The sequence below is a fragment of the Dermacentor variabilis genome, chromosome 3 (genome assembly GCF_050947875.1).
Source record: "Dermacentor variabilis isolate Ectoservices chromosome 3, ASM5094787v1, whole genome shotgun sequence".
NCBI lineage: Eukaryota > Metazoa > Arthropoda > Arachnida > Ixodida > Ixodidae > Dermacentor > Dermacentor variabilis.
Genome location: NC_134570.1, coordinates 175757815 through 175829903, shown reverse-complemented (window position 1 = coordinate 175829903; position 72089 = coordinate 175757815). Strand labels below are relative to the sequence as shown.

The window sequence follows — 72089 nt, the reverse complement described above, 5'->3', positions numbered from 1 at the left end:
TCGAAACCTCAGCAGTCATGGAGGCATTACGCAATCAGGGTGTAGATGAGCCATATGTAAAGATACTGGAAGATATCTATAGCGGCTCCACAGCCACCGTAGTCCCCCACAAAGAAAGCAACAAAATCCCAATAAATAAAGGTGTCAGAGAGGGAGATACTATCTCTCCAATGCTATTCACAGCATGTTTACAGGAGGTATTTAGAGACCTGGAGTGGGAAGAATTGGGGATAAAAGTTGATGGAGAATACCTTAGCAACTTGCGATTTGCTGATGATATTGCCTTGCTTAGTAACTCAGGAGACCAATTGCAATGCATGCTCACTGACCTGGAGAGGCAAAGCAGAAGGGTGGGTCTGAAAATTAATCTGCAGAAAACTAAAGTAATGTTTAACAGGCTCGGAAGAGAACAGCAGTTTACGATAGGTAGCGAAGCACTGGAAGGGGTAAGGGACTACATCTACTTAGGGCAGGTAGTGACCACGGATCCGGATCATGAGACTGAAATAACCAGAAGAATAAGAATGGGCTGGGGTGCGTTTGGCAGGCATTCTCAAATCATGAACAGCAGGTTGCCACTATCCCTCAAAAGGAAAGTGTATAACAGCTGTGTGTTACCAGTACTCACATATGGGGCAGAAACCTGGAGACTTACGAAAAGGGTTCTGCTGAAATTGAGGACGACGCAACGAGCTATGGAAAGAAGAATGATGGGTGTGACGTTAAGGGATAAGAAAAGAGCAGATTGGGTGAGGCAACAAACGCGGGTAAACGACATCTTAGTTGAAATCAAGAAAAAGAAATGGGCATGGGCCGGACATGTAATGAGGAGGGAAGATAACCGATGGTCACTAAGGGTTACGGACTGGATTCCAAGGGAAGGGATGCGTAGCAGGGGGCGGCAGAAAGTTAGGTGGGCGGATGACATTAAGACGTTTGCAGGGACAACATGGCCACAATTAGTACATGACCGGGGTAGTTGGAGAAGTATGGGAGAGGCCTTTGCCCTGCAGTGGGCGTAACTAGGCTGATGATGATGATGATGAATTATTCAGAATGTAAGCATAAAATGGTTCGTTTCTTATGGATGTTACCGTCCCGGTGGAATTGTGCCGTGATTGTGACTCAGAGTTCGTGTCGTCTCGTGTTGAAATAAACTTTTTATAAACAAGCACAACATAGTTAGATTGGCGTGCTTCAATAAAGGAATTCTTCTCTTGCTGACGTCTATTTGTTGCACTGAGAATATTTCGGCATAATTGATGTTCCTAAGAGCTCACGCAGCAGCAATGTTTCAAACGATTAACATATGGCACTCCAACCAAGGCATGTGATTCCGGCATATAGAAACGCCTATGGCTAGCTCAGTTTGTGCTGCCAGGACATCCGCTATTCTGAGTAAGAACTGCGGGTTTCCACGTCATTGTCGATGCTGGCGTACCCTTATGAAAATGTCCCATCCGCATTGATATGAAAAATGCCATATATGGACATAATATAAATTGCACAGATATGGCTACATATGCGATAATATAAATTGCACAGATATGGCTACATATGCGACATTAGGGACCATATAAGTCCCTATATTCCAGATTGGAATATCCTTATATGGACCTTAATACGTTTCCACTTATGGCTACTTTTATGCAATGTATGGCAAAATTTGTACACTTCTCACTGTTTGCCGATACGGCCCTTTTGGATGCTCACATCTTTCGAAGTTTATGTGAATATGTCTGTGGATACAATTCAAATTTAAGAAAGTATTTCACAGGCAGGCATACTTTGTAACTATTGCTACATCACATTAAAAAATGAACTCATTTTTGTCGTAGACTTGTGATCGCACAAATGCGGACCGGGGTGGGGGGGAGGGTGGGCGAGGCTGTAAAGAAAAGCTGGATCCGTGAACCGGCAATTAAGCATGTCAACCTGCATAAAATTGCATGAAGAATGCACTACAATGTTTGCAACGCCAATTAAGTCGGAGCTGCCTTCGTCAGCTAGAGGTGACATATCTCAAGACATACAGGAACGTTTCTTTAACGTTGAGCCCCTGGCCTGCAAAAGTTGATCAAGGATGTAGATATGTATACCGAAGAAATCGTTTGACTTAACACAGAACTGAGCAGAAATGCAAGTCCTAATTGTGACATTTATTGAATTATTTGATTACATGTGACGCTACGCCTTCTGATTCGTAGCTCACTGAGCTTCTTTCCTAAGGAAGCAGGATGACTTTTCATGAAATTCCACATTTCTTTCTCCTAAGAAGGCTCTGGTGTATGCTTCAATGTAACAGTAACGTGAGCTCACATAAATGTGGCGCTTATATTCATGCTGGATCAAGAGAGAAGCTTCTGTGAGCTCAGTATAAAAAGATATAAAAATATACGTATCCTCTCAAAGCATTTACATGTAGCTGTGACCCTATTGAGATTAGAGCTAATTATGCTGTCATGCATCTCCTAAAAATGCATTGTTGTCTGAAATTTTAACAAAACTCCATTTTGTACATTGAAGCACAAAAGATAACTGCAATGCAATTGCATTTTGTCGCCCAGTTTGGGAACGAATACGCGGTTAGCGGTGTTACGCTCAGCTGTGCTCAGACACTAGTGCGCAGGGTCATAGTGCGCTCGTACAAGCACTATCGGAACGCAGAGTTTTGCTCTCGCTTTGTTACAGGGCCAATTGAGGAGACATAGAGGGCTTGTCAATTGGTCTTCGTTCGTAGCCAAGAGAAAGAGAGAAACAAAACACTTCAACCATTGAGGTCGTTGCTTTTGAGGTCGAGTGGATGGAGTCCTCAATCCAGGACTCCACTGGACATGGCTGCTCAACTAACTTGCTGAAAGAGCGCTTCTTTGCCAGCCAGGGTATTGGCGGTCGGTTGTGCCTCCCACCGCTCAAATGGCATGCTATGCGTTTTTAAGTGTTCAAGTTTGCCTCAACAGATGTGGAAGAGGGTCGGGTGTGTGTAGCCGCGCCAAGCACAGATGCCGCGATATGTTAATGGGCGCATTTTTGTGTATCTGTGCAGATTTGGGAATGTGTTTGTTTCTTCCTGGATCGGAGCGTCCAGTTCTGGTCTGGGTTCGCCTACGCAGCCAAGCCAACTGCGCGTCCCTCGCGTTTTCAGGAGATGGCATTTGTCAGTAATGCAAAATCAAAATAGTTCTCTGCACTGCCTAAGCGCATGCGATCTCCACGTAAAGGGCTCCAAGCGGCAATTAGCTTAAGCTGTCTAATATAAATATCGAAACTGGTGTTATCCCGGGAATTCCCTTAAGGCATTCGGCTTCGTATCTTACAGGCTACAATATTATTACGATATCATCGAGCGATGCTCAAGAAACGAGCCGCCGCGAGAACGACGATGAAGTTGGTCGGTTCGCTTGGCGCGAGCGAGTGTCGGCCTGGCTGCCTGGCTCCAGTGTAGTGTACAGCGTGGCCAGGATTGCGTTATTGCTTATGCAAGCCGCCTCCTAGCACTATCGGAACGCAACTATTCCATTACGGAACGAGAATGCCTTGCTGTTGTCTGGGTGGTTGCGAAGTTCCGTCCTTACCTTTACGGTCGCCCTTTTTCCGTAGTCACTCACCATCATGCTCTCTGCTGGCTCTCTTCGCTAAAAGATCCTACATACCGGCTTGGTCGATGGGCTTTGAGGCTACAAGAATTTTCATATTGCCTGGTGTACAAGTCTGACCGCCTGCACCAAGACGCTGACAGCTTGTCGCGTTACCCTGTTGACGACTCTGACTCCTCTAATATTGCCAGTGCTTCTTGCGTATTCTCTGATGTAGGCGCCGTGACGCCTACATCAGAGCACTCATCGACCGTTTTGAGCACTCTCCGGCCGATGCTACTCTACGCCTCTTCGTCCTCCGCGACGGTACTCTGTACCGTCGTAACCTTCATCCGGACAACTCTGAGTTCCTACTTGTAATACCTAAACACCTCCGCTCCACCGTTATAGAAGCGCTCCACGACGCACCAACTGCAGGACATCTCGGCGTATCTCGAACCTATGACCCTGTACGTCGCCGTTTTTTCTGGCCGGGTCTTGCCCGTTCCGTACGACGTTACGTCGCCGCTTGTGAAGTTTGCCAACGACGCAAGAAGCCTTCCCAGCTCCCCGCTGCTTAGCTGCAGCCGCTCGACATCCCTGCCGAGCTCTTTCGCCGTGTCGGCTTAGACCTTCTAGGCCCATTTCCGGAATCTACATCAGGGAACAAGTGGGTTGCAGTCGCGGTGGACTACGCGACCCGCTACGCCGTAACCCGTGCTCTTCCGACCAGTGTCGCAACTGATGTTGCGGACTTCCTCCTACATGATATTATTTTGATTCATGGTGATCCGCGTCAATTGCTAGCAGACCGTGGCCGTACGTTCTTAGCCAAAGTCATCGACGACATCATGCGTGCCTGCTCAATACGGCATAAATTTACCACCTCCCACCATCCCCAGACGAATGGCCTTACTGAGCGCTTGAACCGCACCCTTACAGACATGCTATCCAAATACGTTTCCGACGACCACCTTGACTGGGACCTGGCTCCACCTTACATTATTACCTTTGCATACAACTCTTCCCCTCTCGAAACTGCTGGCATTTCCCCGTTTTACCTCTTGTATCGCCGCGAACCAACGCTACAACTGGACACTGTGCTTCCGTCTGCCATAGCTTCAACTAGCGATTATGCCCGTGATGCAATCGCCCATGCTGACCACGCTCGCCAACTTGCGCGCGCTCGTCTACAAGTGTCTCAAGACAAGCAGAAGCAACGCTACGACCTCCGTCATCGTGATGTCCATTTTGCGCCCGGCAGCCTCGTGTTGCTTTGGTCACCTTCGCGTAAAGTTGGCATATGTGAAAAACTCCTTTCTTGTTACACAGGTCCATATCGCGTTCTCCGCAATGTGACCGATGTCACCTATGAAATCGTTCTAGCCACGCCCACTACGTCCTCCGCTGTGACAACCAGTGACATTGTCCACGTCGCCCGACTGAAGCCCTACAAGTCTCCACGCGCCTGGGATATTCAACAGCACCATGACGGTGCTTTTGCCACCGGGGTAGGGAGGGGGGGTAGTATTACGATATCGTCGAGCGATGCTCAAGAAACGAGCCGCCGCGAGAACGACGAAGTTGGTCGGTGCGCTTGGCGCGAGCGAGTGTCGGCCTGGCTGCCTGGCTCCAGTGTAAATAGCCTGTAAATAGCCTCTTCTGTCTGTGTCTTTCCACACGCAACAATATTAAATTCCAGGATGTGCGCTGCATTGAGTTCTGAAACATTTCTTTAGTGAATTTGTGTAAATTAGTCGATTATGCATTCTGCCTTCCTGTGTGAGTAATACCCGCTTCTTCAAATAATTAGGCTCGAAGACATCAACTCTTTTGGAATCCTGCGCTTATAAAGACCACTGGTACAAACCCAAACACCTAATGCTAACTTTACATCCATACATTTGCCTAGTCATTGCAAGAACGGCACCGTGTTGCCTAAAGCATTGTAAAACAACTGTTGCACTCATAGAAGCATAGAAGCCTGCCATATGTGTAAAATTTAAGAAAAAGATTGGCTCTATCATATTTCCAATGGAATTCATTATTGTACGAAAGCGAAACGTGTATATTATATACAAGTATAAGCTCGGCTGCACATTTACATATACAAGTCCATGGATGTGCAATCTTTTGTAATTTACGCATTCGCTCGTAGGACAAAGCGTTGACAGCTATAGGATGCGCGTGAGCCCACAAGTGTGGCATAGCGTAAGCAGTACCCCGGAGGATAGCAGCTGTCATAGGTACGTATATTCGACGCCACAGTCAGTCCGTGTAGGGCCCGAGTGCGTCATTCAAGCTGCAGCGGCATCAGGCTTTCGCCCATACAAATGTTCGATGTTTAGCCGGCGCGACGCGATTGAGCGGTGCCCCTAAGAAAGGTACGTAAGTTACATGATACCTTTTGTTTTCGTGTTTGCTCCACCCTGAAATCTGCAAAGAGAACGTTGGGGTCTTCTTGCGGGGAAATCTTACCTCTGTGGGACTTTTTGCTAGGTAATCTTGCCTGTGTTGAGCCTCCAAATTTGCTTTTGCGTAAATATTAGAGGGGACGACGCGCTTTGCTTAGTCAACTGCCTAAGCTTCCGTCCACAAAGGACCACACAGGCCGACGCAGAGTGTGTAATGGCAGAGCGCTATCTTATTGTCGTCAGTGGTTAGCTCGTGTCACTGGGCCTCACGTAACATAAGGTTTGCCGCTTCGCAGTGCCTTTAAGGTGCTCAGCACATAGTGGCACAATTGTCGGCGACTAGAGGAATACGTGTCATATGAGCACGCTCTGCGTATGCGCCACCCAAGCATGAACAGCAACTTAAATACAATGTGCAATGGAGTATTTAGCAGTGTAAACGAATTCGCAGTACCAACCTGTCCTTCTTCATTTCTCTGGCGCCTCTAAAGCTGCGTCTACCTAAGCCCCAGACACCGCGCTTCGCGCCGGTTCGCTGCGCTTCCTTTGGCTGGAACCATCTGTGTCAGACTTCGTGACGAAACATTAAAAAAAAATCAAATCTGAAATTATCTAAATGATGCAGAAACATAACAATGCGAAGGTAAGGAGTGTTCAAGCACAGAATTCGAACAGAAGACCCTGCAAGCAGGAGTAAAACGCTTTGGCGCAGCGCCACGAAAGGCGAACGTAGAGCTAACTTATTCCGGATTATTTATATGTTGCCGCGTAGTGCAGCTCGGCTGAGGGCAAACGGGGACGAGTAAAGAGGGCCATAGTTAGCGCACAGAACAACCCTTCGGGTAGGGCTAAGTCGGCAATTTGTGAGATGCTCTCTTCACTCAGCGAGATCATGAAGCAGCTAAGCGAGACGGTCTGGCACCTTCAGGGCAGGATGCTGGCCACGGAGGAGAGATATAACCAGCCATTTTGTAAGATTGAGGCGTTAATAGCGAATGTGGTAGCTCCGGTTGGGGGACCGAGCGCGCTGTCCCTGCCGACAACGGCCTCCGCTGGTGAAAACGTCAGAGTTTCTCAGGGGCCAATTCAGCAATGCAGCAGCAACAATAACAACGATAGGACGGTCGAGCAAACTAATTCATTCAGGATATGGCAGTGAAACTGCACTGGGTTTCTGCAGGAAGCGGCCCCCTTGCAGCAATTCATTCGCTCCAACAGTGAGAGCACACTAAGGAGGAACAAAGACAGGACAAGGCGCTACTTGCAACTGTTTATGGAGTTCAAAGGCGGCTGTTTATAGAGCCATGGATAGAGGGGAAAGAAAAAAGAGGGAATACTGATTATGTGAAAAATAACATAATTACCACGGTGATGGGTGAAGAAGGGGTCATATGACGCGTATTGCTGAAGCGTGGAAAAGAGAATAACGGCCAAACTGGCCGATCTATTAATGGACGCCTGCGGTAGCATAAGCTTTCACTGAAAAAAGGTTATGGCTCAAACTTGCCGCTTCAGTGCAAGGCCTGCGGGAATGAGAATAAGCAAGTACGTGAAGCAAGGCTTCACGAAACAACAATCATCTTTAATGGAAAAGATACTGTGGCGCGTGAACTGTTGGAGGCCAATTAGATTAAGAAAAGAGGCGATGCCTGTGTCAGCACACTCTCTCTGAATATTTACGCAAATGAAAGCAAGTTTTTAGATGAGAGTTAGATTTTGGTCAATCGTGTGATTCCCATCACATAAATTAGTGTTCTCGCGTGTGCGCATGCACATAATCAGTGCTCCCTCTTTTTTCTTCCCCCTCTCACCATGGCTATATAATCAGCTGCCTTTAACCTCAATAAACAGTTGCAAGTAGCGCCTTGTCCTGTCTTTGTTCCTCCTTAGTGTGATGTCACTGTTGGCGCTTCATCTCTTGAAAGCTATGAACTAGTTCAACTAGCCCCACAACGTGTTATACTGCCACTCGGAAAACCCGCACGTAGTACTCTTGCAGGAGACACTAACAGCGTCGCGCTGCCCGGCTACCACTTTGTCACGTAGCACGAAGAAGGAAGAGGAATGGGCGTAGTGATAAGCAACAAGCTAACCCATGCCATTCATGACCTGAGGGTGGCGTCGAGCGAGGTCGATCTAGTCATGATGTAAATGATCCCCGGCACGGTGAACAGAGTGAGCAAATTTGCTATGAACGTGTACAGTAGTCCCAGGGATCTGAGGCAACGCTTCCGAGCCCTCATCTCCAAATCTGTACAGCTCGCCAGAGGTGCCCCCTTGGTTGTGGCGGGTGACTTCAACGCTCCGTGTCATACGTGGGGCTACCCGTATGACCGCCGTAAGGGGGAGGATGGAGAGAGGCGATGAACCTGGACCTGATGTTTATTACGGAGCCTGCCTTCCCTACCAACTGCGCTACGTCGTCTAGCAGGGACACGACGCCGGGCGTCACTTTCGTCTGGGGAGCGGCTGAGGTGAAATGGACGAACCTTAACGTGGACTTTGCCAGCGGCCATTATGTCTTGGCCACCGTACTTCGGAATGAGCAAAAATGAAAACGCAAGTTCCGGTTGACCGTGTGGGACAATTTCTGCAACCAATTACTAGATGGTGCTTGAGTGCTAACTCTCACCCACGTTTTACAAATTGGATGCAAGAGATGGTTTGCCCTGTCGCTTCCAAATACGTGTCAGATTACGAAATAAAATATAGTCGGCGGTCTTGCGAGCATCGAGCCATCTGCACTAAGCCCATTAAGGAATATAACCCGTGTTCAAGCAACACACTAGCTATGTGAAGGAGGCTGTATTGGGGCGCTGCTGGTAAACTTTCATTCCATAGGGACATCTTACATGCGTTTGAAAACGGTACAGAAGTTTGCTAGCATTCTGTCCGAATCACAAATCGCCTGCCGTGTTCTCGAATTGCTCACACTAGATAGGGATCTGCAGCAAAATACCATAACCATGTAGCCACCAGCGCGGTTGTGCGCTTTAATCGGACACTAAAGAGAAATACAAAATCAGCTTAGCTTGCTAAGAAATGCTTGAAAGCTAGACTTTCATTAATATCTCGGTAAGAGGTAGATTTCCCGAATGCAAGGAATGCTACCGGCAAACTACCATTCTTAATATTCGCGCCGACACCTTATTGCCCGTACTTTGTTGCGACGTCGCATTTCTCAAGGTGCGTTTTTTTCTATTTGGGCAAATGTGGCGCAGCCATAGTTCCAGAAATTTGCTAAATTTAGTGTTTGGCTCGTTTGCGATGCGATGTAGTATGTGACTGGCAAAAAAAAAGAAATTCCTCTCGTCCCGTGCAGACGCCGTCTACCTTCATGACGTCACGACAAGCTGGTGCGGGAAGTTGAAGGCGGAGTCGCTACACGCTTTGAGTTATTGCTTCTTTTCTGGCATATGAAAGGTGCTGTCATAGTAGGAAAAAATTTCTCATTTCATTAGGCGTAAATTTACTTATCAGCGTAACTTGCTTTTCTGTGTCTCGTTAAGTAATAGGTGCTAAATAAAAGGAAATTGCATACAATATTAATGTCATTCTTTTTCTCATGTGCGTTACGCTGTCCGGTTTATATTTGAAGGGAGAGCCAGAAATGGGCAACAAAGTCTACGAAATTCCGGAGATATAATGAGGTGTGTTGTACAAAGCTCCCCTTGATCCTTCTTTTTTCGATGTCCTGAGCCAGGGCAAAGTATTTGAAGGAGCAAATACAGATTCCAATAGTGATGCATCACATGCGGCTACGAACCGCTTCCTCCTAGCCTGATGCAGGGATCTTGAAACACATATGAGAGCGCAGCTCTAAATGGGCCATTCCAGCGGCGAGAGGTGGCGGCGGCGGAGTAACGGAGCGAACCAGTACAACAGCGACAGATGAAAGCGAACGCCAAGCGGCAGATGAAAGACGCGAGTCCCGAACGACGGACACCAATGAGAGCGGCCTTTTCAGTGACGTGCGGGGAGGAAACTGGTTTTATGCGTACGTGCCCGACCACTCGATGCATACTCATATCTGGTCTCAACCGGACCGCTAATTTCGTATTATCGTCTGCTCGAGCCTGCTCTCTCTCGCGCTTGTTCCGAATCTCTTTTTTTTTTGCGATTCTTTTGCAATCTGATTGTATGGTTGATGCGAATTGTGTAGTACTTTTTGGACGCCAGCGGCACCTGAAATTAAGCTGGATCCTTCGACGAGTCATTAATAAAATCTGACGCGCTGGACCCACAATTAGATTTTAGATGATTGCCGGCTCTGCTACATGTCTCTCTCACATTCTTTGCCTCAATATATCACGAAATGAAAACATGTATAGAGTTGCGCTCAAATTTCCCATTAGGTGGTGTTTTTCTTCCATGTTTTACCCCATCTAGCGTGGGCGGCTGTTAGGCGGAGCAAACTTCGTCGATCCCAAACACAGTGTAATCAATGCTTGTCACGTCGTGCGTCGGTCCTGATATCAGCCCACAATATGAGTTCTCGCAAAGGGTTTTGATAAGAGTTGTAACGGGGGACGATCCTGCTGAGGCAGTGTAACGTCACCAAACCCACAGGCCTGATAGCCTTAACACGAGAGACAGCGAATCTTCCCAACATCATATTTGAACGAATCTACCAACTGGAAAGCGCTTGACCCTTTCAATTATCCTTCGACGGCGCTGGCTGATGTCGTTCTAGTACTTTTTGCCGCCTTGTCTGAAGAACGTATCCCTACGGTAGGGCACATATTTTTTTTTATTTGAGAATACTGCAGAGTCTCTTGACTCCAAGCAGCAGTAGACACAAATAGAAATACATCAGAAATCCACAACAGCAATAAAAACCAAATACAATAAATCAAGACATGAAACAGTGCATATAACACAATGCAGTAGGCACAAATGGAAATGCATCAGAAATCCAGAACAACAGCAATAAAAAAACAAATACAATAAATCAAGAGATAAAACACTGCATATAACACACTGCAGTTGACACAAATAGGAATACATCAGAAATCCACAAGAGCAAGAACAAGCAAATACAATAAATCAAGACATGAAACACTGCATATAACATAATGTAAGTACCCTTTACCCATGCATATTCAAGTTCGTAAGAAACCCTTCGACACTTGTACTGTCTACAATATGTTTCGGCAATTTATTCCACGTGCGTATGGTTTTCGAAAAAAAAAAAGAATATTTAAAAGTATCGTTTCGAGCGTTGTATGCCTGTAACATTTTTTCCATTATCAAAACGCGAGCTTGTGCGCAGAGTATGAGCAGTAATGAAATTGTAATTGTTGATTTGTATTATGTTGTTATACATTAAATACAAGTATTTTAAACTGCATTCGGTACGTCTAGCTTTAAGTGTATCGATACCAAGAGAAGCAATCAATTCTGTCACGCTGTCAGTGCACTAATATCGGTTGCAAATGAATCTAGTCGCGGTCCTCTGAACTCTTTCTAATTTGGCAACGTTTTATTCTGTATAAGGGTCCCATATACACGAAGCATGCTCAAGACATGGCCGGACCAACGCTTTGTATGCTGCTAATTTTACGTTCATAGGGGCTTTTGAAAGCTTTCGTCGAATGAACCAGAGAGATTTAAAAGCTTTAGTGCAGACTGTATCAATATGAAGGTCCCAACTGAGATTTTCTGTAATAGTGATCCCGAGATACTTAACAGCAGGTGATTCCTTAAGCACAATGCTATCCGCAGAATGAGAATGTTGTAAAACGGTTTTGTTCCTGCATACACGAAGGACTAAGCACTTGTCAAGCGTTTAAGAACACGTCCCACTTCTTGTACCAGTCTGAAACTTCTGCGAGTGTTTTGTTAAGCGTAGTTTGGTCGTCCACAGATTTAACCGAGGTATAAAGAACGCAGTCGTCCGCGAAAAGCTTTATCTTAATACCACTGTGTATGACTTTCAGAATATCGTTAACATAAATGAGGAATAAGATCGGTCCCAGAACTGACCCTTGCGGTACCCCTGATGTCACCTGTAAAGTCTCCGAGCAGTACTTGTCAACTTGGGCATACTGATACCTATTTTCTAGATAAGCCCTAATGAATTGAATAAACTTGTTATTTAATCCGATGGCGTAGAGTTTCTGCAATAATTTATTATGGGGCACTTTATCAAATGCTTTCGCATAGTCGAAAAATAAAGCATCGATCTGTTATTTATTATTAATCGCGAGGGCAAAATCATGACACCTGCCAAGCAGCTGCGTCACCGTCGACAAACCGCGCCTAAACCCGTGCTGGGCATCTGATAACAGTTTGTAATCTTCGAGAAATACGAGAAATACGGTCAGGTGTCGGCAGATTATACGCTCTAATATTTCGGAGCTTGTTGAGGTCAGGGAAATTAGGCGGTAATTTGATGCGCACAAGTGATCAGCTGATTTGAATATGGGAATGATACGAGCCACTCTCCAGCCTGACGGAAGAGAACACTGACCTAGGGACGCATTATAAATGACAGAGAAGTAGTGCGAAATCCATTCTGCGTAACGGTGCAAAAAAACTGTAGGAATGTTATCAGGGCGCCGGGCCTTTTTGGGATCAAGGTTAAGGCGCAAGTTAAGAATACCTTCTCGATTCACAATGACGTCGGGCATAGAAGAAAGAAACCCTTCTGGCTCGGCAACAAGATCAGTATCTTTACGGGCGTATACGGATTGAAAGAATCTATTGAATGCATCGGCTATTGCTTTTGCATCCGACACTGGTGAGCCATTGATCATTAATGATATACTACTGGATCTGTTGCCCCCTATATACCTCCAAAATTTCCCCGGTGCTTCCTTGAGAAAATTGCCTAAGGTGACAGTGAAGAGATTGTCCTTAGCCTTTTTAACCGCAGTTTTCAGTGCTCCAGTTAGGGCGTTAATAGCGGAGTCTCGAGGCCTTCCTGAGCGTCTCAATCTCTTAAGCTTTCTTTTCATGCGAATTATATGTCTCGTAACCCAGAGGTTCTGTTTTTTCTTCTTAACCTTGTCGGGAACAAACATGGCAATGCAATGAAGACAAATCTGTTTGAATTTGCCCCACAGAACATTCACATTGTGTTCAACATTGAAACCGTCCAGATTCAATTCCAAGTAGTCTAATATACTCTCATCTTCCGCCTTGTTGAAGTATTTTACAACAATCTCAGTATTGCTTTTCCCAGAACGCTTTTGAAAGGAAAAAGTGGCAAATATCAACTCCTGATCAGACAGCCCATGCATGACATCAAGAGAATCACATGTAATAGTAGAGCTTACAAACAAAAAATCAAGAATATGTCTTGCAGTAGCAGTGATTCTAGTAGGGGCAGTAACAAGTTGAGCTAGACCACGTGAAAATGCAATGTTCATAAGAATCTCGGAGTGCCTAGCATTCATGCGCATTGTCGTCATGGTTGACCAATCAATATACGGTAAATTAAAATCACGGGCTAAGACAAATCTTACGTTCTCACCTCGGAAACGCTGTACATAATCGTGGAGTTGCTCATGAAATCCAGGATCGGCCGTCGGAGGACGGTACACAACACCGATAACAATAGAATTGTCATAAAAATCAATTTTACAGAAGAGGATTTCGTGTTCTGGAATAGCCGGCAAAGTGGTCACGTTTACGCTCTCCTTAACTACAACAGCAACTTCACCCCCTCGAGATTGTCTGTTACGCCTAAATATTTTGTATGACGGCGGAACGATTTCCTTATCGAACACTCTAGCATGTAACCAGGTCTCTGTCAGCAACGTAACGTGTGGGTCGAGGTCATAAAGGAGCGCTTGAAATTCGGCTATTTTATTCACGATGTTTTGCATATTAAGAGATAGCAACCGCAAATGACAAGTTTTATTTTCCTGTCACTTCGATGCCCCATTTGCGGCCCTTCGCCGGGTGATCTTTCGATCATTGCTGGGTGCAGCTTGACTTCTATTGTCCTGTGTTGTGCCGCCGCTCAAATCTGTGCCGGACATCACAAGCCTGCGTCTTTCATTCTTATCACCATCCCACACGTACGTCACCTTGTTGAAAACTAGCTTATTTTATTTCAGATACACTTTATCTTCAGGCGGGCGACAGTCTTTAACAGACGACCATAGCTGCTTCCTTATTTTCTGGATTCTGAGTGAATAGTCCTCCGATAGCGAATACTCAGTGTTCTTCAGTTTCTTTGCATTTTTAAGACGGTGAATTTTTTTGTTGAAATCAAAAAAGCGCATTATCACAAGGAAACCGCATCTGTTCAAGGAAAACAAAAAATAATGTATTGTATACCATATGTTCTGATTTATAGACCGAATCTCTTTTGTAGTGCCTGCGCACCAAGGTTTGCAGAAAGCAAGAACAACACAGTAAACCTTTTTCGCTTCGTTCTCCTCACAAATGAAAAATAAACAAAAAATAAACACCCTTTGAGAAGCATCTCCACTAGCAGCAGAATTCCTAACAAGATAATGAAAACTGTGGATAGACCAAGATCCTTTCATGTAAGGTCAACCATCTGAAAGACCAATACCAAGTACATTTCAAAGCAACTGACGTCTCCTTTCGTTGGTGGGGATGGTTGTACAACTGTTTTCCCAGGTGAATTGAAATTTTTCCCAGTGCATCTTTTGTTGAAACACCAATAACTATTGCTCAGTACGGCGTGGTGCGATTTGGTGGGGTCGAGCGTGCTGTTGTGAGGATGCACTGGACCCATTTTAATATTGTGGCTAGTACAATCTCCAACGACACTCCTTTGCCGGTAGTCATTTCATGCTTACATCTACTCTCGATTACTGGAAATGCAGCAATTTTTTCTTTATCCTGGTGCTTGCAATCAATATCTTACTTGCTTACGTGTTTAGAGTCGGTCAGGCAGTTATTAGCAGAGGAAAGTGACACGATTGATTGTGCACCGAAGACTTATTTATTTACTGTGTTTTAGTGAGTACTGACTGAAAACTTCCCAGAGAATCGCCCTACCACAATGGATTTCCTGGAATAGTGTCTGCAGCGCCATAGAAATAAAATGACTGACTGCATGTTTATCAGTAGCGTATCATAAATGGTTGTCGAAGGGTCTAGTGCGCAATCTTAAGAGTGTTTGGAAAGCAAGTGTGCATTTGAGCAACGCCAGACAATTTCTCTCGTTCGAATTTTCCGAAAAAACATAAGATGATCATGAGAAGCTCCTTTCTGCGTAGATGCGCTTGCAAACCCTCGAAAAAAAGAACTAGGCATGCTATAGAGATATGTAAAATCATAATAAGGATACATTATCTCAGATGATATCAAGTTAGTGAGTTTAAGTTGTTAAAAACGTCACACTATAAACCTATTATGTGAAAATCCTTCAATGATGAGCGCTTTCAGATTTTAAAATTAAAAGAAAAAAGTATGCCGATCCAATGCACATTTCGAAATCCATGGGAAGCGAAGCTTTTGTGAATCTATTACTCAAACACTATAAATCAAGCCATTTGATTCTTGTGTCTTTGGCGTGAACGAAGCAGGCGCACGCGCTTGTGTTCTCGCGCAATCGTGCTACGCATTGTTACACTAAAGCAGACTAAAACACGTAACGGTTCCCTAAACGAGCTATTTGGCCGTGGCATGATAGAAGTAAGCCTGTGACTGTGACCTAATGTTCAGAGCATCGTGCTGCTTTCCTGGGGGATCGAGCTTCTATTGCGCCATCGGGCGCGTGATTAGAAGGTTGAGCCATCCGGCAACGCAGATGGAACCACTGTCAGAAAAAGTCAGGGAGGGTTCGCAAGGAAAGCGTCCCTTTCAAATAAGTACACCCATGAGGAAAAGTATACGGACCACAGGGTAGCCGACAAAACTGAATTTCTTCATAATTAACACGCATAAACGGAAACGGACAAGTGCACGAGAAAATTTGTAATGCGTAGTTTGGACTACATTCTTTAATTTCAAATTCAAATTTCAATAGACAGGTGAAAATCATTTTTATCGCGCGATCCCTGGTCCATATCATTTTGCCCCCCTCACGGTGGTACATAAGTTCCAAGCAACATTGCCACTGCTTCAGTAATATGTTTGTGAATACACGGCTTCGTACTTTACCGTCAGTATTTTTAACAATACCGTACGAGCGTCGACCGGACGCCATGTCAGCTCAGGATAATGACCAGAAGCAGTCAGATCGGCGATAGCACGCCAACGCGCACGATGCACTCTTCAGCACTAACATTGTGTGCGACAATTTTGCCTTTGGGAATGCACATGTCCCGCCATTGTTATCTGTGACGCCCCATCATGCGGAGGAATTCCCGACCGAAATATTTGATCGCGCATGCAGATTAATTACTTTCTCGTTTTTCCCCCTCTCCTTTGGTGAGGGAGCACTTTCAGTAATATGAAATAAAGTAGAACTCTCATCGCAGATGCCCCACCTTACTCGTTCACGTGTTCTGCTTCACATCGTATTTCGTAAGCAGGACCGATCAGGTGACTCTGGCAGGGCGTGTGTCCTCCATCAGGCTCGCACTGTCGTGTGAATTGCGCGTAAAAAAGTACAGTAATCAGTGTACTTATTGAGAAGGAGATCACGTAGCATGCGGCTGAAAGGGGACCTCCTGTTACGAATTCACTCCAGATTAACAGCGAAAGGGGCAAGACAGCATTACGTAATTAGATGTAATAATGAAAACACAGCAAATGCACATTAGCAATATAAGCCATCAGAATATAAGCATACTGAATAATGCAAACGTAAAAGCTAACAATGAAAAAGAAAACAACAGCCACACAAGAAAGTGTATCGATGAAGGTTACTGACGCAACGTTTAGGAGTAAAGAATAGATGGAAGAAATCTCTTTCATAAGCTCCGAAATATTACAATTGCTTAGTGCTCAACGGTATGTGCTTCCAAAAACTGAAAAGCTACGAAAGTAGGAATAAGAAGGCGCAGTGTAGTGTGGACGTGCTATCGGCTCCCTTTTTCGAAGGTTTTTGGCTGTTTTGCGGAGCCGACCCACGGAACTATACCTTTAATGAAGCGGCAAGTTCCGAGGATTGCGCAGATAGCGGGCTCATACCGGTGGGGGGACTTTTCACCATCTTGTGACCCCTTGAATCTCCGACCACGCCGCGAGAGTGCCAACCCTAACGGGCTACGCCTACTTACGGCGTGGCAGCGCAAAAAAGGCGTAGGCCTAACCCCCCGCCGGCGTGGACGACCGGCGTTCCAAGCGAACTACTGACCAACAGAAACCATGCCTGGGACCATAGTCATCGAGGGGATGGAAATCGCCCCGGAGGAGCTCGATGAAGCGGGATGGACGACCGCCCTCGGCAGCAAACGAAAACAACCAATGAATACGCCGTCATATGGCGGGCGACGTGTAACCAAGAATATACCGGCTGGCAGCCGCTCGGCGAACTCGCCGGCCAAGAGGTTCATGACCTCTTGGTCATGAACGCAGGTAACGGTAACGGTAACGGCTGCCTCGAGGCTACCGAAATTACCCAAGGACCAAATCGAGATCATTGTGCGCCCCAAGGGAGGCCTCGACGTTTCCAAAACGGAATACATACTCCTTACCCAAGCCCTGGCCATGGCGGCGGCCTTGACGGAACAGCAGACTGCCGAGCACACCGTGTGCCCGAACAAGATGCAGAAAATTTTTGTTATCTCTACCCCTCAAAATCAAAACGCGAGAGCATATGCAAGAATCAGCAAGATACATACTAAACTCGGCGCCTTTGAGGTGTCAGTCTACATTTCTGCTCCTGATGACACGTGCAAAGGTGTAACAAGAAACATCGACCCTTCATTTCACGAAGCAGCCCTTAAGAGGATGATTCTGAACGCAAGAAATCCTACGGCATTTGAAGTCAGAAGAATGAAGAACACACAAGTAGTTGTTATACTCTTCGACGGCATGTGAGCGCCCAATACGGTCATGTGTGGAGCCGCCCTCGTTCCATGCTTTCTGTACAAACGGCAGGTGGATGCATGCTACGCGTGTGGCCACGTTGGTCACCGAGCCGACGTGTGCCCCAGTAGCGAAGAGGAAAAGAAGAAGTGCCGCTTCTGTGGGAAAATGAACTCGTCAGAGTCACAAGAGGAGGAACACTAATGCACACCCAAATGTGAAGCATGCGGCGGCCCCATATCAGCGGGGATAGCACATGCAAACAACGCTACCAGGTCCTATACATCGTAAGGCGTCGGCGTCGATGGCGACGACAAATGTTGCGAAAAGCACAGATGGCCAGCGGCGATGACATCAGTATCTCCTACGCACAGAGCTAAGTGACACCTGCGGCAGCATATGGTGGCTCCACCCTACGACCCCGCTCACAATCGAGGGGGCACTCTCGCTCCAGGAGGCGAACCGGCTCAGGGAAAAGCGGGAATTCCAGCGCATCCAGATCATGATCCCGGTCCCGGTCTCGCTCCCAGCCCGCGAAGCGGGCCACGTGAGCCGACAAAGTCAAGGGCTCCGGCACAGTGCCGTCGATAGGAAAGAAGACTGCGACGGCCAAAAGAGCAAGTGGTGAGGCACAGTCAGAGCAAGTGAATGATCCTCGAATCCAATCACTTGAGGCGCAAAATCAACAGCTCAGGCGCGAACTTGCAGAGCTTAAAGAGGCCTTAAATAGCATTAGAGGGCAAATCTCGAACCGCGATGAGGATAAAATCAAAGATCTAGGCCCACTTGCTGGCAAATCCAAGCGTAAACCTCCCAACCCAGAACCGGTGAGCGAGACAGACGAGGAAGATGAAATGGTTGAGCCGAGCGCAGCCATAGCTACCGCCGCCGATCCTCCTGCCAACATAAACAGCAGAGGCAAGCTAGCTGCCATAGAAAAGACCCTAGGACGCATGATGGAAATGCTCTCCGGGATGGAGACGAGATTAACTCAACTAGAGAGACCCAAGGTCCAAGCCAAAGGCAGGCTTACGGTTTCGACAGTGCATAATCAGGCAAATCCGAATCCCGAAAATGGGGTTAAAAGGCTAATCCATCCTTCTCAGTAGGCAAAATAGCGAACGCGAATAGCAACAATTTGAAAATCTGGCAGTGGAACTGCGCAAGTTTCCAGAGGCGCAAAGCCCCATTGGGACAGCTTATGAGGTCTATTGCGGACAAGCCCCAAGTTATATTGTTACAGGAAACGCTATGTACAACTGAAATTTCCCTCTCGGGGTACCGCACGGTAGCATACAGGAGAGAAAAGGGCAGACGTATCGCTACCCCAATCAAAAAGAACATCTCGTTGGTTGAGCACGAGGTCCGCCTGTACAAAGCGGGCCTCGAGGTCTACTTAATAGAAATCGTACCCAACAAAACAATCAATTCTAACATTTTCATTCTCTACGTGTACAGCGCACCACCGGACAGGAAAAGAGACTTCAAAACATTACTAGGCACCACGTCTAGGGCGGCGAGAAGCGCTCCTCAGAGCGTTGTTGCGGGTGACTTTATTGCACCCAATACGGAGTGGGGGTACGGTTACAAAAGTACAAAAGGGACGAACTTGGTCTTCAACGCTGCAGAGCTCGGCTCAATACTCGTCACAGACCCAACGCTCCCCCCCGGATCCGTTAATTCGGTCAGTCGAAATACGACTCCCGATCTCACCTTCCTCCGATGTATCGAAGTCACGTGGGACAACTTCCAGGAGGGGCTAGGCAGTGACCATTAAATACTGGAAATTCTGTTGCGTGTCAAACCCAGACCACCCACGAGATATGAATATGTAGACTGGGACCTTTTTCGAAAAATCAGAAATGAAACAGTCCCGCCAGACCAAACGTATGCAGATCTGCTAGAGAATCTGAACATGGCGGTTAAAGGAGCAACCAAAAAAATCATTACGGATCTTGAAGTTCCCAAAATGGACTGGAGACTTGCTCACCTTCTGGAGGCCAAACACGCCCTCTCAGCCAGGTGGAAAACGCAAAAGCTTAATCGTAGACTCAGGTCGAAAATCGCGCTTCTTAACAAGGAGATTGAAAATTATTCGGCCCAGCTCGCCCGGCATCAATGGGATGAGACGTGTACCGAAACGGACGGACGCACGCGAAGAGGTAGCGAATGGAGCTTACTTAAAAGTGTCGTCGACGATAAACAGTCTAAGGACACCCTTAGCCTTGCAACGGATAGGCTCATTAAGAAACAAACCGCAATCGGTCTCACCGACAAGGAATTAGCTAACAACTAAGTACGTACTTATCTCCCCCTCGCCAAAGACGCGGATCGCCCAGTAGAGCGTGTGAACTACATGGGATTCTCCGCACCTGATCTAGACGAACCTTTCACCGTGTCAGAGATCAGACACGTTCTTTTCAATCTAAATGGCAGATCAGCCCTGGGACCTGATGGAATCACGAATAAACTCCTCAGGAACCTAGACGATAGGGCAATCGAGATAGTCATAGCCAAAATAGATGAGGTTTGGAAAAGTGGACAGGTCCCAATAGACCGGCGTACCGCAAAAGTGGTACTCATACCCAAACCAGGAAAAACCCCACATATAACTAAACTGCGGCCTATTTCCCTTACATTATGAATCGCCAAGTTTGCGGAACACGCGATACATAACAGGATCACTGAACATATTGAAAATAAGGAGCTCTTTAGACACAACGTAATGGGCTAGACAGGTGTTGTCCACACAGGACGCTATGCTTTTGCGTAAGAAAGCAATCTTTGATAACCCTACTCGCGACGTGAGAGGGATCCTCGCACTGGAGCTCTCCAAGGCCTTCGACAGGGTCGAGCATAAACACATCCTGACGGAGATTTCGTCTCTCGACTTGGGCCAGCGATTACACTAGATCTTTCCTCGCGGATCGCAAGGCACACCTCCGACTAGGCATGGTCACGGGAGGACCCTACGAACTAGGCACCTGCGGCACCCCGCAGGGCTCGGTCCTCTCTCCACTCTTATTTAATATAGCCATGCACAAACTCTCCACTCGCCTCGCTGCAATCCCGAACGTAGGTAACGCCACTTATGCAGACGATATCACGATCGGGGCACCGGGCGGATCGCTAGCCATGCTCGAACACTCGTTACAAAGCGGGTTGGAGGCTACGGAAGACTTTCTTTTAAACATGGGCCTTGAAATCTCCCCCGCTAAATCAGAGCTACTGTTATACCGCCAGTCCAGACGGGGCCAGAAATCTTGCGCCTCTGCAAACTCTGCCGATAGAAATTCGAGGTAAAAATGGGCATCCCATGTCGAGAAAGGACTCGGTCGAAATTCTAGGTCTCTTCATTGATGCCAAGGACTATAACTCGACGGCCTTCAACAGGCTCACTGGACAGGCTCACTGGACAGGCTAATAATGTCCTAAGACTTGTAGCCCGCGCCTAAAATCGAAGAGGTGGTCTCAAAGAGGTCAATTTGCTGAGAGCTTATCAGGCATTCTTCCTGAGTCATGTCATCTACATCGCGCCGTACCTTAATGGGGTAAAGCGCAAAAAGCCGAGCTCGACTTCCTAATCAGAACCGGCCTCAGGCGCGTGCTCGGCCTTCCGCCGTCCACAAGCACTGAGAAGCTGCTGGAGCTAGAACTCCATAACACCATCGATGAGCTAATAGAAGTTCACACAGCGGCTCAGATAATAAGACTTTCATCCACTAAGCCAGGGATAAAGATTTTAGAAGAAGCGGGAATCCAACCCCGCCATGAATCAGCGACCAAAGTCAGTTTGACGCGGGAAACCATATGTCGCATCATGGTTGACCCTGTCCCGCGAAACATCTACCCAGTGCATAACAAGGGTAGAAGATTCGCGAGAGCCAAGTCCATCCTTAAAAAGATCAATCAGCAGAAACTAGATGCCCTCTTTGTTGATGCTGCCAGATATGACAGCGGGGATAAGTTCGCTGTCTCGGTGGTAGACGCGGGGGGCAACCTGGTCAATGCACCCTCTGTTTATACGAAGTTTGTCCATGTGGCGAAGGAAGCGGCGACCGCTCTGGCTTTTCACAACTCAAAAGTTCCCGCTATCGTCTTCTCGGACTCGCGCACGGTGGTTAGATCCTTCTCGTCCGCTATCATATCTGAACGGGCGAACAGTATTGTGATTAAAACACTTCAAAGGACTAGGGAGAGCAGCGAAGGAGGATACCAAATCTCGTGGTTCCCAGCCCAGCTAGATAGCTCAGTTAACCCGCTTGGAAGTAATCCTAACTAGCAGGCCCACCGGAGAGCGCGCGATTTCATGCACTGCGCTGTCACGGGTAGCCAGACTTGGAACGAGGTCAACATCCACAAAGATCCATTATGTACTTTCCACGAAATTGTTTCCCATTATCGACTAGGCAGGAGGACATTTCCACCCCCTCACCCCAAATTGAGCACACCTGAAGCTACCACACTCAGACTCCTGCAAACCCGTTCGTATCCCACTCCTCGATCCCTTAAGAAGGTAGATCCTGAACACTCACAGTCGTGCCCCAAATGTGGTCATGACTCATGCTGTTTTGACCACATGCTCGGGCTGTGCCCAGCTCTTAACGCCTCACCACCCATCACGAAAGAATAATGGCAGGAATCTCTCAAGAGCAGCAATCTCCACATTCAACTCCAGGCTGTCCAAAGGGCCCCCGACATTGCGGCGGGACTTGATCTCCCGGTCCCATCGTGGGCGGAGCCACCGACTTGATCTTCGGGAGCCTTCGATTTTGGCTCCCCAAGATCTCAGTCCCTCAGGACTCAAATAATGTTCTTGTCATGTCATGTCCGCGAAAGTAGGTGTATTTTTACCATATTTAGTACCTACGTATGACAATAATATAGCAGCGTTGTTTTTCGAGGCGAACCTACTCAGGTTTTAATGTTTCTACACATCATCTGCTATGGTACCATACATACATATGTAAAAAAAAACTCATATTTGAGTTTTTTTCATAATACTCAGTTCATACTTGAACAATTCGGAAACTAATATGACACCATGTTGAAGTAGTGAATATGGGCTGGTGAATGGTGGGCTATATTTTAGGATGTTAAGGCGTTGGTATTGAAATCGCTGTAACGGAAGGATTTGATATATACTTGTCAATGAGATAACGTAGAGTACGGAAGATGACTGTGGCTGTTAAATGAAGTAGGTAAAGTGAAATATAGGCATGCTTTGATCAGTATTCTTATACAATTAGGTATCCTGTGTTTTATATAACAATGTGACAGGAATGTTTTTACATGCATCAAGAACGTCTTCCAGAAATGTGCCCTGAGGAGTTATAAGGAGGTGGTGGCAAATGATACTTATGACAAAACTAGAGGAAGAGGGTTCTGGCCCGAGTGGAAGAAAACGAACTTTGTTTTATTTGCGCTACCTCTATAAATCTTTACACGAGACGTGAACATTCCCGAGATCAGTGGTCAGCCTGCTAGTTAAGGAATCGATGGAGGTATCACTTGTAGCTATAGTTGTATCATGTGCATGCAAGATAGGTTGCCGTACGTTAAGTTTGCAGTCTGGTGAATAATAATAATTTAGAATAAAAGGAGACCGAGCATCGAACCTTGAGCGACGCCGTTGTCAGTGGACTTAATGGTGGAAATAATGTTAGGAACATGAGCGGCTTGCTGTCTGTTAGATAAACAAATTCAGTTGGTTCAAGTGAAGTATATTTAGTTCAACTAAAGGTGCACTGACACACATGCAGCCAAACAGCTCAATCCTTTCCAGCATAAGCCAATTACTTTGTGCAATCAAGCTCTGGGCAACGCTGGCATTTTAACAGTGCGCCGCTAAATTCCCGATATCGGTACCATGCTTATTTCATTCGCTTTCTAGTGAAGTCTTTTATTTAGGCATTGCCCCGTTTGACCTAGTTTTGCTTTAGCACAGGTGAGCGGAATTTCGCAACTAAGCTTGCGCATCCAAAGAATATACTTATAGCAGTGCTTGGTGGTGTACTTGTCTTGAGTCACATGACTCGCGTTAACCTTTTTGCATAGGCCGGGCAGTTCCAGTGTTGCTGAAGATACTACTTTAACTGGATTTCTGGCTGCTGTGCTTCTTTTTTTCCTTTTAGCTCATCCGACATCACGTGAAGATAAAAGATCCTATCGACATTACTGCAATATTAGCTGTACCTTTAGTCATTTTTGATCTACGCGCAGTAAAACACTCAAAATAAATGTTCTGCATAGGACGATAACCTGTGCCCTAATCTTAATAAACGCTTTTCGTGTGTATATAGGCTTTAACATTATGTTTCATGGTTATTACTGTACGATCACATTTTTCTTGCAACTTCATTTGCATACACGTGATCTTTTGTTATAAGTTAAATTTATATATGTTTGACGAGCCTATGCGAATAAACTAACAGTCATTAGAGATGAAGGCGCCCGATGGTTTCTTGTAGTGAGGGGAATGTCTGTGCCGCCTTTGCCGCACAACCATAAACCATAGAATCGTGTCTTATCAACGAGCCCGCGTTAAATTAGTCTCAACGTTATTTAGGGTTGTTCGGGCGTTACTGTTTCTTCTACGTCCACACTTCTGGTGATACCACAGTTATTGCTCCCAATCATTAAAGCAAGGTGTGGAACGAAGGTGCTAACTTAGTTCTTCACGCAAGGCATAGCCGCTGAAAGTTGGCTTCTTCAGAAACAACGTCGAGACGTGCGTGAAAGCTCGTGCAATCTGATAGTCGCAGGCATGTACACCATTCTTCTCATCCGGACATGCGCGCTAAGCATTTGAAAGAAAATACTTCTAAGCATACCTGTACTGTTTATTTTTTAAAGTACCCCAAAGTGAACAGACAATACAGAGAAAGATGACTACAAAAAGAAGTTACCAAAATTGAAAACAAGTTGTTTTTGTAAATGTCAAATACAAGTGACAGTTATGCAAAAAGGATTGCAACCATAACAAAAAAAAACTATGGGCATACCTTATAACACTACGTAAATTTGGCTATCTGAATCACACAGACACAAGTACATCGTACTACGAAAGGTGGTTTCCTTTTCATGCAATGTTTATTAATACTTTCTTATACGGAGGTTGATCGCTGAACCGGCTGAAGAGCGGCTAAGAGCAGTTTGGGACTGATCATTCGCCTTCTTACCGAGGAAAAGAAATAAGAAAACAGACCATAAGGAACTGGCTGTGTATCTGTCTTCAGGAGACATTCCTAAAAGTGTTACATGTGCTCTAAACCTGGAACCAATGCATGTATTGAAACCGGAGGGGGATATGACGGACCTAATTACCATGGTGTGGAATATCCTCGATGGAATGCGATGCATCTCCAAAGAACGTGGCCAGAAAGAACAAGGATGCCATCGTTGTCCTCAATTGCGTCTGCTCATTTAGGATACAACGGGATCATTTGTAACAATTGCACTAGAGTAGTAATTGTAGATGGATCAAGAAGCTGTTGCTGTTCCAGGTGGCGTTCAATCCAGGCATCCTCCAGGCACATGGATGAATACGTCCGCTAGAAGGAATCGAGGAAAAAGGGTTTATTTTCTATTATTTGCACTGGATCTAGATACGGAAGCCCACTCCATGTAGGAAGATATCAAACGTCGGAGTTCACATCTGGACACGTCAGCACCACCTTCCTCACTGCACCAAAGGTCCCCGCATTTAATGCCGTCGTCTTGCCGATAAGACTAGTCTACGAAAACCGAAGAATATATCGCGGCCAATCACAACCGTCTAATCGGTCGCAAGATCCCTCGCATGATATTGCACCTTCGCACACGCATATGACGCAAGCTTGTAGCAGTCTGGGAATCCGAGGTCAACGCTGTTTCCATCGTAGCCTTCGACGTTGGCGGCTTTCATCAATTAGTTCAACTTGTCAGGTTCAGGTAGAGTGTCAAAAGCGTGGCAGTTTGGGCGAGTTGGTATGTCATAACTGTTTAAGGCTATTAGCGCAGCTCAGGACGAGCAAAAAAGGAAAGAGTTAGGGGTAATCAAAGGGAGCGGAAAACAGGGTGAGCGCTCACCCTGTTTTCCGCTCCCTTTGATTACCCCTACCTCTTTCCTTTTTTGCTCGTCCTGAGCTGCGCTAATAGCCTTAATCAGGTAGAGTGATCGTCGCGGTAATCATCGCTTTTAAGGCGGGCGGCGGCTGTTGTCGCTTCGAAGTCAGCCCCTTTGTGCGTCACAGTCTATGTCAGGTCCCGTCGTCATATGGGCGTGCGCTGTTGAAAGGACTGCCTCGTGGCAAACATTTAAGCATTGCTCATCGGCCTATTGAGACGTAACAAAACAATGACAAGAACATCAAGAAAGGAGACTTTGACAAGAAAAAAAAACGAAGAATCGAAACAACTAGCTGTTAAGTAGGTAGAAGGTGCTTTAGCTGTTCTGCCCCTCAAAATTATGGCAATGAAGAACTCAACCTACGTCCTCGACCGTAAAGGCGCACAAAGAAGGCAACCCGCTCAGGTTTATAGTGAAATATAAGCGGTCATGGCAATGCAACCTGTTATCATTTTGTCAAGTAGAGTACTTCCTAGTATGCCACCCTCCCCAGTTTCCAGCTTCCTCAAGGACTGGGACCCCATTATGTGCTTCTAAAAAGTGCACGCGAAATATCTGTTAAGGCGAATTGGGTTTTTTTGTTTTGGAAATCGTGCACATTTACCGGACTATCTGTTTGCAGGCGTTAATCTTTAACCGTTTTCCTGCCAACATCGATCACTGGGTTACTTGGGTTTCATGGTCTAATGGGTAAAGCGTCGGGCTGCTGCCTTAGGAGGCCACATTTCGAAACCAACTGTCGGGCTAAAAGGGGTCCGCCGGTAGGTGGCACTGGGTGCGTACCGTTCTTTTGTGAACCCTGAACCTCTCTGATGCCGCCCTTGGGCCACTGGGTGTGTACGTTCCTGAAAGGGAAAAAAAATCTTTAAAGTTTATCCGGTGCTGCGTCGAATCGATATATTCAAACAATCTTGTCTGAATACAAATTCATACAGACGCCAAGCGTGCACTTCGTGGTGGTGCCACTAGAGCTCTTCGGTGGAACAGCGTGTCCACAGGTGAAGCTGGCGAGAAGGGCAATGCTGCACACACGCCATACACATGACGCGCTTCAGCGGTGGCAACACTGTGTGTCGCTACGTTGCTTAAATGTGTTCTGCCGGAATATATAAAAAAAGATTGCTCACGCGGAAGTTATCTGATTTGCTGAAGACTACATTGACAGCAATGGATGCATCTAGTTTCTCAGTGAGTGAGACTACCTGGAATATTTGTTCGTTTCCTAGCAAGAATCTATTGTTTGCGCAATAGCTCACATCTGCACTGACGATATTCTAGCTAAATTGGACGCATATCGCGGGTAGAACGATCGACAAAGACTAGACAGAACAGGCGCTATGAACCTTGAACAGCGCTTGTCCTGTCCAGTCTTTGTTGATCGTCCTTCGCGCGCTATGCTTCCAGTGTAGCTATGTATTACCAACCAGCCCAAGCCTATACTCTTCTCAATATTATAGCGCCTGTTTTGTCGAATGTTATTATAGGAAAGGAAACTGAAAGCTTAAAGATGCCTTAAGAAGCATCGGGGCTATAAGATGCTTCGCATATTTACATTACCTTATCTTTCTCAAATGGTCATTTTTCGGGAACCGGCACGAGAGACGCTGTGGATTCGTTTCAAACTCACACAACGGCTTCCATTTCACTTTGGAATTGTCAGCTAACGTGAGGTTGCAGTTCATAGATATGCTTTCATATTTATACAGCAGGGGGCAGGGGAATCGTGTGTGCAGTATAACATCACATTGACAAAATTTTTAATAATCCCGTCACTCGAAGGGTGGAAAAACAGCAATCGTATCATCTTGCACAGGAATAGGAAGTGCATTGAAACTAAGACGTTCGGCCCATTTCAAACTGCGGGCCACATACAAAATCTTGAATGTGAGTCGTGCGACTCAAGGCAAGTCAGTCGTCATACACCAAGATGTGTACGCATAGTGATTGTGCGTGCAAAGTGGTTCATGAAATTCCACTCATCTGCGGTAAAGCACACGTTCGTGAAAGGGACAAACACTTAAAAAACTTCGACAGCAGAACAATGCAGTAGCCTAGATAGCAATATCTGGCAATTTACCGGTCCAGCGTGAAAACTGGGAGTGTAGCACAGTGCTTGATAGGACAAAGAAATTAGCCTATGCAGCTACGAGTGACAGTAAGAAGGAAATTATCGAATTTTCTTTTCATGTAACAGCAGGTTGGTCACACGGATTTCAGTGCACACTCAGCAGCTTTAGATCAGCGCACTGTGAAATTCCTGCACGGATGGTTTCCCGCAGGATGATGACTTGCGGCATTACTTTGAGGAACGTGTTTTGTATGTCGTATGTGCTTTCATATCTTGTTTCACACCTATTCTTTTACCGTCCGCCCTGGTGGCGCATTGGCTTTGGTATTGCGTGGCTAAGCCTGAGGGTGCGCTACGAAATCCCGGCCGCGGAGAGCGTACTTTGACGGGAGTAAAGTGTAAATAAAAAAGAAAGAAAGAAACCGTGTTCCGTGGAGTGGGGTGCGCGTTAAAGAACCCCGGGTAATCAAAATTATTCCGGAGTCTTCCATTACGGCGTGCTTCATACTCATATCATGGATTTCGCATCTAAAACATCAGAATATAATTAACTTTTTTTTTGCTACTGTACAAGCTTATCTTTGTCGACGGTATCATTATTTACATTATATTTTGCTCTTTCCTAATTGTATTAAGGTGTAGTGACCGTAACAAAAAAGGAATAAGCAGTTGTTAGTGCACAAGGTCCGCGTTCGTTCGCTTGTTGTTTTCTTGTTAGTGTCACGTGCACGTGTGCCTTCTTTGCGCAGCAATCGTACGCAGTAAACTCGTTTATCTTCCGGAGCGAAACGCTGTGTTATTGCTTAACCGTTTCGCGAAATCTATAGTGCATCTTATTGAATCGCGAGACAAGCTAGGGGCAATCTATTGGCGATAATAACTCGAGTACCCCCTTCGAGATAAGCCAGGCACGTATAACGAGCGATACGTTGCGTCGAAGCGGCACACTTCAGCAGCGCTTCCAAGAAGGAAGTCTTCGGGGTAGAGCGGAATCGCATGCGGAATATTTCATCCGGGCCCTCGCAAACACAGGAAACTTACGGTGAAACCGCGGCGCGCGGGAATTGCTGAAGAAAACGCTTCGCACGTGCCCGCCGTGAAGAAAGAGGGCCGTCGCGAGATGAGTTGTTCCCCACGTCCTTGTTTTTCTGCGTGTAGTAGGCCAGTTGCACGGAGACACCCCGCAGGAATAATATGGACGTTGCGGATGCTGTTGCTGACGGCTACGCTGTTGAACTGCTGCCGCAGCGCCCATGGAAGCAACAAGGAGCCGAACACGGTTCCCGGTCGAAGCGTGATCGTGCACCTGTTCGAGTGGAGATTCGACGACATTGCCGAAGAGTGCGAAACGTTCCTTGGCCCGCGTGGCTATGGCGGTGTTCAGGCGAGTTGCACAACTTCTCTCTATTAAGCGACTCCCTAGGACCAGCTGATCGTATCGCGCACTATTGTGCACTACGGTGCAGCAATCAGCGCACTATATATATATCAGCGCACTATATATATATATGCGTGTGTGTGCGCGTGTGTGTGTGTGGAGAGAGAGAGAGAGAGAGAGAAATAACAGCGTTGTGGGTGAAATAATGTGGGTGAATGCATGCTTGAGAGTGTTACCAAAAACAAATATCGCAGTTCTGTAAAATGCATTCCTTAGAGCATCTCAGGCGGTCAAATGGAATTTAATTATTTGCACCTTATGTGCGTTTGTTGCGATCCCTAAAAAGGTTTTTCAACAATCCATTCACAAATTAGCGATGTACTCCATAGGGATGTATATTATATTCATTTTGTCAGCTCTACATGAAATATAAATTCGGTGTGCTGAATTATAATATGCTTTTTATTCGTCAGCTTGAGGTCTAGGCTGATAGTTTCGTTTCTTTTTTACTTTGCAAGTTTCAACAATTTCAAGAACTAAAGCAATCTATGGCCTAAATGAAAATCTCCTTCCTAGAGCTACGATATCTAAACTTCATCTTCGAAGTCTAACGAGCCTCGTCAAAATCGGTACAGTGGTGGTCTAGGGACACATTTTGTCCTGTTTCAGGTATTTAGATAGGGGCCCCTGAGCTAAGCTTCCCCTTAAAACCGCTTGCGAGGGGTTGGTACTCGCCGTGGTTTCTTAGTGGCTTTAAAGTTAATGAAAAAATTGGATTTTACGCGCCAAAACCACGAAATGATTATGACGCACGGCGTCGTGGAGGACTCGCGAAATCTTGACCACCAGGGGTACTTTAACGTCCACCTAAATCTAACTACACGGGTGCTTTCGCATTTCGCCCTCATCGAAATGTCGCCGTCGTGGGCGGTATCTGATGCCGCGACCTCCTGGTTAGCCGCCGATCAACATAACCACTAAGTAACGATGGCGGGTGCACAAGGTCGCGGGATAAAAGCGTGGCCATGGCGGCGGCCGAATTTCGATGTGGGCGCAATCCAAACGCGCCCTTGTACCGTGCATTAGGTGCGCGTTCAAGAAAGCCGGACGGTCTAAATGAATCCGGGGCGCTCGCTACGGCATGCCTCGTTCTTTTGGCAGATGAAGCCTTTTCATTAAAGAAAAAAAAGCTATAAAAGGCCCGCCGTTATGTTCGGGCAGTATCTCGTATAAATCCAGCGCTCCCGTGCTTGAGAATGTTGGCTACGTGGCTACGCCTCGCGACAAGCAGGGCGTAGCCACGGCACGACGATAACTTGTTACATCAGTGTGCTTTAGCAGGCGGCAGCGTGTTGCTGCTGATTAAATGCGACCGTAGTTGCCCGATCGGCGAACTACAAGTGTAAGGTTTTTGTAATCAGCCTTTCTTAAATACAATTTTCGCACACCTAATAATTTTTAGACACGCCCCGCTGACTATTATCTTTAAGGTAAAGCGCCATTTGTAATATTTTCGCTCTTAAAATGAGGGACAGAGCACATGCGTACTGTGCTCAATTTTGTTGATGCGCTTAAGGTTTTTTTTAAGTGATACATTCGACGCCAATAATTTGTTCTCTTTTTTTTCGTGGGTTTCAAAACTACGAGCTCAGAATCAGTCCTAGTTTTGCAACTGCTATTAGATACGCGTGCCCGTACGTGGGCCGCCTCGAATCTCGTGATTGGGACGTTTGCGTGAAAATTCGGAAGTAAAGTTTCACTTGGCGGAACTTAGCTGAGAGAGGCTTTAGGGTATACTATTTGGCACCTTCTTACTTGCGCATTGCCGTGGATTTGTTCGGCGTTCAGTAGTATTAGTGGATCTCGAATGCCTTGGTTTTATTTACTGGAGAAGGCCTCGATTATAATAGAATCTTTCATACGCCATGTCGCTATCTCAGTGGGAATCGCCTTTCACTGCTCAGGAGGAGGTCGCGGTTTTGTTGCTCCACTAAGCGACAGGTGAAAGTGCTCGCCTGCCAATCACTTAATGCCCGCTAAGGAACCGCAGGTGGTGACATCTCATGCCGAGACCTCCGATAGAGCACCCGCACTAGTCCCTGTGTTTAGAAAAAAAATTTTACACGTAATCAATGACTAAACCACCGTTAAGCTATAGGGTCTCTGCTGCAGCCCGCATTGGACCACGACTTTGGAATCCTGTGCTTTTCAGTTGTTATCAGAACGCAATAATGATGACTTCACCTGTCACAGTATTCAGTGTTCTTGTGGTTCGTTTTATAGCCAATGTTCGCGACGATCGTATTCCATCTGTTTCCGTGAAGCAGACATCGCCAGTGAATGAACATGGCATCGTCTTCGGAGCGACGGAGAAACGGCCATGGTACGAGCGGTACCAGCCGGTGAGTTACAAAATTGGCAACCGGAGTGGCAACGAGACGCAGTTTCGTGACATGGTTCGCCGCTGCAACGGGGCCGGCGTCAGGTGGGTGCACAGCTAAGCACACCGTGCTTACGACTTGTCTTCGCCTGAACCTTTCTTTGCTCGCTATCATCTGCGCCCAACAGTCGGGCTGTAATGAGACGGAACACTAGCGCAACGCAATAAATTGATGCGTGGAAGGCTGTTGCTTCAGGAAACGAGTTCAGGTGATGAGCTCCGTCTAGCATGCGCTAATGCCAGAGCCAGGCGTTACAGCAGGAGACGACGAGTATACTGCGCGTTTGTGGAACGGCTATCGGATAAAATTACAATACGACAGATTTCCGACAAACCGTAGGGACCTTATTCCATAGCCTTTTATTTATTTATTTATTTATTTATTTATTTATTTATTATCATACCCTCAGGGCCCAATGGGCATTACAGAGGGGGTGGGTACATGGTTTACAAACAAAAAGCATTCAAGCGTATAACACAAGGACAAGATAAACAGACAGTAAGAGCAGCAAAATGAAAGAAAAAAAACAGCAAAATTTCAGTCATTTTAAAAGATGATCTGTCACAGCGGTCTTGAATGATGACGCATCGGCTAAGGTGGCGATAGAAGAGGGAAGGCGGTTACACTCAGAACAGGTTTTCGGCATAAAAGAATGCAGGAACATGTCAGTGCGACAAAGAGGAACAGCTACCTTATTGCTATGATCGATACGGGAGGATAAGTACACTGGCTGCGAAATGAGTTGCTGATTCAATGAATGGTGATGGAACACTTTGTGGAATAAACAAAGGCGCGAGATGTTGCGCCGAGTTTGAAGGTCAGGAAGGGTAAGTGACGATTTCATCTGCGAGACACAAGCGGTACGTGAATAGTTCGACATAATAAAACGAGCCGATCGATTTTGAAGGGATTCTATGGATTGAATGAGAGTGCGGTGTGCCGGATCCCAAACTGCACACGCGTATTCGAGTTTCGGACGAACGAAAGTTTGATAAAGCATTAATTTTAGGCGCTGTGGAGCTTAGAAAAAATTGCGTCGGAAATAACCGAGAGTGCGATTTGCATTGCCTATGATGTAGTCAATGTGAGTATGCCATGACAAGTCATCAGATATGTAGACACCGAGATACTTGTAGGCAGACACGCGCTCCAGTCCGATGTCATTAATTCTGTATTCTGAAGACATTGAGGCATTAGTGCTTCGCGAAAATGTCATGTGCTTGCATTTACTCATGTTAAGGGTCATTAACCATTTATTGCACCATTCAGATACTTTATTTAGGTCCGATTGAAGGATAAGTGTATCATTAGGGTTATTTATTTCGCGATAGATAACGCAGTCGTCAGCAAATAGCCTTATACTAGAGTTAATGTTATCTGGAAGATCATTTATGTAGATCAGGAATAGTAGTGGACCTAAAACGGAACCTTGAGGGACGCCAGATTCAACAGGACAAGGAGAGGAAGCGTGATTATTAGCGATAACATATTGGGTTCGGTTAGATAAAAAGCATTCGATCCATTTGAGGATGTTTGGGTCAATTTTCAAAGTGCTGATTTTTAGTAGAAGTAGTTGATGAGGTACTTTGTCGAAAGCCTTAGAAAAGTCAAGAAACACTATGAAGAAACGAGCCTCGGTCTAGAGCTGCTGCGATGTGATTAGTAAAGAACAGAAGCTGTGTTTCACAGGATTAGTTTTTCCAGAAGCCATGTTCGCAGGAGCTAAAAAAGTCATTAGATTCAAGATATGAGACTAAATTAGAGTAAATTACTTGTTCTAAAAGTTTGCGCGGGATACTAGTTAAAGAAATTGGTCGATAATTAAGGGGAGAATGCGTGTTCCGGGATTTAAAAAGTGGCACTACTGCACTTGGCGCAGTGCAGACGAGAGTTTGCGAGGACTGTTATTGACAAAATTTCACTAATTGCATTTGTGCTTACGACTACGATTGGCGTGTTGTATATTGCAGAAGTGATCTTAGCCAGCATCTGAAGTATTACATTTTCCTAGAAACTCTGCACCGTGGACCACTTGTGCGAAACAAGTATGTTCAATATTATAACGAAGGACGTTGTGGTTCGGGTTATCTTTGAACACTATGGAAGATAGCAGCGCGTGGTTAATGTAAGGGGTCCTTCAATGCGTCTGACGCAAGATTCTATGTTTTTTTATTTGGTGCAGGGCCCGAAGTTCATAGTAAAAGTTGGTGCTTGGAGTACTGACGGTATTGGGTTGTACTCTTGCTAATGAATAATCGCACGTAATAGTGATTATCGCCGAAGGTGTAGTGGCCTTTAATGGCTAAGTAGTATTGCGTTTAGCTTCGCATTGGTTGGTAATAGTAGTCTCAGACAGTCATCGCAAAACTTGTCCGCGCTCTTCCTGTCCGGTCGTCTTGCTCGTTGATGCTGACGATTTCGACAGTACGACTGATGTATGCCACAAAACTGTCGCCGTCACGCTGGCGCTAAGTGTCTTTCTCAGCGTCACTTTCCTAAAACGGAGTGCGACACCGACAATTTCCTAGAATATCTCATCGCTATTCACCCTCCGTTTCCCGACCTCGCCACTTACCAAGCAGGGCAGCTCATCGATAGCAGCTTGGCTCCTTTTTCTTCAACCCCGCTTCCTCGTAAAAGACGAACTTCCCAATATGCGCCAATGTACGACTACGTACGTTACTAGCTACAAACTATGTGCGCGCTACAAAAGTCCCACTAGTGGCTCGCCGGGTCTTCTCCATCCCGTCGCCCAACCCCCATTTCGCCGCTTAGATGGTTGGTGTTGCCCTGTTCGGCCATACTACGCAATTCACAAATAGCAACCGATGGACAATAGTCTACTCTGACTACCTGACAATTCCTGCAGCAACCACCGCTGATTTTTCATATTTCTTGTTGCCGCTCATAATTTTACGCAATGGATCCCCTCATGTCGCCCTCACTGATCGTGCCCGGTAACTTGTTGACGATGCTGTCGAGGAACTGCTTCCTCTTTGTGCGTCTCACTGTCGTCATGCCACTTCGTACCATCCGCAGGCTAACGATCTCATTGAATGGGTTGGTAGGACGTTCGTGAAAACGGTTTCGATGTGTGTCGATTCGAAATACAAAGACTGGGACATTGCTTTGCTTTTCATAACTTTAGCATACAATACTGCACAGCTTGGGTCCACCGGATACAGCAGTTTTTTATCTTTTCTGCATCCACCAAACACGTGTCGCACTTAATTCTAATCTGCCAGTTTCCCGAAAGGACGAAACCTTCCTTTACCGAAACGTTCTGCCACACCGAAAAGGCCCGGCGTATTTCTCTTCTCCGTATTTTTCCTTTACGAGACCGCTCGCTTCAAAACTCGTTATGACGAGCGTCGTCAGCGCATATCGCGTACCAAAGGCGACTTAATCCCCAACCCGGCGTAAGCGTCGGAACACGTCCTCAAGCGGCACGCTCACTCGACGTCGCGTCGCGCCCGGCTGCGGAATAGGGCACGCACCCAAACAATGCACGAGTTGCCGCGCGTCGCCGCCTGTTTTGTCGAAGCGGCGCAGTGTTGCTAGGTAACTGCGTTCAAGGCAGTCCAGCCTTCGTTAACAGTCACGTTAAGCAGTGCGCAAAAGAGTGCAACAAAACACCCCCAATAAATTCTAGCCTTAAATTAGTTTCTTGTATTTAAAAAAATATATTGCAGGAGTCCTAGTGGTTCCGTCAGCTCAACTACGAGTTGATACGGGGAATTGTGAATTCTCTTGCACCTGCAGTAGCATCGGCATAGCATCACCCGCGTGCTCTGTGCTTTCGTGCCTTACGCGTGCTGCACGCTGTGTCAGGTCCCTAACTTCGGCGATGAACATTTCGTTGTTAGTGTAGCCGCTGAAGACTTCAGTGGCTGCCACCATAAAATACCAAAACCCTCGCGGAAGTCCGATCACAACGCACGCAGTTGCCCGAGCTTGCCTGCACGCAGCGCGAAGAATAGTCCCGCAAGTCACCTTAGTTCGCCGTGGTCACGTGAGGCGCGCCGCGCGGGTGACGCGAGCGGCCGCTCCGGTGCGGGCGCGGAAAACCTAGAAGTGCAAGTCTCCACGCCGGCGCGCGTCGACATGCGATGCAGCCTCCGGTCCTGACGCCTTTTACACGCTCAGACGCGGTGCGGCGCGTGCGGCCGCGTACTGGCGTGCACGTCTGGTCGGGGCTTTAGTGTAGCTGTGGACGTCACTCCGCAAGCGCAGTATGTATGAAAAGTTGCTGGTCCCCTGCACCGGACCCTTTGTGGCTCTGCCACGTCTCAGTCCGTGATATCTCACCTCACTTACACTGGCCGCCACTCTATTAAAACTAACGTCGTTCATGTCACCCGTTTCTAACGTTTTCACCATCGTAACAACGACTGACTCGCCCGGTGGCCATTGTCTGCAACGGGGGAAATGATAGGCAATAGTGGACGGTTTATAGAAGAGCCCGCCTGCGTTGGGCCAAATTGTGTCCTACTTCACACTTTTTTTTTGTTTCAGAAAAGAAATAAAAAGCAATTGCAATTAGAAATGGAATAAAATTTATTAACTTCCAATTCGCCATCCTTTCATAAAGCGCACGCTTGTCTTTGGGAAAAGGGATCATTTTAAAGCTAGTTTGTCGACTGATTCCCGGTACAATTTTAACTTCACACTGATATATAATTTTTCTCTCAATTTTGATCTCCACCCATCCGCTTAACCGCCGTGTTCTTGGCGAATCCCCCGTAGTGGTTACGCGCCATGATATAGGAAGCAAGCAAGCAAGCGAAGCATCCTGCGATCATCGTTCCCTATCTCCCATAAATAGACGCGTTTCACCGTAGCACTATAAAAAGCTAAAAGCACTTCGCATGGAACAGAGTGAAGTCACTTATTTCGACAGGCGATTTCAGGTCTCTCGTGCACACGATGCTAGCGGCATAAGCACTCGCTCTTGGGCCCAACCTCCGCTTTAAGTACGCGTTAACAAACATACGCAATCACAAATGAACATTCCCTTCGTTCAGTGAACATCTCAATGCGTGGTATACCAAAACGGCATAAACATAGCACCAGCAGTGTGAGCACCAACGCAGCCTGCGTAGGCCTACGTGTGCTACGGAGCGATATATTTCCGTTACGCATACACTCTTCAAATGAACCCGTCTCTGGTGCACTTGAACACCAGAATTTTCCACATTCGCAGCTCGTAGTGCCTGTCCATATCAATAGCATCGAGGTCTTCCGCTCCCCGCCCTCTAGCTTTATTCACAATTATCAAAGCAGAAATATATTTATCTTTTGCAGCCCCTTAGGAAGCAGCCTGAGCAGAACTAACGCGTGTGCACGTACTCGCACATACAGAAATGTTCCGCAATGTGCATGCGCCTTCTGCGCACGTTTGCTCGATTCAGGGGGGGAAATATTCAGAATTGTGCGCTTTTGTACCAACAGAGTGTACGTGGACGTCGTGATCAACCACATGACTGGCGCCCTAGAGATAAATAGGGGCACCGCAGGGAGCACCTTCAATTACCATGAATTCAGCTACCCCGCCGTACCGTACGGTCCAGATGACTTCCACAGGAAAGAACAATGTGGGACCAAGTCTGGCAGCATCGAAAGCTACGGAGACGCGCAGCAGGTGAGAAAAATTTATGGAATCTGCATTGTTTTTTTTCTTTTTTCAGAATTCGCCGATGACGTTTAACGGCAGCTCTCGGTTGCAGCTCATATATCCTACAGATCCGTACATAAGAAATTCAAGAGTATTTCTCCGAGTATACCATAAATATGATCGCTTGGCGCAAACAAGGAAGGACGGGAGGGAACAAGGGGAATGCCTTCCCTTCCGTCATTCCTTGTTTGAGCCAAGTAATCATATTTAGGGTCTACTCAGCAGTATGAACCGACCAGCCCAGCAACGTACACTTGTGGATTGCAGAGTATCTGATTCAAGAATCCAGCACTTGTGTTACATTTGGTTGATTTTCGGACAAATATATGAAAGGTGGAGGGAGGGTCGTTACTGCGATAATGCGAGCCTGTCCGCGAGGCGAAAATGTGCGCGCACGTGTTTGTAGCAGCGTATATGACAGAACAACATAAGGCACTCCGATATGCTTATCTATGCAGAGGGTCAGCAAGAATCTGGAATGTGAACAAACGTGCGAGTTGATCACTACAATAATTGGAGCTCGCTCCAATTCTTTTTCACGATAATGAACGCAATTTGGCATTCTAATGCACAGTTGATGTGCCGTGTCCTTATCATCTTACATATCAGAAATGTCATGCAGCTGCTTATACATGCGAAAAGGAGAGAAATAGGTAAGTTAGTAGAATTCATGCTTCGCAGTACGAACGACAGTTACGAAAGTGGCAGTGGTGTGTAAAAGCATTCTTAGTTGTGTTCACCTCGCTATGAGTTAAGTAATAATTTTTCAAGTAGTTTACCGATTAGAAGAAAGAATTGTTCACTACAACAAGAAAATAGTTTTGTTTTCTCCATGGCCTTTCTTTGTGGGTTGATGTGTTGTTATTCGGTAAACCTAACAATAAGTAGATGCAATGGGATTTTCGTGCCATTTATTACCATCTCCCGTTTACTTTTGCACTTGGCTGAAATGGTAGTGTAGCGACAGCAGAGGAATCAGTACAGGAACGCTTCTGTTACAGTTGCCAGTTCTTGACAATGCTTTATGATTGTTTCCAACCACAACTGCCTGTTACGTCCTTCTTATAAAAATAATAATCACTTCTTTATTTCCATCAGTGAAGGAGGAGACTGCGGGTAAAAGTCTCTTTAGAGGCAAGCGACTTGACTAGAACCCGCAGCCTCCTTTACAAGGCTAACGGCGATTGAACAGGAGAGATATATATACGTAGCAATTGACTACTTGTGAAATATGCACAAAAATAAACACAAGAACACAAATAACCTGAAAAACCCTCTTCAATTATTTAAGAAAGCTTGAGTGACAAAATGTTCCCGTAAAGCTCGAACATCAGTTATATAATTATCAAGACTTGATTTCAGAAACAAATTTAAAGTGTTGGTAGTGTGTATGATATCTTTTGTGTAGAATAATTGGCACGCGGAATAACTACGTTTCACTGTTCCGTACCCTTGTGATGTAAGAATGTGCGTTCCTGGTGAGATTAGATAACTCATGAAGAAAATTTAAGTTCTCTTTTACCTCCCGTTTGAAAGCTTGACTTAACTTGTAATTATAAAGGTTAAACACGGGTATTATATTTGCTTTCGGAAATAAGTCTGATGTGTGTGCATTGTAAGGCAGGTTAAATAGTACTCGCAAAAATTTTTTCTGAATTATATGTATCGTTTCGAGATTCGTACGTGATGTGGTACCCCACACGAGCAGACAGTAATAAAGTGTAGAAAAAATAGGGTGTTATAAACAAGAACCTTGATTCTGTAAGGTAAATAAAGTCTTAGCCGCACCATCATGCCAACTACACGAGATAATTTGCCCAATATCGACTCTATGTGCATGCCCCAAAGCATATTTTGTGTGAAAATAACTCGAAGTATTTTAAAACTATCTACAATTTCTATGTTTACACAGTCATGAACAAGGTTGATGGAACTGATTATTTGCTCAGATTTGGGTCTAAAGATTATTGCTTTTGTTTTGTTTATATTGATTTGTAGACAGTTTTGTTTTGACCATACATGAAGAATTTTCAGAGCAGTGTTAGCTTTATTCTCAAGGTTACTAGAGACAGGTGATGAAAAAAATGTACTCGCATCGTCTGCGTACATTACGTATTTCGCATCTTTATAGATATTCACCAATTCATATATATATATATATATATATATATATATATATATATATATATATATATATATATATATATATATATATATATATATATATATATATATATATATATATATATATATATACGATAAACAAGAACGGACCAAGAATACTACACTGAGGAACGCCTCTGGTGATATGTTTCAAATTTGGGCGGTTGCTGTTTATTTCAACACATTGCTAGCGATTATGACGATAAGATTTTATAAGGATTGCACAGTGCCCTGGAATACCGTAGGTTTCAAGCTTATCAAGTAGAACCGAGTGAAGGATGCAATCAAATGCTTTAGTAAAATAAATGTTAATACGACGGCTTTCTCCCTCTGCCGGTGTTTTCAAGACGTCAGGATATCGAATTTCGAGTGCGCTCAGAGAGTGTTCCTTCACATACCATTAAATGCAGTGATTTTTTGAACTTATCCTAGGAAGTCGCAGGGCCTTTCCAGTGTTTGTATTTGCCTATAAATGTTCGCGCAGGTGCGCAACTGCCAACTGGTCGGGCTCCGCGACTTGAACCATGGTAGAGAGCACGTTCGAGCCAAGGTTGCTGAGTTCTTGAATCAACTCATCGAGTTTGGCGTGGCTGGATTCCGCGTCGACGCCGCCAAACACATGTGGCCTGCTGACCTCCAAGCCATCTACGCTACGCTTGATGACCTCAATACACAGTTCTTTGCCCCGGGAACCAAGCCCTTCATCTACCAGGAGGTGATTGACTTGGGTCACGGCGAGCCGGTCACCCGTTGGGACTATCACCGCCTTGGCAGAGTGACCGAGTTCCTTTACGGAGCTAAGCTCGGTAAATGGAGCGTGGACGCACGCTACTATTTTCTAGTTTGGGATTTGTGAATCTAACAAAAAGAGCTAAAGACAGCCAAGTGAACTGTGTAGATACATATAGATTGCGTAATGTTACAACAGAGTAACTCAGCAACATCTATTTGCAGGCGAACTGGAAGATATTCTACAGGCAATTAAGGGTAACATATGAGTGTCTTATCTGTGCTGCACATTTATGTTTGAATTTAGGGAATACGGTGCAATTTTAGCAACAAACGTGCAAAATCTGGCATTGAATCAGGCTCAGTGAGCATTTAACAAGTTGCCATGACGTGTGCTTGTTTACTACACAACTGCAATAATCATAAAAAAGCTACTATAAATCTTTTCCAGGATCTATAAGATGATTATGAAAAGCTACTATAAATCTTTACCAGGATCTATAAGGCGCCAAGCATATATAAATCGCCTGTCGTCACTGAAACCTTTTTTAATTGCGATAACTATTATATGGGACACTCGAGGTGCATTTCTGCCGTAGGCGTCGGCGTAGCCGTGAAGTTCCTAATAAAGTCCAAGGGCAATAATATAGTCGCCGCGCGCTGCACGCTGTATGACAGAGTGAGAGCGTGCGAGGTGCTCTGGCGATCGCCGCTGAATGTCGCGCACTCAACCGACGAAAGCGGGGATCAAGTACGCATCCTTCCGACGCGCGCAAGGCTTTGGGGAGAGAGTAGTGAAGGAGGTAGCGTTTTAATCAGGCGGCCCGGGCTTTAGGCCCCGCCATCGACGCGCGCCCGGCCGGATCGCTGCATCTTGAAAGCCATCTGTGACGGGTGGAGAGTCCGCGCTGCACCGTTTTCGCGACTTAGTTCGCGTTGATGCGAGCGGCTGCAGGAAAGTCAATTCGCTCGCTGCTGCTGGCGTGCTTCCTCACTGCAGCGTTTTGACAGCGAGTTTTCGTGGTCATCGAGCCAGATGTGGTCGTTTGCTTGTGCGCGCGTGAGACCATGTACGTTAATTTACTTATTAAGGCAACGTCCAGAAGTTATACGGACGATAAACCTGCTATGCTTACTTCGTATTGCTGTCCACTAATTTCCTATCGCAATCGATGTTTCGCCTTTCTGGCGAAACTGGGACCTTTTATTTATGAGAATGACCGCCGGAGTAAAGAGACTGGAAAATACAAACAGCACAGTGGGAGAAGTAGGCGAGCAAGGTTTTCACATTATTAAATTTTTAGCGAGGGATCTTCACATACTGCGCTGTGTTGCACTTGTTTTCAGACGCAGTCTCGCCGCTTGGCTTTGCTAAGCAGCTGAATGATAGCCTTTCGATAAACAAAATCCTACTCTAGTACATCCGCATGTGAAACACAGGAACAAGAGCCGAAAATGCGGCGCTCATACCTTATCCCAGGTTTTACTACTACTTAAGTTGCGAACCTTTCCTCCCCGTAAAGATTCATTGAAAATACAGATCTGTATCTCCAGTCTCAGTGAGGGGTTGAGGCGGGATACAGTTTGATGTTTATTCAAGAACGCTTCAAGTTCATTTTCCACGTAGCCCATTATTAATGTCTTGAATGTATGGTAAAAAGTGCAGAGCCAGAAGTCCTGAAATTTCTTTAATTTTTAGGCTTTCTGTGTAGTGAGGCACATTGGGACGATGTAGCGACAGTGAAGAACCAAGCAGTTACAAAGCTGTGACTCGCAAACCTAACTCTCTGCTTGGCGTCATGTGCCGAGAAAAACAAGCTCCATTCAAAGTAGGACGAAATCGGTAAGCACAGTCGTCGTAATTCAAAATTTAATCTTCGGAGCAATTGCGTCGGCAATTTATACCTGACTAATTGTACATTTCAGTGTAATCGCTGATGATCGCGTGCATCCTAATAGATACTCGACTACTCGTGCTCAATGCGCATACTTATTGGCCCAACGTCTTTCACTATAGAATTAGATACACGTTAAGGAAATTCCGTATGCGTGGTAGCTGTGACTTAATCCGAGCGATGAGTGCGTAGCAATTGCTCACTATTATTATATTGGTACATGCATAGTGCGTGTTTCTTGTGGCCGATTCACGCGGGCGCCCCAATAAACACGACAAACGCTCTCTGGCTCTCGAGTTGTCGGCTGGACTGGCCAGCGCCTCGCCGTATGCCTCCTGCCTCAGGCGTATCGGTCGATGACAGTCGTCGTGCTGGCTCGCCGTTACCTCAGCGCCGTCGGTCCCCGTCGCCCCAGCCACGCCGCTATTCATTGCCGGCCAATTGTGGGCCCTCCCGGACGGAAAACTAGACCATGCAGCTCCTGGAAGTGGTGCTGCATTATCTTCGTCGTGTAGAAATCCTCCATTTACTCTCCCAACGAACCAGAACTTACTTGATGTTCGCGTAGACGGTGTCTCTTTGACGGCGTTAATAGATACTGGAGCCCAGGCGTGCCTAATCAGTTGTAACCTCCGTCGTCGCCTGAGGAAGGTTCTCACGCCTCCTACTACTCGAGCCGTACGTGTGGCCGATTGTAGCACTGGAATGTGTACTTCCCGTATCAGTATCGCAGGCCGCCACGTTCCTGTTCTTTTTATAGTGCTGGCCAATTGCCCCGATGGCCTAATCCTTGGACTCGACTTTCTTACGGCGCATTCAGCTTTGATCGACTGCTCTGCAGTTACCCTTTGCCTCGAACTTCCTCTACTCGTTCATATTCGTGCCGAGCAACTTCAGTACGACCGTCTTCGTCCGCCTGCTGCCTAAAGCCTTGACTTTTGTCGATTTGCTGTAATCTTTTGCTGTGTCCGATGGTGATTACGTCGCCACACCTGTTCCTGATGTCCTTTTGATGCGCAATATCACTGTGCCCCACTCCGTTGTCACCGTCACCGATAACCGGATATGCCTCCCCGACGTCACTTTCGCCCTGACAAAGGAAGTACTACCCCAAGGCATATCGGTTGCAACGCTGCGTGCTATAGGAGATGACCACGTCAAGACGTTTTTAGCTGACGTCTCCTCAGGTTCTTCAACATGTCCACAGTATGCTATTTGCCCTGACCGAACATGTCGCCCGTGATTGCTGTGGACATATTGCCTGAACAGGCAGCAGCTCTGTGCCGCCTTTTGCGTTCCTACCACGACATCTTCGACCTCAACAATCGCCGATTGGGCCAGACTTCAATTGATTAGCATCACATTAATACTCGGGATGCCAGCGCCATGCACCGCCGGACATATCGAGTTTCTGCTTCAGAGCGTAAGGTTATTCACGATGAAGTGAACAAGGTGCTCGCTGTTGTTGGAACCTTCGTCGGGCTCTTGGGCGTCGCCCGTGGTACTTGTTAAAAGAAAGATGGCACATGGCATTTCTGCGTAGATTACCGTAATCTAAACTACATTACCAAGAAAGACGTCTACCTCTTGCCTCGCATTGACGATGCGCTCGATTGCCTCCACGGTGCCAAATACTGTTCATCAGTAGACCTTCGGTATGGTTATTGGCAAATTTCTGTGGATGAAAAGGACCAAGAGAAGACCGCGTTGGGCACCTCTGATGGCCTATATCAATTCAAAGTTATGCCATTCGGTCTATGCAATGCCCCAGCAACGTTCGAACGTATGGTGGACTCTTTACTTCAAGGGTTCAAATGGTCAACATACCTCTGCTACCTAGACGACGTTCTCGTATTTTCACCTACATTTGAGACACGCCTTGAGCGCTTATCAGCTGTTTTTCAAGTTTTCTGCGAGGCTGGGCTGCAAATAAATTCATCGAAGTGTCACTTCGGTCGTCGGCAGATTACAGTGCTGGGCCACATCGTCGACGCTTCCGGTATTCAACCAGATGCGGAGAAAATTCGGGCTGTCAGGTCTTTTCCTGTACCTCAGTCTGTCAAAGACGTACGAAGTTTTGTGGGACGCTGCTGCTACTTCCGACGCTTCGTTAAAACTTTGCAGCAATTACCCGACCGCTTGCTGATCTTCTGAAGAAGGACGTGCCGTTTACGTGGGGCCCCGCGCAAGCTGCCACCTGTGCCCAGCTCACCAACATTCTGACCACGCCACCTATACTGGTCCACTTTGACCCGTCCTCTCCTACAGAGTTATGTACCGATGCCAGTCGTCACAGTATCAGAGCCGTCTTAGCCCAGCGCAACAGGGTCAAGGTCGTGTTATCGCCTACGGTAGCCGCCTCCTCACAGCAGCGGAGCGCAACTATTCGATTACAGATCATGAATGCCTGGCTCTCGTCTGGGCGGTTTCCAAATTCCGCCCGTACTTGTATGGCACTCCCTTTCTGTAATCGCGGACCACCACGCGCTCTGCTGGCTTTCCTCGCTCAAGGATCCTACCGGCCGGCTTGGTTGCTGGGCACTACGGCTGCAACAATATTCCTATGCAGTAATGTACAAGTCGGGCCGATTACATCAAGACGCAGACTGTTTATCACGCTATCCAGTGGAGGAACCACCGGCCAACCCTGACGCCGATGCCGACGCTTGTGTTTTCTCCGTTTCTCAGCTGCTACATGTTGCCAACGAGCAACGCCGAGGTGCCACCTTGCGCGCCATCATTGATGGCATGGAATGTTCGTCTTGTGATTCGTCCCTTCACCTGTTTGTTCTAGGCGATGGCGTATTATATTGCCACAATGTAAACCTAGACGGTCCTGCCTTACTGCTCGTCATTCCTATGCACCTCCAGTCAGCTGTTCTCCAAGAACTTCATGATTTACCAACGGCAGGTCACCTTGGCGGCTCCCGCACCTCCGACCGGAATCGTTGACGTTTTTTTCGGCCAGATCTTGCCCGCTCCGTCCGGAAATACGTTGCGGCGTGTGAGAAATGCCAGCGCCGAAAAACACCATCGGCGCTCCATACCGGGTGCCTTCAACCGTTCGACATTCCTTCGGAGCCGTTCTTTCGCGTTGTCTTGGACCTACTTGGCCCTCTCCCTCTACCCACATCTGGCAACACGTGGGTCGCTGTGGCAACAGATTACGCCACGCGCTACGCCATTACCAGAGCACTTCCAACAAGCTGCGCCACAGATGTCGCCGAGTTTACTTGACGCGACGGGATTCTGGAGCGTGGCGTTCCACACCAATTGCTCACTGACCGTGATCGGACATTTTCTAACGGACATTTTGTAAATACACTTTGTAAATAGACTCCAGTTCTTATTCCTTCGTTCGCGTTACAGAATTATATCGCCTTATTCTCACTTCGCTACAGGCCTTGGAACCGTACCAGAAACGCTGTATCGAAATCCATTAAATTGAGAGCCAGCACACTTTCACCTCAAACACGTTAAGCTCTCCGGATCATTGTCGGACGAAAGCTGACGTAACATAGAGTGACAGTAAACAGTGTAAGTAGCAGCTCGAGCGTCTTCCTGGGTGAGCTCGTGGGTCGGCCTGGATGGCAAGTGGTACCACACTACCGCAGCGTTCGAAAGAGAATGATTGCAATATTCTCCTATGGCTGAGGTTGTACACATTGCTCGTAGTGCGGTGCTGCACCCGTCTGTGTTGTGGCTACGACAACGGCAGCTGTGCGACCTGGCACGTGTGAAGCACTTGTTGGCGCCGTCACTGTCAGCACGTGCGAACCCCAGTACAGATGTTTTCTGGCCAGTGGGGTCCCGGTTGTCCTGCTCGCTTCTCTGTGAACTGCACCGGAAGATAGTTATTGAGTTCTGCAGTCTCAGAGATTCCAGTTGACAGGAGCGCCATGGCTCGAGGCATTCAATTTTCGGATTTCTTTTTCCTATGTTTATCTAACTGAACTGTCTCGCTTGCTATGGTCTGGAGTTCAAATCCCCCTTCTTTTTTTAAATGTACGAACTGAAACGGTAGCATGGAGCAGAGGTAGAACATCAGTGTTTCAATCTCAAAGTCGTAAGCTCAAATCCTCCTCCAGTACACTACATCTCCGGGCTTGGAGTGGCGCCTGACATCGGCAAAAAAATTAAAAAGAATGCTGAGACCCAGTGAAGCTATACTAGACCAGATGCAATTAAATTAGGAAGACCCACTAAGCTTCAACAAGTCACTTCCTCACCAAAAGAGGAATTGGCCTCCTTGGAGCAGTATTCGGCCACTACTAATGGTAATTAACCCATGGCCCTCAGTTCCAAGCAGCTGCGGAGCACCTAACCAAGGCGGCGACCAGACGTGCGATGCGGCAGCGGGTGCTTAGAATCTGGAGACCAGGACAGGCCGCCACTGGAAACCTAACCTGGCAACGTTCAACAGACGAACCCTCTGGAGGGAAGCAAGCTTAACAGGGATGCTGAAGGTACTATCAGGCCTTGTTTGTTATATCACTGGCCTTAGGGAGGTCAGAACTGGTGAGGCTTATACAGTGCTGACAAACGGCCACGTCCTCCGCGAGAGAGGATTTCCAAATAAGAAACTGTACGGGGCAGGACTTCTAATCCATAAGGACATTGTGGGCAACATTGAGTAATTCCACAGCATTAATGAGAGGATAGCATTTGTCGTAAGAAAGCTAAATAAGATGCACATAATCAAGGTAGTGTAAACCTACGCTCCAAACTCTATTCATGATGATGAAGAGATAGGACAGCTGTATGAGGACATTCAACTAGCGATGAAACAAGTGAAAACACAGTATTCTTTAGGCTTCAATGCACAAGTTGTGAAAAGCAGGCTGGTGAACAAGCATTTGGCAACTACGGCGTAGGTTCTAGGAGCACTAGAGGAGAGATGTTTGTAGAATTTGCGGAAAGAAATAAGCTCCGAATAATGAATACTTTCTTCAAGAAACGTACCAACAGGAAGTGGAACTGAAGAATCTCTAATGAAGAAACAAGGAATGAAATAGATTTCATACTGTCGGTCGATCCCAGCATAGTGAAGGATGCAGAAGTGCTAGGTAGGGTAAAGTTCAGTGATAATAGCATAGCGGGGTCTTCGATGTTTCTGAATATAGAGAGAGAATGCGTGAAATTACTTAAGAAGAAACAGGCAAACTTAGGCGCAGTAAGGGTGAAATCGGATCAGTCCACGCTGTCACTTGCAAATAAATATGCAGCTTTAGAACAGAGAGATGAAGATGACATAGAGGTGAGGAAAAATCTCTAATGAAGAAACAAGGAATGAAATAGATTTCACACTGTCGGTCGATCCCAGCGTAGTGGAGGATACAGAAATGTTAGGTAGGATAAAGTTCAGTGATAATAGCATAGTGGGGTCTTGGATATTGCTGAATATAGAGCGAGAATGCGTGAAATTACTTAAGAATAAACAGGCAAACTTAGGCGCAGTAAGGGTGAAATCGGATCAGTCCACGCTGGTACTTGCAAATAAATATGCAGCTTTAGAACAGAGAGATGAAGATGACATAGAGGTGATGAATGAATCCGTAACCAGACTAGCCTCAGAAGCAGTAAGTGAAGTAGGAGGTAAGGCGCCAAGGCAACCAGTAGGTAGCTCTCCCAAGCAAGGGACCTAATAGACAAACAAGAAAGCATGAAGGTCTCCAACTCAATAAATCAGATAGAATTCGCGGAACTATAAAAACTGATCAACAAGGAGAAAGTTCGGCACATTATTATAACGGCAAAATTATAACGCGAGGAAGACTGAGGAAGCAGAAGAACTGAACGCAGTATGATATCAGTGAGAGAAAAAATGGCATAGGCGAAGGCAAGATGTATGCACTGAAACAGAAGCACGGTAATATCATCAGCAATTTCTAAGATATAGTAAAAACAACAGAAGAATTCTATACTGACCTTTACAGTACCAAGAGCAGCCAAGCTACCGCCACTCGAAGTAGCAATTCGAAGTAGCAACGAAAAGGATACAGAGGCTCCCTCCATAACCAGCGACGCAGATAGAATGACCTTGCAAGACATGACCCGAGGAGAACCGGCAGGATCAGATGAAATAACAGTCGACTTAATCAAAGATGGAGGAGATATCATGCTTAAAAAGCTTGCAGCCCTTTACACAAAATGTCTCAGGACTTCAATGGTTCCAGAAAACTGGGAGAATGCTATCATTATACTAATCTACAAAAAGGTAATCGTTAAACAATTGAAAAATAATACGCCCATTAGCTTACTTTCAGTGTTGTATAAAATATTCACTAAGGTAATTTCCAATACAATGAGACCAATACACTTGGCTTCACTCACCTAAGAGAACAGGCTGGCTTTAGAAAGGAATCCTCTACAATGAATAACATCCATGTCATTAATTAGGTAATCGAGAAATCTGCGGAGTACTATCAGCCTGTCTATACGGCTTTTATAGGTTAGGAAAAGACATTTGATTCAGTAGAGATACCAGCATAAAGACATTGTGGAATCAAGGAGTGCAGGAGGAAAGAGTAAAGGAGGTTTATGTGAGTATGTGGGGAAATATCTGCAAAGACACTTCAGCTACCCTGGTTCTCCACAAGAAAAGTAGAAAGATACCTTTAAAGAAGGAAGTCACGCAAGGAGACGCAATGTCTCCAATGCTATTGACTGCATGCTTAGAAGACGTATTCAAGCTATTTAACTGGGAAGGCTTAGGAGTGAGCATCCACAGCGAATACCTCAGCAACGCTGGGGACGAATCAGCACAAATGACTAGGAACCTGAACAGACACAGTGGTGTTAAACAATAATATTGAGAATACAATGATGATGTCCAATATCTTGGCTAGGGAAGGACAGTTCGCCAGTCAGCCTCTAGAGTTTCGCGGAGGAGTACGCTTATCGAGGTCAATTACTCGCAGAAGACCCTGATCATGAGAAGGAAATTTAGAGAAGAATATAAATGAGTTGCAGTGCATACCGCAGGCGCTGCCAGATCCTGACTGGGAGCTTACCACTATCATTGAAAAGGAAGGTGTACAATCAATGCATCCTACCGGTGCTGACTCAAGAGGCTAGAGAAGGGGCCCGAGAAGACATTGAGAAGTATGGTTTTTTGGGCTAGTTGGTTAAATACAGCAGTGGCGGTCATAGTGCTGGAAGACACGGACAAGAGCGAGACAGCAGTACGAGCGCTAACTTTCAACTGAGTCTTTATTTCCAGAAAAACATCGTAGTTGTAGGCCCGCACACCTAAAAGGCTGAATCACCGCACATGAAAACCAGCGGGTTCGCAGAACACGAATTCACTTATAGTCAGAACAACTGAAGGGTAACCAATTCAGTTATCAGCTGCCGTCGCCATCAAAGCAGATTCAGCAATTTCTCGCGTAACTTTATCTTGATTTATATAGAAAACAGAGCACGAGTCTAAAACAAGAGCTTACAACCACATTCGCCGCAATGCACAGACACATGACCATCTCGGTATCTGTTGAATTTTTTGGTTATGTTCTCTTAACCTATCATTCACGCATATCCCTGACTGCCCAATGTAAAACCTTCGCACACGATAACGGAAGGCGATACACCACATTCTTTACGCATGCCACAAAAGGAGGCCGACGATTCTTCATACGGCCTGCACGTTTTTGGCAAACAAATCTGTAGCACTGCATTACCTCAGCAATTTTTCCGAAGTGTAAAATAATCCATCGGCTTTAACCTTTCGTAGAAGTTTCTTCAGACCCGCCGTGGTTGCTCAGTGCCTATGGTGCTGGGCTGCTGAGCACGAGGTCGGTGGGATCGAATCCCGGCCACGGCGGTCGTATTTCGAAATGCGGTCGAAATGCGGGGCGCAATGCGGGGGCGAAGTGCGAAAACACCCGTGTGCATAGATTTAGGTGCACAATAGAGAACCCCAGGTAGTCGAAATTTCAGGAGTCCCCCACTACGGCGTGGCTCATAATCAGAAAGTGGTTTTGGCACGTAAAACCCAATTTAATTTTTTTAAGTTGCTTTCGTGCGTGTGATACGTTATGCAAACACGGCCCAGCCACGTTTTTCATTTTGGAACAATTGCTCATGTGCGTGCCATTCTGTTTCTTTATTTTCTTTATCGCCCTTTTTTCTACTGAAACAGGTACGTGGCCGGCGTAACCTGCGTCTGAAGACGCTCTTTTTGAATGTCAAGGCCTACAAATACGGTGCTTTTATAGAACTAAACATTGACTTGCAACTTAGCGCTCGTCCTGTTCTCTCGTTCTGGTCCGTGTCTTCGAGCGCTATGACCCCCATTGCTGTAACAAGTTGAGGACTGCGCATAGCGGGATGGAACGAAATATGCTAGGCGTAACGCTTAGAGACGGGAAGCGAGTGATATGGATCAGAGAGCAAATGGGGATAGCCGATATTTTTATGGACACCAAGAAAAAAATGGAGCTGGGCAGGACATGTAATGTGTAGGATGGATAACTGGTGGGCCATTAGAGTTACAGAATGGGTGCCAAGTGAAGGGTAGTGCAGTCGAGGACGGAAGAAATCTGGGTGGGGTGATGAAATCAGCAAATCCGCAGGCGCAAGTTCGAATCGCTTGTCGCCGGACAGGGGTAATTGCAGGACGCAGTGAGAGACCTTCATCCTGCAGTGGACATAAAATAAACTACTGCTGTTGATGATGATGATGAGATTTCTCCTAGTGTGTCGCGGTGCTGTAGTGAAATAGGCAATGGAATATAACCTTCTGGAGCTATTGACAGCGCGAAACGACACGAACTACACATGACAAATACACGGACAAGCGCTGACTATCAACAGAAAACTTTGTTCAAATCAGGCAAACAAATAGGCGATGATGCACGTGACGACATCCGAAAATGACTCACTAAAGGCGCAGTTGACATGAAATGACAATATCGAGAAATCCCCAAAGAAAGTTATCAATGTAATCAATTTCTGACTCATGGAGCGAAACAGACGGACGCGCAACACATGTGTCTCCTGCCTGATCAATGAAGTAAACTTCCACTATTTCTCGGAATGATTTATTCCCGTACATCGATAGTATTTTGATTTAATTATTACAGGTCCTTTTCATATAACCTCTTGCTATATCTGTTGCTTGTTGCATACGATATACAGGTGCAAATTAGGATACGTGCCCTATATGCCGTTCATTGCCTACTTCAGTCATACTGAGCTTATTTATCTATCTATCCGCCTGCACCGACCAACTCACTTGTTTGGACCAGTAGGTGTGTGCTCTTGATTGTTATGCCTTCCTGGTCATGCCATCGTCGTCATTCGACCTTCTTGATTGGGCTCGCCATGCCATCGTCGAACGCTTTCTACATCGACCCAGTGACATAAGTTGTTCAAAAGCTTAAGGTGACTAGTTACGTGGTCGTGGTCGCAATGCCGTCGTGGACGTTGCATCGTTGTCATTCCAGCTATGTCATCCGACTCTTTTCAAGGCGTCACGCTATCCTCCTCACACAGTTGGAACGTACTCATTGTCACACCATATTGGGCACACCGCCGTCGTGACGCCTTCAAGATCGTTGTAATGTCGCCAATGTAGCCTCTTCATCCGGCTGCCGTCATGCCGCAATCGTCCCGCCATCGCCGTCACACCATTTACGTCATATACTCGTCGTCAGCCATTGTAACGTCATCGCTTCACCGTTTTACAGTCATTGTCCGGCATCTGATCAACTCCGTCGTGTTGATGAACTCTGTCAGTGTCATCATGCTAAATTCTTCATTCGACTCGTCATGCCGTTGTCATCACGCCATCGTCGTCACGCAGTCGTCGTCATACCATTGCCGTGATGCTGTAGTCATCACGCTCTCTTCTTATTATGGTCATCACTGTAGTAACGCACTCCCATTGTCGTCTTGCTGCAGTCGTCTTACCAGTTTCGTCATTCCATCGATGTCAGTTGCCCTTCTTCCTTATATCATAATCGTGCTGTTGTCCTTCTTTCGTTATTAGGCCGCCGTTGTCATGCCATCGTTGTCATTGCATCATTGTCAGACAATTGCTATTACGCAACATTTGTCAAACCGTAGTTTTCATGCCATCTTAGTCACTCCAGCCTCGTCGTCCTCCTCTCGTCCACCTCTCGTCTTCTTAAAGCTTTCATGATAAAGCATTCGTCATACCTACGGTGTGATACACTCGCTTTCATTCTATTATCCTCATACCGTAGTCATGCTATTGTCGTCACGCATTTTTTGTTTTAACGTCGTCCTGATGGCACCGCGGTCCTTCCACCGTTGTCATTCTAACTACCTCCGCCTACTCTCGTCTTGTCGCCGTGGACACGTCACCGTCATCATACAGTCGTTGTCACATAATTCGCCTCATGTCGTCGTCGTCGAACTATAATTTTGCCATCGTTATGACTTCAATAATGTCATGCCGTTGTGGTCACGCCTTCATCATACCGTCTACCTCGATAAATCAACGTCATTTCTTCTTTGTCAGTTTATCATAATCATGATGTCGTCATTGAGTAGTGAGTATGCGCCGTTGTCAAGCCGTCGTCGTCCTTTCGTCGTCCTTAGTCGCTACCATGCGTCCGTTCTCACATCGTCGTCGTCATGCCATCTTGTTCGTACCATCGTCGTCATTCTAGCTTCGTCATCCTGTTGTCCTCATACCATCGGCGTCACGGCATTGTCATCATACACTGAACAACTAAATACTAGGAAGCGCATTAGAACTGCCCTTACCGGTTTTCATTTGTTACGCATGCATCAACTAGCCCAGCAACAAATTTTTCTAACATCATACACTCGTCGTCATCCCATTATCGTCATGTTGCCGTCATCACAATGTCGTCCTATGCCATTATCATCATTTATACCATCGTCATAAAATACCACCCTTGTCGTTCCACCAATGTCATTCTTTCTTCGTCATTCAATCGTCGTAATTGCTGTGGCGACGTGCTGTCGTCATCATGCCGCCAACGGCTTGTGAGACCTTGGCAAGTGATTGAAATTTATTTATTTATTTGCTTATTTCCTCAAAGGACTCTTGTTGAGACATTACATGATTTAGTGGAGGGTTAGTGACAGGAAGATACTACAAATTACACAGGATAAGGAAAAGCGATATTTTCGATGAGTCGCTTGAATGCAAGTGGGATAGCGGCAACTTCGGTGGGCAGGCCATGCCAGTCTTGTGTTGTGCGAGAAAAAATGATTGCTGTAAAGTCACGGTATGGGCTTGCGGGGGATATAATGTGTTAGAGTGAGTTGTGCAGGCAGTGCTATGTGCTCTTTTTCAGAGCGGATTGTCACAAAGCAAAGAATGGAAAAAATTGTGAAAAAGGTTAAGACGTACTTTTCTACGGCGTGAGGCTACAGAGGGTAAGTTTATTTGGGATTTTAGTGCTGAGATGCTTGAACTGGTACGAATAAGTTGGCAGAATAAATCGTGTCGCGCGGTTCTGAACTGACTCGAGGGCGTTAATACGGTTATTGTGGTGGGATTTAAAGATAGCGTCGGCATACTCCAGCTTGAGCCGCACAAAGGTTAGAGAAGCAAGTCGTTTAATAGAGGGAGGAGCGAAGAAAATGTTACGGCGTAGATAACGTAGAGTACGATTAGCAGAATTTGTTATGTGGTTAACATGACAGGTCCAAGTTAAACGAGAAGAAAGGGGGTTAACCGAGGGGCCCGATCTTTATTAGTCATATCATTTCCCCTATGCTGTCCTTGGTGTCAGGTCCAAGTCACTCGAGACATACAGGCCAAGGTATTTGAATGAATCAATTGTTGCAGTCTGCATGTTATTGACGCTATAATTAGGCATATCATAATTACGACGACGATGAATGGACATCAACACGGTTTTAGCTACATTTAATCACATGAGCCAAGTGTTACAGCAGTTTTGTATGCGCGATAGGCAATTTTGTAGTGCCAAATGATTGGTGGGGTTAGTAACTGCTCGGTAAACCACACAATCATCGGCGAAGAGTCGGATATGATAAGAAATATTGCAAGGCAGCTCATTGATGTATATTACGAAAAGGAGGGGACCAAGCACGGTACCTTGAGGTACGCCTGAAAGCGCGGGTGTTAAGGATGAAGCGTTGAGTTAGCGTATACGAACTGCTAAAAGTTAGTTAAAAACCCTCGAATCCAGCTTAGAACACAAGGATGAATGCTAAGACACGGTAATTTGTTAAGATAGCACCATGGTGACCTTATCGGACGCTTTAGCAAAATCTAAAAATATTGTTTCAGTCGGGATGTTACGATCTAGGTCGCAAGAAAAGAGCAAGTTGAGTGTCATAAGAATAATTTTTGCGGAAACCATGTTGACTTGGCTGAAAAACTTTACGGATGATAGGAAGTTAGCAATATGCGAGTTAAAATATGTTCCGTTATTTTACAAGGCACGCTTGTTATGGAAGTAGGGCGGTAGTCACTTGGCAATAATCGGATTCATTTTTTGAAGACTAGGATGACCTTGGGGGGGGGGGGGGCACCTGCCAGTTATGTAGAATTGAAGCGCTGTTAAGCGATTCCTGGAATATGAGTGATAAAAAGAGGCTACACACATGTATTTCTTAGCACTTCGGCATTGATACTGTCTACTGCCGTGGAGGACGAGTTCTTCAATGATTCCATTACTTTGGCAATGCCGATCTGATCGAATGTCCTATTTTACATGAGCGGATACGCGAAGTATGATGGATCGGGCAGCCGACCGGGTAAGTGGAGCACAGTTGGAAAATGGCGGAATATGTTTGCGTATATCCGAAGCAACGAAAGCTTAAGAATCATCACTACAGATGTTAAAAAAACGTATCTTCAGAAATAAGGCGTTTCGCTACATTTCTCAGCAGATAATCGCATTAACGTCGACAGTGATCGTGAGAGCACTTCCGCCGTAATTATTTTCGCACCTGACTACAATGTATTCATTGCGCTTATTCTGATAACTTGTCTTATTGTGTTACTGACATCGTACGAGCAGCTGCGTATATTGTTGCTCGCCTGTGTACTGGGAAAGGCTTTAGTTCTCGCACGTGTTCTTCTTGTCAATCGTACAAAAACAGACAGCCAGTTAGCTTTCAGCAGCAAGATCTATTTACGATACATCGTCGCCTGTGAAGTATAAGAAGCGCCATTTTGTACACCATAAAGCTCAGTGCCATTGCTCAGCACCTCATAAAAGTGTTGCAGAATTGTTCCCTTAAGTTAGAGTTAGAAAAGTAACCAACATGAATGTAAACTAAATTTTCAAATTATGTGAAACAATAGCTTTGCGCCTTCGTCGTAAGAAAAAGTGAGCAGTGGCGCAAGCGCGACATGAAACAACTCGATGAAGCATGCAACATCGGTCGGTGAAACCAGAAAATCGTCGACGATTACGATATTCTGTCATGCGAAATTTGAGCGCAGCTGTGTGCGCGATTTCATTTCGCGATACATTGGCTGGCGCGGCCAATCTGCCGCGTTCGACAAGTTAGAACGGGAGCGTTGTGGCGCGATTGCCTCGCTATTCAGGAGATCGCGACAGGCGGCGCCTAGGTTACACGAGGGCGCGCTTCACAGCAGCTGCAGCAGACAGACCTCCGCACATGCAACGCTTTGTTCCCATACAGACGACACGTGCTACTCTGGCATCCTCTCGTAGCCATCGTCGCAGCAAAGGTGTCTTGAGCGGCGCACTTTTCGTCTCCTACTCCGCTTTCCTCCTCGCGCTCTCTTTGCTTTCATACTTCGTTGTGTTCGTTCACTCGGTTACGAGGAAAAACGGCGACGCTCACAGCAGGAACGGGTGCCAAAGACCTGCGCTGTAAAGCAAAACTGAAATGGAAGTCATCGCTGGTGTATTTCGACGCAATCCATTAGGAGCGCTGAGAGCCTAAGTCGGCCACAAGAGATTACTGGCGGATCCACTATTTACCTTTTACTACATTCCTCTACTGACGCATTTCTTCATATGGCGTACTGGACATTTAACCTAGAGTATTAGTTTTAAATTATGCGTGACTATGAAGCGGCGACACACTCACAAGCTGCCGCCGACATGTGCTTCAGTGGTGCTCCATTTGTCACTTATTGGCTTAGAAATATGTCTCTCGTCTGGCAGGCTCTCATCATTATTTAAGGGGCGGCTTTTATCTTTAATTATAATGCGGAAGGCATCAGTGCGATACGTTTTCACCGCCCGACTAGTAATAATTCAGGGTAAGAAAATGCAGCCAATATGTTTCAGTGACATTTTAAGCATCAAACTGCCGCTGCTAACTAGTTTTCCAAACGAAAAAGCATGCACGCTCGATTGCATCATGGCTGACGGCTTGCATATTGGTTTTTTTAAAGGAGCCGTGCTTAGAAAACGACCGGATCAGCTGCTGAAGTACCTCAGAAACTTCGGCGAGGACTGGGGCTTCCTTCCGGGCGGAGACGCGGTGACATTCGTGGACAACCATGACAACCAGAGGGGCCACGGAGCTGGTGGCGCGGACATCCTGACGTTCTTCGAGCCCCGCCTGTACAAGATGGCCACCGTTTTCCTACTTGCGTGGCCATACGGATTGCCTCGCGTTATGAGCAGCTACCGCTGGCCCCGGGATTTCCAGGATGGCGTGGACCGAAACGCCTGGATTGGACCGCCGTCGGATGCCGCGGGGAACATCCGACGCGTCGCTCGGCATAGCGACAACACCTGCGGAGGCGGATGGATATGCGAGCACAGGTAAGCCAGCTGCACCGTAAGTAAACGTGCACCACACTTCCGCCTCCTTGCGGCATAAGAGCATGATTGCGTCATTCAGGAATTTGCCATATAAAAGTTTTTGCTCTCCCTATTCCAGAAAAGTGAGACCTTACGGAGGTGCCACCAGGGGCCCTATAACGTAAAACTATTCCAATCTGTTTTCATTCCAATCACGTAACCACTGACACAAGCGTCAGGCTGTAACCCGCATCATTGTTCGAATTGCCCAATCAAAGGCTATCCTCATTGAGGAGGTCACTTTTCTTTGCGTTCAATGTAAACAGCATTGCCTACGGAGAGCGGTTTTAAAGCGACAGCGTTAAGTAGACCGTGTCGCAGAAAATCTGGCGTCGGACGTCGCATCGCCAGATTTTTTTTATTATTTTTATTTTTTATTTACAGCACCCTCAGGGCCCAGAAGGCTGTTACAGAGAGGGTGGGTACAATAATAATAATAATAAATACATGCTCAAACAATTATTAGCATTAAGGTGATAAATTCAAAACATAATCAGTTATTGCAGTCTTGAAAGATGATGCCTCCTCGATGCAGGCGATGGAGGGGGAAGGCGGTTCCACTCGGCACTGGTTTTCGGCAGAAATGAATCAAAGAAAACATTTGTGCGACAGAAAGGAATGAACACTTTAAACCGATGATCAAGACGCGACGACATGTACGAAGGCTCTGAAATTAATTCTTGTTCAAGCGAGCTGTTTTGGTAAAAGATTTTTTGAAAAAGGCAGAGACGGGAAATTTTTCTTCGAATGTGCAAGTTTACAAGGCCAAGGTTTGACTTCATTAAAGAAACGCTAGATGTGCAGGAATAATTAGAAAGGATGAAACGTGCTGACCTGTTCTGAACTGACTCAATGGTATCTGCTAGTGCTTTTTGACTAGGGCCCCAGACAGATGACGCGTACTCTAGCTTCGGTCTAATTAGTTTTTGTAGAGCAGTAACTTCAAATGGGGTGGGGCTTTTGAGAAATTCCTGCGAATGTAGCCAAGAGATATGTTTGCATTGTTCATTATATATTCCGATGTGCGCATGCCACGAAAGATTACTGTTTAGCAGGATTCCAAGATATTTATAGGAAGTCACGTGCTCAAGGTTGATTTCATTGATAATATAGCCGAAAGGAGTTGGTGAGTTCGAGCGACGTGAGACAGACATAATTTTGCATTTTGTCGGATTTAAGAACATTAGCCATTGTGAGCACCACCTTGAAATGTTATCTAGAACTTTCTGAAGCATAAAGTTATCATGTTGATTAGTTATTTCACGTTATAGAACGCAATCGTTGGCAAAAAGTTTAATAGAAGTATTAACTACAGCAGGTAAGTCATTTATATAAATTAGGAATAATAACGGTCCCAAGACGGAGCCTTGAGAAACACCTGACTTCACGGTGCAGTGCAGGGATGCGGAATCGTTAGCTGTTACAAACTGGGTACGGTTGCTGAGAAAACATTCTATCCATTTCAGAATATTAGGGTCAATATTAAGAGTACTAAGTTTAAGAAGCAGTAGTAAGTGATGAGACACGTTGTCAAAAGCTTTCGCAAAATCTAGAAAGATACAGTCAATGACTTGGCCTTTGTCTAAAGAGGAAGAAATGTTATGTATAAACGATATTGGTTGTGTTTCGCAAGAGCAGTTTTTGCGAAAACCATGCTGAGATGAAGTGAAGAGTTGGATTCAAGAAATGAGACAAGATTGGAAGATATTACGTGTTCAAGGATTTTGCAAGGCACGCTGGTAAGTGAAATGGGCCTGTAATTGAGAGGAGAATGCGGGTTACCTGGTTTCAACAGAGGGACCACCTTCCCCACCTTCCAGTCTGCGGGCAAAGTTGAGCACTCAATAGATTGGGCGAAAATGACCATAAAAAATATAGAGGAGTAGACAGCAGTATTCCTCAAAAATTTAGAATTAATTTCGTCAGCACCACAAGAAGACGATAGTTTTTAATCTTCAATTAACTTCAAAATCCACACAAAAATGACAAGTGGATCCATGGGAAAAAAATCTTTGCGCATGTGCGGCACTGTATCAACACAGCAAATAGAAAAAGATTTCGCGAAAGTGTCATTTAGGACATTGCAACATTCTGCATTGCTCATGGTGTTACCATCCGTGTCTGTAAGAGATATGATATTTTTCTTCTTTATTTGAACAGTGCTCCAAAATTTTGACGGATTTGTAGAAAGGAGTGAAGGTAGATACGTATTAAAAAAACATCCGTCGCTTCTTTTAATGCGGTATGATAAGCATGCAGCGCATTATAATAATCATTCCAACGAGTGGATGTTCCACTGCGTTTTGCAACAACGAAAAGGCGTTTTTTTCTTGTTTGACAGTCTTGTTAGTTTCGTGGAAAACCAAGGAGAACGTTTCTTTGCGGAAAGCTTGCGCAGTGGTACATATTTAGCGACAAGGGACGTGGCTTTGTTTTAAACAAGTTCCAATTTTCTTCCACGGTACGGCTGAAAAATTCTGGTATGCAGCCATCAATGAATACTGCAAGCTCATTATTAATTGCAGTGTAATCCCCGCTCGCATAATCTCTAATAAATTTTGCATTGTTCTTCTCACATCTAACGGGGCCTATTACAAAAAAATGCAAGAAACAGTGATCGCTTAGTCGTGGGAAACAAGTTAAAGAATGTACTAAGTTTGTTTCAGTGACAAGGATCAAGTCTTGAGTGTTAGATGAAGTAGTGCCAGCTCTAGTTGGCGTAGAAACAAGTTGCGTAAGATTAAAGTTTAGGCACAAGTTAAGGAAAGATTGACTTTCTGTGGACGTACTGACAACAAAGGGCGATACCGAAGACCACCTTATTTTGGGGAAATTAAAATCGCCTAAAAGGAATAACGGTGAGTGTGTAAATGTTGAGACAAGAAAATTCAGAGTCTCATGCAGTTCATCGCAAAAAGTAGATGGTGCACTTGGCGGCCGATAACACGCACAAAGCAATGTGTTTTGGTGGTTTATGACAATACGCACACAAATCAATTCTAAAGACGACGCAAGTGGAATCCTATAAGGCAATATATTGTCGGCGACGGCAATTAAAACACCACCGCCCGATTTTAGGTCGTGGTCATGACGGTGAAGAACGTAATTCTTGTCACCGTGGAACAGCTCTTCGCTAAGAATTTTATCGGTCAACCAAGTCTCGGTCAATACAACCACCTCAGCGGCACATGAATCGAAAATAAATGCACTTTATTAACTGCGCTTCGCACATTCGATAATAAGAAAAAGAAATCACGACAAGGTTGGCTACGTGGCCGGTGCCTAATGTCTGTTAAGAAAAAGACGCGTCAGAATGGTGGTTAATAGCAGAGGACGATAATTCAGCAGTGCATGGAACATTGCCCAATTGAAGTTCACAGACACTGTTTTTATCAGGAGAGTAAATATAACATTTTTTGTTTATATATAGCTTGTTGTATTTCACAGTTAAAAATTGACCGCTTTCTTTGCCAAAGTCGTACAGATTAGTTCTGACAGCTCCAGTTGCCTTACAAAAATTTTCACTTACGGAAACACCAGTTGTCTTTAGCTTACATTTATAAGAAAGAATCGTTTCCCTTAGCTTAGACGATAAAAATCTGACAATAATTGGCCTGGACTTGTTGGGGATAAAACGGCCAAGTCTGTGTGCTCTGGAAATGCGGTCATCGCTTTCATTTAGGTTCATGCCTAATGCTGAATTTAAAACCGAGCAAGTTTTCTCTTCTGACTGCGCCCAAGTTTCCGCAGCGCTATCTGCTACCCCTTGAAATATGAAGTTTTCGCGACGTGAACGGTCTTCAAATTCGTTGAGCCGTTGGTTCAATACGACCACTTGCGGCACGAGGCTTTCACCCTGTTGGCCTTCAGATGTTCGAATGCATTGTTCAACTGCCGAGAGCCTGTTGTCGATATCGGCTATTCGTTGCTCCATTGAATATTGAGCCTCTTTCACTTCACTCAAGGCAGTCATTACTTCTTCGTGTTTAGAATCAAATTTGTCGTGTAGCGATTTAACAAGCTGTAGCAACTCCTTGTTAAACAGGTTAGGATCTTCTTTAGGGGGTCCAGGGTTTAGCTCTACGTTGCCGGACATAACAACTTGGAAACAAGAACCCATTCGCATGCTAATTGGAACAATACTTGTGGGCCTGAAAGCACAAGCAGCCAAACATTCTTTGACTTTTTACAGAAAAGTCGAGGTGCTGTTCTCACCTGCATCCAAAAACGAAAATGTGTTTGAGGCATTTGGGCGGCTGCAGTGCTTCCATTCCCACTGAAGAGGCGCCAGCCATTCCAGCTACTTTAAGGCGTGCCGGCGTTGATGCGTCTGTCGATTTGGCAGCCGGAAATGACAGCGCTTCGGTGAGGCATGGTTCGCTAGCATGAAAGAAGGCTTCAGTGGCCTCACAGTGGAACGGGTCCTCAGTCGACCGGTCGGGCGAGCTGGTACTTCCAACATTTGCTGCCGGAATAGCCAGCACCTGCGCATGGGCGACGCCGATCAGGTTCTCCCACGCAGCGAATCCGATGAATATCCGCATCCAAAAACGAAAATGTGTTTGAAGCATGTTGGCGGCTGCAGTGCTTCCATTCCCACTCCAACCACGTATTCCCAGGCCTTCGATATGATGCAAGAAATTGCCTGTAATAATTGAATTTCTCAAGCTTAAATACGTAGAAAAATCGTAAACTAGGACTTGCACACAACCCACTGACATGATAGCTCTTGGATTGTAATTTGACTATATGAGAAAACATAATTATGTTACGCGAAAACTCAAAGAAACCCTTTCACACACACAAACTGGCCACGGCGTGCGCCATTTTGCCCGCGCCGGCGCGACGGATGTCTTCGGGGCCACGAAGCGGCACGCCGGGTTCCTTGCCTTAATTCCTGCTGGCGCTCGCCTCCGCCGTATTGCGGCCCACGCAAGGGGCCGCGTTTCCACCACAAAGTTCGCCATCGTGCATGGCGTTCACGGCAAGCGTTTTTAGGTAAACATTACGGTTACATACGCTCCAGTTGCCTGGAAGCGTGCTACCGCTTTCCATTCTTAAAGGCGAAGCTTAAGCTTTCTCCAATTTTTTCCTCATCGAATTGGTTCAGGAGAGGCAATAAGCATCCTCAAGTGTAGAGGGTTTCAGTGGGTGAGGGCCAGCCCAGTGAAAATAGATAACCGGCTGAGGAGGGTGGTCGCAGCGTCTGCGATCGAACTTTGTCCCCTTAGGTATCGGTGGCTGGTCACAGATCGCGGCGGCGTTCAATGGACCGTTAAAAATGCCGCTAAAACGGATCCTCATCAAAGCAGAGTTGACAGAGCGATGCCCTTTACGTACTGAAAGGGCTCGTCACTTCGCTATTGATACCCAAAATTTATATTATACGGAAGTAAACGCAAGCACCCCGGCAAACATGGCAGCGAGCGCCAAACGATCGCCGGACAACCATGTTCTGGTAGTTTAGGAACGGGGCAACCTCCGTCTATTCAGAAAAAAGTAAAGTGCAGTTTTGTCCGACATGACAACGCATCTTTATTGCGTACACAGTACTTTTTTCCTGGTGAGCTCTCGCGATTTTGTGACGTTGTCTGACAGACAGGTCAAGTGAGCGCAGCCTAAAAACTTTTGACCAATTGGAGAGGGCTAATGACGAAAAAAGCTTCCAATTAGTTACGAATATTTCTTTTGTTTGGTCAGATCACGCACAATCAGTGTGCACACGTGATATCAGATGGGCAGTCCTCGCGGTTATCGTGACGTCAAGTGACAGACAAGCAAAGTGGGGGTGGCCCGACAATTTTTCGACCTGTCGTGGCTAATTGCGGAATCGCAATAGAAACAGTTTGGAATAGCTTTACGTTGCAGTCCCGCAGGTTACGCCTCGTGGCACATACGTCAACACAATTTCCTTAGGTCTCAGAAGAGGTCCGCTGAAGTAACTCTCAGCAGAAAAATTGGTGACAATAGACGGAGTTGCTAGAACCGGAAAAGGCGTCGTTGTGCAGGCTACCTGACTACATATCAGCACATTTCTGAGTTTCTGAAGAATAAACAGTATATGATTTGCTATTGGTGTTCCATCTTTGTATAGATTCTTCAGTCTGACCCTGTCGCTGTTTTTGCGCACAAAATTAAGCACGTTGAAACAGCTAGCCCACTGTCGAATTCTCCTGATTTTACAGATCGCATAAAAAGCTGTTTGAGAAAGTGTGATCCCCCTTCTTCCTTTATTTTGTGATTGAACACAAGCCTACAACGATTTCTTAAATCACCTTAACGTGGCGCGCTTGCATGTTTAGCTGGACACTTCGCAGCGTGCAGAAGATTATTCGCCAGTTCCATGGTCTCGGCAATTCCAGCGCTGGGCTGCAGGGTGCCTCGATGATCGCGCCCCTGACGTCCCGAATACTGCAAGTGTACACAAACAGTAAGGCTTCGTTCATTTTGTAGCTCACGCAAGAAAAGACGGGGGAAATATCGAAGCGCGAATTCCTGTAGGTCTTGTTCATGACTGATGCATCTGACGCACCTGAGAACGGCACATTTTACCATGTCACCAAGAACACAGAGACCCACTTATATACTGCGTTAACAGTTACTGAGTAGTTAACAGTGGTGTTCAAGCAAACGCTATTCTTCAGCACTTCTTCTGCAACACTCGTTCGGTCTGTGGCTGGCATTGGTACGTCACGCTAAGGTGCACACGGCGTCGCAGATGCCTAGTTGAGTTCCTGAATCCTTTTAGCGGTGCTTATGCCCAGCGTATTTGTAATTGTTTAAGGGGAGTGATCGCATATAACTGCTGCACAATGCCTGCTAGCTGAGACTGGCATGTAGCGATGTCACATTTGTGAACTACAATGTATGCTGTTGCACGTGTGACCTTGCATCGCTACTGAGAACAAACTTGGGTAATATTTTCAGCTGCTTTTATACTTAATAAAGGAGACTTCCCATTTCCCTGTCAAACGATGTGTTCGCACTTGTCGATATATGTAACAACGTGAAACTGAATGCAGTAGCCTAATCATTCTAACCAAAATTAATTTAGCAAGTGGCAGGCAGGACGTTCTAATATCGAGCAATGGTGCGTTTTATTTTTGGGTGCTCTTCATTGTTTTGACACATTACCGCGGATTTTGTAACACACTCGCTCTATCTGAACAGTTCGAGTATTCTGCAAAAGCTCGACAGGACTAAGCACAGAGCGTCACTTTGGCACCCTGCCTCCCAAGTCGTGACACAGCACCGCGGTGTTTAGCTTCGTTGATGCTTCTGTGCAATTCTGTCTGTTAGATTACCAACAGAAACATGCACCGTGCTGTCGACATAGGCTCCCAGTATGGTTAGCTTCACAGGAGACAAGAACACTATAACACGGAAGATTTACAGCGGTTGCGCACTCTCCTAGCGAAGTTACCAGTTGAGGGGTAGCTTTGCTTGAAATTTGTGAGCACAGGTCTGAAGCCTTACTTATTCTGGGCAAAGAAAAGAAAAAAAAGAAACATGAACAAATTAGTGCTTACCAGAACACGTTCCTTCGGCTCTTTCACCACTTCATGTAATCAAGGCATCATTTTGTTTATGCACTAACTTTCAGACCTACTTCATCTGTGACGGCCTTATACGGAACCGAAAATTTGCTTTGATGTTGTTAAACGTTAGTAATATTGTAGTTTGCAGTTCCCTATTCAGCATCTCATTTATCCACTTAACAATCACGAAATTGTCAGTTTGGTACAGTGACATCCGAATTTCAAGGGAAGCTGCTAATCTTGAGCAGTGGAAGTAAGATGTTCACGTGCCTTTATTTAAATCACTGACTTGAAAAAGTTGCTCGTATATGACTGCTCTGTGTGAAGCCTTGTCCCCATATAACGGTTTCGAGCATTTGTTAAGCAAGTCTTACAACGACAGTAAATCATCTACAAAATGTACTTCAGCTAAATATTGACCGCAGCGCGCCATTTCCCCCTTTCCACTCCCTCCATTTCGATATTGAATAAATTTCATCGAGGTTCCGTTCGCATTTCTTTCTGGGCATGCGCAAAAAACATCGGCGCTGATGGTAAAATATTACAGTTATGAGGCACTTATCGCTTTTATACATAATTTATTTCAACGGCAGTAATTAGTCCGCACACTTTGAACTTTGCCTACAGATTGCCTATAATGTGTTCCTTATTTGTGGCAAACAGAAACAATGTATACCTCGTTTCGTTAATCGAGCACATCGGAAAAACGAACGACAAAAGTCGTCCGATCGTATGAAATTAGGGGAAAAACGAGAGTTCAGTAAGTATTTGTGATGATTTTTTGATTATGCCATAAACGTGAAAATTGTCACAAATTCCTTTAGCGCGACCCCTTTTTCTGAAAGATATAAATATCGTGTGGCAGTTACGTGGGGATATTAAGAAACCTAGATGATAGTGGCCGTACGACACTTTAAAACACTCGATTAGGAAGTTGCAATTTATCGGCATCCATGTAACCTACCACGCAATTCTGCTATAGAATTGCACCATTTTGTGCTAAATTTGAATTGTGGTATTTGTAGCTATGCCGGAGCAGCATGCTAAATTCTTCGCCTCTGATAATTATCCAGAGCACTTGCATAGGCTGTTATTTCTAAAGTACCATTTAACCCACTCACTGTTCAATTTGCCTGCACGTCACCCAACATGACCCTTACTCTTACTAAGAAGCTACCTCGTTTATTTCACCGAGGACACCAGGTGAATGTGCTATCACGCATTAAAGAACAAACAATACAAGCGGTCGGTAGTTTCTTTTCACGCTCTTACTTTTGCTGCCAACGCGACAATTGGGCGTGTTCACTCAATACATTGAGTGAACAGGCCCCGCATTTTTGTACGACTGAGTTACCTAGAGTCATAGAAAACCGTAGCTGAAATGGCAGCCTTATAGTATAGAGCACATAATAAAGGAATTGTTTTACAAAAGCAGTAACTGATGCACATGCGTTGGAACTTGGCACGAATTTTTGATAGCGTTCCCTCTAAGTTCGTTGAACTTGGCCTTGCAGGCATTTGCAGTTAAGCCAAGGCAGCTCGCAAATTCTGCGTTGCTGGTAAAACATACTCATAAGAATGTGGAGCACTGGCGCAGGTAATTTATTGCAAACACCATAATTATCTCGCAACATTAAAATTTTACATGCACACTGCCCGGCTCCTTCCCCTTCGTTGCTTCCTACACAAACGAGGAGGCTTGTATAGTTCACGGAGGACTAAGTGCATCCCTCGTTATCACGCGTGCAGAGACCGTGAAAAGGAGGGATTAATAATTTTTTTATAACACAATTCTGCTGATGACAAAACACAAACTTTTCGCCCCACAGTACATTCGAGATCGCCACTATATTTACTGAATCTGAAGTTGATATCTTACAGCTGTATTATGACTTTGAGAAACATTGTGGATAATGGCAGCTTGACACTATGGAACGCTTGAATAAATAAACGTCTAGAAAAGCTGTAAATAAACTGCATAGATTAAACATTTATCTTTCGCCACTCATAACATGCTTCCTACTTTAACGAAATATAACCACTTTGCCTCGAATAGACAACCTAGGAGGCGGGGCAAAAGTGCATACCTTTGTCGGTACGTAAACCTTCGGTGAAGACGAGTATTGAGTAATTATTTTCAGAACAGTTTCAAACTTTCAGTGATTGTTACCCATTTTGGGAGCCGTATTTCCTAACATACTAAACCTTTTCTGTGTCTCGTCCTCTCACTTAGCCTTTCATACAACGCTTCAGAACGAGTCGAAATTGAGTACTTAACTTTCGGTAAACCCCGAACTGACACACAAGCTTTCGAACTGGCCTGCATATTGCTCCTATTGTTAGCCACATTGTTTAATTTTTTTGAAGGTGACCGCGAAAACTGGCTTATAGCGTTTTCGAATGTTTCTTTATATAGGCGCACTCCCAGCAGCGCTGTAAAAAATCGTTCCGATGGGATAATTGGTCATTTCCAGGCAGAACTGAAACAAAGCTCTTCCTGTTCGGGCTGTCTTACTTTTGAGAGAAACTTGCGAAATCCTATGTATGAAATTGCATTGGTGTTCGCATATTTTTTTTTCTCTGAGTGGTACTTAGGGAGCGGTTGGTGAGACATGTTATTTCGCTGTTTGATTTCATATACGTTGCTGTTGGATAGTTCACTAAGGTTTCAGCGACAGCCTTGATGTATTATATTACCGGACACTACTTATAGCACGAAACCGGCACAGTGCAGATGACGCAGTATCTTCGAGATGCTGCGCGCACATGCAATAAGTATGTGTTTCCATTTTTCGCTCCAGATGGAGACAGATCTCCAACCTTGTCGAGCTGCACAATGTGGCGGGGTTCTCGCCTGTCACCAACTGGTGGGACAACGGTTACCATGCAATCGCATTCGGCCGTGGAAACGCGACGTTCGTCGTCATCAACAACGAGGATTTCCGGCTCCAGGCAATTCTTCAGACGTCTTTACCACCGGGAACATACTGCGACGTCATCTCTGGCGTTAAGACTTCAGTCGCTTGTACTGGAAGGTCATTCGTCGTCAAGCCTGATGGCAAAGTTGATGTTACCGTGGACAACTTATGGGAGGATCCTGTCATTGCTCTACACATTGCGGTGAGATTATATACATATACCTCTTCGCAGGTAGAAGCAGCAAGCCAATATTTATTCATAACAGCCCTAGCTTAGCATTGCGGTCACTCCCTTAAAAACGAACTGACAGTTTTGACCGCGTAGAAAGCCAAGTTTCGCATGGTACAGATACAGAGCATCCCTCATTGGAAATTCTACGTTTGAAATACGAGTTGAAGCGTGACAAAGTGAGCAACTAGACATTTTAACGCAATAGCATTAGAAGCGTCAAAGTGGAAAGAAAATCGCAAGTCTGCAGTGTTTCAACAAATTATTGATATACATTTATGTTGGTCTAATTATTTATATGTCTTTTACGTACATGAAATTTTTGTTAACAATTATAAATTCATTTTCGGGAGGCCAGTACTGTTTGGTTGGCCTTGACAACTCGGCGTAGCAGACGACGAGCGCGATGGCTTGACGTCATGCGTGTGAAATACAAAACTCTTATGTGCTGCATATTGAGCATGAGCAAAACTTTTCCGTGACATCTTTAGACTGCGCGGATAGTATTGAATGCTACAAAACACCCGTGTTCACCCTAAAAAAATATTTCGTTAAGGTGTCCAAAAAACACAGCGTTAAAGTGTATTGAGAACGACGTGTTCAAACAGATTTCAGGCACACACAGTCAGTGATACAAGCCTCAGATTCTTCTGGGACGTGACTAGTTTGGTAATAAGGACATTGCCCGCCTTCTATTTTGCTAGTTTTCTGCCAGCGGTGGTGGTTCAAATACTTGGTGAGGGCTCGTGTTGAATCACAGTTCAATTTTCTCAGAAGCTTGTTGATGTTTGCCTTTACCCGACATGGTGTTTCAAGTTAACGATTGAATCGCTTGCCGAATTTCAGCAACCGTGATTGTTTTGTCCAGCTCGCAGTTCACACCGCTGCATTCAGCCAGTTGTCCCTGTCTATTGGTGGAGTTTCCTATATGTATTTCGTGTTGAGTTCGTCTAGGATGTCGTCGTCGATGCCTGAATAATTGTATTGGACTGTTTGTTCACTGATTGCGTTGCTTTGTGTTGGATCAAGGAGATGGAGTTGCATCGACCGCGTTTTGTTTGTGGCGAGAGTGCCTTGTAGGCTGTCGCATATCTGCTTCCAGATTTGCCGCTTGAGATCAATCGCGCATGTCGCTGCGGTTTATGTGATCTTCGCTAGGCGGAGTTCTAACTTCCGGGTGATCCTTTCTCTTCTCTGTATCTTGATTAGGCTGCGTCTGGCCTCTCAGAGATGTAGAAGCTGTAAGTCTGCAGTCAGTGTGTCTGTGGTCAGGGTAATTTCTTCGGACTGTTTATCCAACTGCGGCAGGAAAACTTGCAGTAATTGTTGCAGTGATTCAATGTCTGTTATGCGACTGTCGTTTCTCGGTTTTCGAAAGGAATCCCACTTTGTTATTCTCGTTTGCGTTTCTTCGCCATCGGCATTGCGAGGGCTGGTACACAGTGGCGACTGAGCACGGTTTCCTCCGTGTTATGACATTCTGGCAATTGTATTCCCTTTACGACGGCGAAGTAGGGGCCAGTGTCTCTGGGCACACTGTTCCCTATCCGCGTGGAGTGGTATGGGTTCGTGAGTAGCGTGAGACAATGTTGTTGCCTCATATTCTGTGGTGCTGCTGCCTTGACCGTGGCCGTAGCTCCACGCCCGGCGTGCAGTGTTAAAGGCCCATACTATCACCAAGTCGCTGTTTTTGGCAAAGGTTGAAGCCATGGTAACCAGGTAGTTGAAGTTATCGTTCCTCAGCCTCGGAGGACCATATACGATAAACTTGAGCACGCATTTCTGTTATCTTTTGGCGGACAGAATTTCGATCATGTTATGTTCAGTGTCGCTGCCAACTTTGACCTTATTTTTGTTGAGAAGTCGCTGCTTAGTGCTGCCACTGCGTTTTGTCGTGGTTATATGTGTTTGTTGTAGCCTACGTGCGTCGGCTTAAAGCCTGTTTCTTGGAGGCCGATGGTGCTAGGCGGCATGTGTCCTTTGGAAGTGTACTGCGGTCAACCACCATATTTCACTTGCAGCGACGACAGTTGCGTTGCCGTATCAGGATGAAGTTAATGCCTTTTTGCTTGTGCTATTCATGGTGTCTTTTTTCTATAGTGGATGAATAGAGGAAGCTGACGTGCTTTTACTTTTGTAATGGTTACTATTGGATGCGACGCACAGGTCATGTGTTTGGAAGCGTTAACTTGAACGAGGGAAGGTGTCGTTAGGTTGTTATCATTTCGATCGACATATGCGTCTGAGATGTAACGGTAAGGACTCCGGTTGTTGCAATAATTGATCTGTGTTCAAAGCCTCCTATATGACAAGCGTAAGCTTTTTGCCGTGCAACAACCTTTGTCGACACGCAGTTTTTGTACGAGTTCATACGCTCTTAGAGCGCTCCTTCAAGCTAGCCTTCGATGCGCTGGGCTCGGCCGTCGCCTGGTCTAACAACGATGGAGTGTGCCTAAAGCGCACTCCAGCGAAGGAAGCTGTTCTCAAAGGCCATAGTTTTGTGTTCTGCAAGTGCCAGAAACGTCATAGAGGTTCGCACACCACTAACACCATATCTTCCCCCATCATTCCTGGAAGCAGTCTAGCGCTTTGAAACGGTGATGCACGGTACCGCTTTTGAAATCCGGCAATGTCGGCCGCAGAAAGAACGCTCCCAGCGTTGTGAGTTGTGCAACACTACGGTACCCAATGCAAACGACAAACTTGTTTGCTTCAAAGACAATGCACAGCCGCGCATCTGGCTGTCATGCTTCCAATGGTCAGAGACGTGTAGCTGGGAAAAAGGGCAAAACGATCGCACTTCAATTAGGCTACAAAACTAAGATATGCTGATCAGTATGGTAGAAAAAAGTATAAGCTCCTTGTACTTCGAACGTCACCTTCGGTGGTAGCTGAACAAGATTTTTTTACGCGACCGGCATTGATTGCTCTCATAGTTCACGGTGAATGCTTCACCTGGTATTCAAGTTTTTTAGACTACGAGTGGTCTGTAAGTCAAGCATATAAGTTTTTTTATAATCCTTGATAAAGTCGATAGGTGATAGAAAATACTTCGTGCAGTATTCAGATTTTTGGCGATGACACGTAATGAAAAGATGTTAGGTCAACAGTAACCTAACCTCAATACTGCTGACATTGGTACATAAAAAAAATCCTATTTTATAGATGGTATTTACCGCTTTTTCATTGGAAATTCTCACAAAACATTTTACGATGTCGGAAAAAAGTGAACAAAAAATAGATATGATGTCCATAGCGTGGCCGTTCTGTTCAGCAATTAAAGTTGCGAGCAGAATAATATTTGTAGAAGCTCAATACTTAGAATTTTTACAAGAAGGAGCCCCACGGGCATTTGAGACGTTTCGAAACAGTCTGACAATTCGATTGCTACTGCTCAGCGACTGCGATCAACAAAGGCGAACAAATGGGCAGAACTTGTGCACTTTCTACTAGCCCAATTCGGAGCGCGGTGGAGTGAAGCCGTCTTTAAATATGATTGACCTCTCCCTTAGCGCTAAATTTTAAATACGCAGAGAGATGTGGGATAAAAAGTGCACATAAGCGTACGGATGTACCAGAATACGAACACTGATCTGCATAATCTTGCACGTTTTAATAAAAGTGAGCAAAACCTTACGCTACATTGCATACTATTTATGTTAAAAACTTAGCGATAGGAATTGCTTAGCGCAAGTGTGAGCGTAAATCAAAAAACAAGCAGGTCTTTGTGTTGAGGAAATTGTGTGAATCCTTGTTCAGGCTTAAAAGGCGGCCAGGGTATTTTTTGGTCGCACTCAATGTGGTTGTTAGCGGGCCTTATTGTGACTTTGTATATTCTAGAAGAGTGTTCACTGGTTTTTCTTTCTTCTTTGCAGGCGAGACTCGAGAACAGCATGAAAAGCCCGCACTACCTCATAGAGTTGGAAATATACGCATAAATTATAAATGAAATCTTCAGTTTTTTATTGAGTAGTTGTATGAGTAATGACCCTTTGTCGGCATGAAGGAAGTAATACAATGTTGTAAAATATTTAATTACAGAATTTCGGCACGCATACGTGTGAAAACCAGTCTACGCCACTTATGTATTCGTCAGCCAGACAGGAAGACGGAAAATTGACGTGATGAACAGTGGTCAAAGATGGTGGCTTCATCATCAGACATGGCTTGTTCGATGGCTATTAATGTCTCCAAGTAGCGGTGGTTGAGAGACCACCATTCAAAAGTATCAGTAGACGAGAAAATTCTGACAGAACCCATTTCACGATGACTGTCGGTGTTAATGGAA

General features: G+C 45.6%; 1 protein-coding gene across 2 annotated transcripts; it reads left to right on the top strand.

The window, feature by feature from the left end:
• Positions 1-29008: 29008 nt before the first annotated feature.
• LOC142576534 (pancreatic alpha-amylase-like) lies at positions 29009-71768 on the top strand. Of its 2 annotated transcripts, XM_075686691.1 has the most exons (7): positions 29009-29455; positions 31777-31934; positions 37342-37531; positions 40212-40533; positions 56702-57077; positions 67456-67774; positions 71677-71768. In XM_075686691.1, exons 1-7 carry the CDS (start codon positions 29192-29194, stop codon positions 71737-71739), a joined length of 1692 nt encoding a protein of 563 aa, XP_075542806.1. In that variant the 5' UTR covers positions 29009-29191; the 3' UTR covers positions 71740-71768. The 2 variants fall into 2 exon arrangements, with proteins under 2 accessions (XP_075542806.1, XP_075542807.1); XM_075686692.1 differs by lacking the exon at positions 67456-67774.
• Positions 71769-72089: the final 321 nt, after the last annotated feature.

Excerpts from the sequence above, each read along its gene's own strand:
- LOC142576534 (XM_075686691.1), top strand. The coding sequence starts at position 29,192 with ATGAGTTGTTCCCCACGTCCTTGTTTTTCTGCGTGTAGTAGGCCAGTT. Across the intron at positions 37,532-40,211 it reads GCTACGGAGACGCGCAGCAG|GTGCGCAACTGCCAACTGGT; the intron begins GTGAGAAAAATT and ends ATGTTCGCGCAG. Across the intron at positions 57,078-67,455 it reads GGATGGATATGCGAGCACAG|ATGGAGACAGATCTCCAACC; the intron begins GTAAGCCAGCTG and ends TTTTCGCTCCAG.